The sequence below is a fragment of the Falco cherrug genome, chromosome 5, assembly GCF_023634085.1.
Source record: "Falco cherrug isolate bFalChe1 chromosome 5, bFalChe1.pri, whole genome shotgun sequence".
In the NCBI taxonomy this organism is placed as follows: Eukaryota; Metazoa; Chordata; class Aves; order Falconiformes; family Falconidae; genus Falco; species Falco cherrug.
In genome coordinates this window covers 10,171,069-10,243,157 of record NC_073701.1, presented here as the reverse complement: position 1 = coordinate 10,243,157, position 72,089 = coordinate 10,171,069, and the positions used below count along the sequence as shown (strand labels likewise).

Genomic DNA, 72,089 nt, shown 5'->3' with positions numbered 1-72,089 from the left:
TTTTGATTCAGAAGGGACTGTTAGAATCACCTGCATAGCAAAAGCCTCAAAAACTCCCCTGGAAATGCCAGCATCATGCCTTGCATCAGTGATAGTTTATGTAACCATTGATGAGTCCCAAACAGAAAAAAAATCAAAGAGCTTTCAATTGCTCCACAGGGATTGCACCTGAGAACACCAGCAGATGAAAAGACTAGTGTCTATTTATCATCAAGGCTCACTGCATACAGAGCCTTTGAGGCTTTGTTTAGCACTGCTTGGGGGAGTACCTGTTAAATAAATGTGTGCCTTCATAAATTCATATTACTGTTTTCCCTTCCCACTTCTTGTGATTTATTAGGCTAAATCCTCACCCACTGTGAACTGAATTGACTCACTCATCTGACCGCAGCATTGTTCAGTATTTTAAAGCCAATAGAAGCTTGTTCTATTGTGTCTCATTTGTTCTTCTTTGCAACAAATAAAACAGTACGTTTTATGATAGGTCCTTTGAGATGTTAGTTTTCTTTGGAATCTAAATTTAAACTAAATCAGTCTCTGGTCCCACCAAGGACAAATATTTTAAAACTGCTGCCAGCCATGCCTTTTAGCCTGCTGTCTCCCCTTTATAATTATTTGTGTTGGCATTACACCAAGAACCATTTTCTTTGTGTATCAATAGAGTTATGTTTCTTTTGACATTTGACTTTCTGAATAAAAAACTGGTCTAAGTCATAGCATCAATTTCAGTGGGTATTTTAAAGCAATAAAATCAATTATTTGTGTGTTTTAACAGCATTTGATTTCCTTGATCTCATTGAGAAAATTATTCAATATTCTCCACTAAAAAAATCATCACCACTAAGTGATGTTCAGAAAGCAGAGATTACTTGCAACAGTCCACATCATGCTCAAAGGCTGAGTAGGCCTGAGAATGGCCATCGAGCCCCAAAGCTTTTCAAAGTGTGGTCCAACCAGACACCTGGCTCCTCCTGCCTGATGCACATTCTAAAAAGAAACTCTGTGATGTTCGCTTAGTTCCTAGTAGAAGCATTTGTTGTCATGTTCCAGGAGCAGAAGGGAAAGACCCTTTTCTTTCCACAGGCCTATTCTGATCAAGTTCCCGTATCACGATTAGTGTACTCTGCTGTGTTAACCTGCAAGCATTTGGGGCAACAGCTGCTTAAACAATGTATTAACATGAATATTACCTTGAATTAAATGTGCAATTCCTGCATCCACATTGTGTCTGCTCTCACCTGTTACCTAGGATGGGATAATGTCACATGCATGAAGTAAATCTCCTGGCACACCCTTATCAGTGGGCTCATGAGAAGCTCACTGTATGGTGGAATGCTGTCTGTGTAGGAAACTATACCCCCCTCAACTTTAAACAGTGGCAGTTTTGCCTTATACCCTTGCTTGTCTTCTCTGGCCCAGTGATGTGGTCCACTCCCTTAAGTGGAAGGCTGCATCAAGATTCTGTGAATTACTGAACACTTAAAGAAACTAGTTTCCGAGTCTTGGTTTTATCTGAACAGACACTTTAAGGTGAGAATGGGATGAGGTAAATGTCTCTGTTTTTTTCTCATGCGTGCTTATGCAGTCATTGTAGCCACCTTCAGGACATGAATTATTCACCAGATATGATAAGAAGACTGGAGCTCAATAAAAACCTGTCAGTTTTCCAGGTCCCATTCAGATGCTGACATTAGCTTTCATCTTTCAGATAATACATATTTAAATTCATTTGCTAACCTATTACTTGACAAAGGGACTACAGGTCAGATTAAAGTTAATTTATGAAATCACTTAACTGAAACCCCACACCAGCCTTTGGTTTTCACCTCTCCAAAATGTTAGCAGGCCTATCACATATCATTGCAAATGCTTTTCATTAGAATCAGCAGCAAAGGTGACTACAGTGCAGCACAACAGCTGGTTTTAAGAAAAGCAAGTTCCAGTCAACTTAATTTCAAAGGCTCTTGAAACCTAGCTTTGCCATCGCAACACTAATTCAGAAGTTATGATGTGTACATCTGCGTGTTATAACTTTGCTTTGAAGGTCATGATGGCAATGTCTCATACAACATATTGAAGAAACATGATCAGCTTTGAATGCAGCAGCTCAACACCACTGTACTAACCAATTCCTCCCATCACTTGTCTATATTAAAATCAGTAGGACGGAAAGGTGGAAAGCATTTCTCTGTTTATGCTTTAAAATCATGACCATAACTTTCATGAAGTTCACATGGTCATGTTCAGACAAGATGTAAGGAAACAGAAACAAACTCCCATGATCATAGAAGCCTGCACACCCTCATTATTCCTGCACATGTAGTGAAAAATCAGAAATGGGGTCAGAAAAATAAAGAGTATACCAAAATGTAGCAGAAAGTTTGCTCTGGTTTTCCACAAAGTACGTTTCATATTTCTGTCCAATGGGTAGACAAGCAGGTAATGTCAGCTTTCAAGTATTTGTAACTTTCTAATTTTGCTGAGGGAATTTTGTCACTTTCCCCCTTTCCAGACTTCTATCACCATCTTTGTCAAGTTCCAACTATAGAAATGGCCTTTTCCAAAGTAGGAACAATTCATTCAAGGGACTTCCAGATGCATATGGGCTTTCTTCCTTCTGTTAATGGGTGCTGGACAGTTACTACTCATGGAAGAGGCTGTGACCAGCTCTCCACTGTTGAATAAGTCATATTTGTCAGCAAAATAACCTGCACACTCATCCTGCTAGATAGCTCACACTAAGTTATTTAACTGACAGATTACTTGCTATCCTATTTAAGTTTGCCTACACACATCAGTGTAAGAACTAAGTTAGCCTCGCTGCTACTGAGGTATTACAAGAACTACAGTGTGGACCTCCAACCCCAAAATAAATTTAAACCTGATGATGACACAGCAGGTAATGACCACACTCTCAACATGCAGGTCTTTCAGAAGCAGAAAGGTCATAACTAACCTGCCCCATATTTGAAATATCTCTGCGTAAGCTTTGGCCTCCAAGCTGTCACTTGATCTCCTGTGCACTACCATGGCACAATAACATGAAACTCTACCTGTACTACCTTATGCTGCCTTACCCTAAAGAATTCTGAGGACAAATACATGACTGAGAAAGGCCCAAGTGTCCTCTCAGATCCATTGCCATAGGTTCAGTGTCTTCTACCTACATTGATAAATAATTTTGAACAGAATAAAAAGGAAAATTGGGAGGTAGTATTCCTCCTTTGGTGTTTCCTTAGCAAGCATAGACTCCTTGCTGTTTAAAAGGCAAATACAGCCCTGAGGTTTCCTAACATCTGGCCTGTTTTCTATTTCTTAATGCAAACTTGAGTACACTTTGAGTGGGTGTCAGAGGGGATTTTAAGGATAGCTCTTTAAAGAAGCCACATGTCAATGTGCCAAACCAAACCAACAATCAACCAAAAACCACCACCACAAATCCAAAACATTAAACCCATACAACAACTCAGGAAACAGATGAAAACATCACTCAGAAAAGTCACCCCGTAGGGCCACTGGAAGTGTGATACTCTCTACTTGTATATGATTAGAACAAACATTATATGATAAAAATGCATTAGCCCAGAATTGCCTGATTTTTTCAGATACACAATTTCTCAATTTAATTCCACAGGTTTTTCATCTCAAGTGCACAAAAGAAGTGGAATAAAAATAAATCCCAGATGAGAATATACCTTCTCCACCATAAAGTGAAGAACATTTGGCACTGAACCACGGTAGAACTTGCACATAACCTGGTGGCAGAGAAAACATGGCTTTGTCATAATATAGCTCATATGAAATTTGGAACAGCACAAGAGGAGAAGGATGCAAAAAGGTTGCATAAGAAAGAGATGTTAAAATAAGCTGTTAATTTTCTGGAAAAGTAGTAGGCAATCTGCCTGAAAGCTACTGATCCATAAAAGGAGAAATAATTTTTAATGAAACTATTTGAACTGATTTTTGTGCCCAGGAGAAGAGCTCACCACTGCAACTCCACTCTCTAAACCTTCATTTTCTGGAATATACAGGAAGATTAGTGCATAAAGGAGAGACCATCTGTTTCTTTTCATCACTAAGTTAAAGATGGTTTCCTCTGTACAGGAGATTGCAGCCCTTAAGACCTTGAGGCTGTAAGTATTTGTTATTTAAATGCAAGCAAGCGAGAATCTAACAGGGCGTTTTTACCTTTTAAAATTAATGAATGACGTTGCATCATCAATCAATTATCTTCCTTTATTCCTCTAACACATGGGACAGCATGCAGGGGTAGGGGAACAGTTCAGGTAATCCTCGCATGATTTTAACCTTCTCTCCTTTCTGACTTTAACAGGCAACCTCTCCCACATGGTCAGCAGCATTCTGATACGGTTTCAACCAGAATTTTGTCTTCTTTTTCTCCTGGAACACCAGGGTGACCCCTAAGTATTGAGGCACTTTTTTTAATACACACAAACAGGCATCACTGGAAAAATCCTATTGGAAACAAGTCTGTCTCTGGTGTGTACCATTAACACTGCGTTACAATTATATGGTTGTAGATGACAAGCTCTTTCTTCTTCCAATCGGCATTGTTAGGGTAATTAATTAACACAATACAAACTCAATAGCAAGCCTGCTTCTTGAGTATTGATGTTCCCAGCTCTCACACTGCTGTTAACCCCAGCGAGAGGAAATGATGGGATTTGGATTCTGCCTCCTTAGATTGTTCCATTCATATGGTCTACCCGTTCTCTAAAGACAAGAAGGTCTTTTAAACATAAGCAAGGAAAAGCTGGAGCTGTCCCTCTCATAGCTTAATTCCTGCAGCTGAGGATTTAAAGGTGCCCAGTGCCTGAAAATTTATGGTTCAACCCACATATCCAAGATCCAATGAGATGGATGGTGTCACTATCACGCATTCACTACTTCAGCCCAGAAACTATTCTTGCCATTCTTCTCTAGCTAAGACAAATAGATAAGCCAAAGAGAGACCCAAAGCTGTAAGGGTTTCGATAAATACATCTTTATTACTTTTCTCAGGAAATCAGAGACAACAGGGATGAAACGGATTCTAAGATATCAGCTAGACCATTTTTTCTGTACTGAATTAGGAACTATTCTCTCTAGACTATTCTTGATAGATGTTAGTCTACGCTGTTCTTGGAAACCTCTGGCAGTTGAGACATGTCACTTGTTCCCACACAGTCTATTTCAGGCTCTTCCTATTCTTACCATTAAAAAAGGACACCACATTTCACAAAATTACAGAGATGTTTAGGTGGGACGGGAAGTCTGTAGTATAACCTTCTGCTCAAAACAGGGATAACTTGAAAGCTAGATCAAGTTGCTCAGGGCTTTCTCCAGTTGAACTTGCAAAATTTCCACAGTTTCTTTGAACAGACTCTTCCAGTATTTGATGGGGTTTGTTATGGGTCTTTTTTTTCTCATATTTAGTTGGAATTTTCTCTGCTGCAAACTGTGTCTGTCACCCCTTAGCCTATCACTGTGCATGTCCAAGAAAAAAGAACATGACCCTCTGTTCTCTGTAACCACTCAACAGGTAACAGGAGATAAGCAATAATATCCCTCTAAGCTTTTTCTTCTCCTATCTAAACAAACCTCGCTCTCTCATCCTCTCCCACATCATGAATCACCTTGGTGTTCTTTTGCCGGGCTTTCTTTCATTCACAAACATCTTCCAGCATCCATCGCGATTCCAAAATGTCCCAAAACAATATCATCCTCTTTGCCTGACATCAAAACTCTCCTCACACTTCTGCTCTCCAGTGTAAGCAAACCCAGCTCTTTCTTGCCCAGAAGGCATGTTTTCTGAGCCTCCCTCTTGTTGCTCACATGGGGACTTCCACCAATCTGTGCTCATTTTCCTTGACCTGGAGACAGTGTGCCAGCCAAGATCATGTTTATGCTCAGTACAAAGGAAGGATTATTTCAAGGATATTTCATTCAACATAGCTATTTATACATCCCAGGGTAACTTTAGATTTTTCCATTATATTATGATTTTGCAGATTCATGGTCAATTTGCACCGCAGTGTAACTCTTTGGCCCTTTTCTACAGAAACTTTCTTTCACCAATCATTTCCCAGATTGCATTTACATTAAAATTGGCAACTATAGGAGTTTAAGTCCACACACACGTTTCCTTGCTGAATTAAAACCCATTTTTTTGGTCTTTTTGTCCAGACCTGCAAAGTTTACCTTGAATTCCAGTGTGGCTCCCCAGATTGCTTGCACGCCTTCTGCTGTCTCTGTTTCTTTTGATTAAGCTGACTCATGACTTTCACCTTAGCTTACTCAGCTGCATATCTCAGGGATGGAGTAGTTTTCTCAAGAAAGAAGTGCTTGTACACAAATCTGCAGTTCCTCTCCTTTTACTCAAAGTTCACTATTCAGGACTGCAACAAAGAAATACTTTCTGTCACTACAGAGCTGGGAACAGGATTTGAAACAATTGCATTTCCACTGCACTTCTTACATCAACTTTATGCATAATTTTTCTTTGTTCTGCAGTATCATATAGACCAAAACATACACTAGAGGTGGCAATCTTTAACCACGTACCTACTGACATCATGTAACCAATGTATTTGGCACATACTCTACTGGATGGTGTGTTGGCATTTACTTGCACTATATAGGTACGTTTCCTACCGTGATGTTCAAAAACTCCCACTCAGCTCAGACATGAGTTGGACAGACCTACATATCAGAATGGACATCTGTATGAAATCTACCCACATCCCTAAAACCTACAGGTTCTTCTTTGAGTCTTCAGAAGAAGTGAAAGAATCCCTTTTCTTTATTTTCAGGGAAAAGCTATTGACAATATTTATTTAATAAACCATTTATTTAAAAATTTGCTATTAAAACCAAGTTTGCTAGTATTCTAGAATCACCAAAACTGCTCTACAATATTGAAACATCACATATCTGAAAATGAATACCTTTGACCTATACGTGACATATTCTTGGCACCTGCTTCAAAATCCATCAGTCAGTGGACCTGGAGGAAGAGGGAACAATGTGAGCCTACGTGGGCCAACAAGGTCCACTTAGTGTGATCTGATTCCAGGCTTAAGTCTCAGAGGAGAAATCGGAGGAAAATAAGAGACATTTTGCATTCCAACTATTACTACTGAGTGGAGTGCCCATTTTACGAGATATATTTGACAACTATTTAAAATAACAAAAAAGCCACCCCTGAAACAGCATATAAGAAAGTTATCAGCTCAGTTGCATACTCAGTCTGATACTCAGTTTAACAGTCTGAGAATAATGTGAAACCTCTACGATTAGAATCCTTCATGTATTTTACAGTTCTTTCACTGGGGAATGAAAATGCTTCAGAGCAGTCATTCCAGAAGGAAATGATGTTATCTGACTATGACTAAATCCTAATTATTTTTTATAGCCCGTACCCAGGCAGATTTCCTTTTGGTGGCATCCACTGGGCTTTCAGAGAGTAGAAGACAATGTCCCCCATACTCTTCTTTTTGTCTGCCTTTTTCATTGTACCCCACAGCTTGCACTCCTACCTGTCTGCCTCGTGTACCCATTAAGTTCTATATTCCCTCTTATCACTTCAAGGTTAAGCTTATTAATGTTTTGACTGTTTGTCTTCCAGGACTATATAGTATCTTCCCTCTCCAGCCCATGGCTGTCATTGCAGTGGGAATTTCACCCTCGCAGAGGAAATAAAATAAACCAGCAGGCCTGTGGCCTTTGCCAAGAGCCATTTCTGCAGAGACCATTTGGGGGGCCCTGCTGTCCCACAGAATTTAAATTGGGACCTTTCAGCAGCTCGTGATTTTACTTGAAAGAGAAAAAAAGGCCAAAGCCGTTGAGAGAAGTTTCCCAAGTGAAACTTGCAACTCAGAAGGCAAGGAAATAAGGTTATTTTTTAAAACATAAACTGCTATAAACTATAGCACTATAAACTGCTGCTCTGGAATTAAGATAAATTTAGTATGGATTCATCACTGAGAAGTAACTTCTCCTGGTATGTGAGCTATCTGCAAGCTTTTGAAGCTGTCTTCGGTGGACTCTATAGAGGAGTAAACAGAATGGCATGTATCTCACTTTATACATGCTCTTGCATGGGAAAATCCAATTTAATCCATGGAATTTCAGCTCTCTGTGTTCTGTTCTTAGCCAGGCAGCTGCTTTTAGAAAAATCTTTTATCTTCAAGCAAGACAAGTTGCAAACAGAATTGACTGCAAGTGATCAGAAGCAAAGTTTCTATTGCAAACACCGAATGCTTTGAGCTGTTTCAACCATTTGACTTCTGGTTAATAGTGTTCTGTGAGCAGAGGACAGTGGACAACAGAGAAAGGAAAGGAATCAGAAATTAGAGGGCTGATTAGGGATCTAAACAGATCTCGTTTTGTCTCAGAGTTTTCATTTCATGGGTTTTGAGTTTAAAGAACAACATACATGAGAAAACATCTCCTTTGACAGATCAAATCAATGAGTCAAGAACTTCACATGTGTAATATTCATTTTCTATCTTTCAGTGCTCTGCTGGCTGTCAGAGTAATGCACATTTCATGGTGCATGAAGCAAATCACTGGAGAGAAAGGGGAAAGAGCCACTGAGGTCACCGATCCCGCAGCTAATGTAAGGGCAGATTTTGGTTTTGTCAGGTCAAGTTTTCTTCATGTTGTGATCAGTTCCATCTCTTTGGCCTAGAATCTTCTCCCACTCACCTGATGTGACCCGGATTAACTTCTCTGAAGACAAGCCCTTAAACTTCTCTAAGTGTGACAAATAAAGAGAAGGGAGAGGATTTTCCACTGGTCCTTCCTTTGTGCATTTATTGGCACTTACATGGACTGGTTGCAACTCTGTGGTCTTTCACACTCATTTTGTATTTGCATACTGTCAGGTAGGTGTTAGGGTGGAAAACAAATTAAATTTAATCCCATGTGAAAAAATAATTGTTGTTGGACTACCTTGATAACCAGATATTTGTAGGGAACCATAATCATTCAATCTGTTTCACAGCATTAGCTACAAAAATTATTCTCACATCTAAGCACGAAATACAATGAGTAAATAAAGAGCAATCCAGACAGACAGAGAAACAGATGTTTTTCCTTATGTTTTAAGAAGAAAGGATAACTACAAACAAAAGGGGAAAAAAAAACCAAAAACTTTTGAAGGACATTAAGAAAGGTTAGGGCAGAAGATCTTACCTAATTTACCAAAGCTCAAAGACCTGGTTTTTGCAAAGGCTGGAGCTTTTGCATGTAGGAGTGTCTGCATAAACGATGTTCACTATCAGAACATGTGCTGGTGCCAGACTGTTCTTACCTTAATCTGCATAAGGGAATGAGATGCAATCACTCAATTTTATCTTAATCTACATATACTAAAGGCATTTCTGTTCCTTATTTTGTGACCAAGATAATTCTTTTGACTTTTTAGAGCTCAAAATAACTTAAGGTCCAAATTGGATCAATGCTACTCAAAGGAAATTGTATTATTTCCCTGAGTTATGTTCTGCGGTATCTGAAATATCAAAATACAATTTCAAGTACTGATAGAAACCTTATCCCCCATTAAGCTTTCTGGCAATAGAGAAACAAACCCAAGGGCTGTAATACTAGGGTGAAGCACACCAGACCTGTTACCTCAGCAGGGCTAGTATTTTTTAAATCCTATTCATTATTCTTAACTGTACCACAAGCCTCAGCTGTTTCATATTTTTCTTCCTTACATTATTGCATTGACAAACATACATTGAGATATGGGATCTTTATTCCCTCTAATTTAGGGGTATCTGGGGAACTGTACCACTGGAAGGGAATGATGCTATTCCCAGAACAGAGATAAGAAATACGAGACTATTCTCTTCACAGATTCTTCTTAATACTTTCACATCACTGATCCAGCACAGAGTTAGATCAGCACGTTCAGGGTAGGCCCTGTTTTTCTATCATTTCCAATGAATTGCTGGAGGTGTTTGAGACTACAGGGACAGAGTAAATCCTACAAACAGGCTGATGGGGATCCTGGATGTAAGCCACAGAAAGCTGACCACACATCAGACCAGATCATCTTTCACAGTAGAATAAATGCAGACCTTATTTACCCTCAGTTTCTGTCATGATCATCACCATAGTTTTCTCAGTCTTTAATTTCCTGGCAAATGGGAGATGTCTCATGCAATTTTGAGTGGAAAAGGAGCTAGTGGAAAAAATTAGAACAACATTCTGCTGGATAATTTGGTTTGGGTGAATGAAGATGTTTCATCCAACTTAACAGCAAAGTTTTGTTTCACCTTCTTATCTGATGTGTATGACACAATACAAGTAAGATTATTTAAGTGTAACCATAATTTCATACATATTCTGTTCATGGCACTGTCTCATTTCAGTTATGAAAATAATTGCTAGTTTATAAAACATTTCAGTGTGAGCTTTCAAAATTTTCAAGTCCTTTCATTAAGTATTTTTACTTCTGTTCTAGGGGGAAAAATCAAAATATGAGAAGTGCAAATTTCTGAAGTGATACAAAAAGTGACCATCTATGCACTACTACTATGCATCAGTTCACATCAGGAAAAAGCCAAAAGTCTTTCTGAAACAGTTTGTGGTCTAAGTCACACACACTGTTGTGAGCCTCATGATCAGAAATTTATGTTGGAAGGGATCTGTCGTCTTTACACTATTTCTAGACTCTTCTACAAAGCGGTTACATTGGTAATATGGCCCTTGAGTGGAGCTGCTTTTTGAAATTTCTTTCAGGAAATGTCATGAAAAATGCTCTCAATAACATGGCTACTTGAGACAATAGATTTATGAAAATCTCCTGTACGTCTTATGGCTTTTCCACTTGAGATATCAGCAGAATCCAGTTTGGAGATACTAATATCACTTGTACTCAGGCATTTTACTGGAAGAAAAGCGCTGATGAAACCAATTGACCCTATGAAAGAAAGATAATAGTGTCAGCATCAGACTTTTAATTCACTGAGATCAGTTCATTAGCTATAACTTTTCTCCTAACACAGTCTGTTGCAATAAATCCCGGCACTGGGTATGCAACTCTGTTAGCTCTTGTTGGCTGCCCGATTTTAAAAGCCAGGAGGCTACTGTTGCAGATGTAGGATTCCAAGACAGTGTGCACCAGGTAGCTGACGTGCACTCGTGTAAATAGGTACCAACGCCTGCGCAAGGAGCCCTTTCAGTAGGCAGGCACCATGCATGCTGCAGCTCTACTGAGCACTTGTTCATTGACACAAGCTAGTGTGTTTGAAACAGGTTACAGATGGTTCACTCAAAACATGCAAGCCAATGAATGAACACTTCTGTGTCTGCCTTTGACATGGGAAGACCTTTGTAAGAAACGCTTTCCCTAATAACCACAAAGACCAAGGTGACTTGAACATCAGGCTTTTTTTTCCCAAAAGTTATGTTGAGGAGATTGGCTTTGGAATACTAGTTGGTGAAAATTTTCCCACTTTCCACTTCTTTAGCATGCATTGTTCTGCAACCAGCTGAGCCACATTTTAAGCACAAAGCAGAGAGACCATAATACTGTCTGAATCAGAGCATCTCATGACAAAAGTAACTACTATGGCAGTATGGTGTGAAATCAGTTTGAAATAGAGTGATGCTATGGAAATCTGTGAACTTTGCAGGGTTTGAAATAGCAACCTTAAACCAGAGGATCAAACAGAAATCCAGTGTGATTTTCACTGCACCTCATATCTACCTAGATATTGGGAGATTCAAACTCTTCATTAAGAATTGTTTCACCAAGAGCTAGTGCAGCCCTGGAGCAGGTGACCCAGAAAAGTGGTTGAAACTCCACCCTTGGAAGTTTTCAAGACTTGGGTGGAAGCAGCCGCAGCTTATCTAATCTGGCACTGCAAGGAGTCCTGCTCTGAAGCCAAACTCAGGACCTCCAGAGGAGCTATCCAGCCAACAGGTCCGTGATTCTATGATACTTTCCTCAGTAAGAACTGGTCTACACTGTTGGTATCAATACGGGAAAAGGTAAGGCTGATACCACAGTCTGCTTCTCGGCTTTCAAGGCACCCACACTATTTTTCCCTTAACAAGCTGAGAGAAGTAATCAATTTGGCTTTATAACATCATCTGTGAACTGCGGTATTAAACATCTATAAAATCCACAGGTTGAGTACTTGACTACTCTCTATGGGAGACAGCCATGATGCAGTGAAGTTCCTTTAACTGAATTTTTGAGGCTTCAATTACTTTTTTTTTAAAAAAAAAGTTATTCCCTATGACTTTCCTCCCCACTGTACAACCTTCTATAAGCCCTCTTTAACCAAGACTTTCATACCTTCTTTCTAAGGCTGTTAGCAGTCTCTAGAGTAACCTATCCCTTTAGAAATGTGGTACATTTATTGCTAAGATGGATCATGCTATCTTTGGTGCTTGTTTCTACATGGAGAAATGGAGGTGTTGTGTAGCCTGAAAATAGCTTCAGTTTAATCAAAGCACCCTCTTCAAAATAGATCTGCCATGTCTCTGTGTCCACTGGGAGAAAAAGAGAATATTCTTACCTCGTTTTCACTTGATTCACCTACTTATCAGCCACCCAAACTTCTTGGCCTTCAGTCTTGGCAAAAGAATCTATAATTATCCCATATCCCATCCACACTCTTCCATGTGTTTCTGCTTTTACGTAAAGTATAGCTCTCAAGAAGATGACTTTAGAAAGATTTTCCCTCGTGCCTACCCTGAACGCTATAAGAACCATAATAAAAATGATCATTCTCTAAACTAGACGACCACAAGTGTAAAGACCTTTTCAGGCCCGAGTTTCATTTTTTGGAGGGTGGGTTAGGAGATAGTTAGCTAGATTTTATCCTTGAAAACTCCTTATTTCATGACTATAGTGAGGAGGAATTTCTTCTTATTTGCACCAGTCCAAATCTAGATAATGGCAATGCCCACCATGGAGTTGTTCAGGACGTACACCACTATAAGGTAAGAGTTATCTCAGTGGAAGGCAAGATACTCAATTCATACAGACAGTCAGGGAAGTCAGAGTTTTAGCTGTCACATCTATTTAGCTGCACTAACCTGGATTGCTAATTTTAAGAACTAGCATTAACTGTTGTCTGCTGTCCCTTTCTTCTTCCCATCAGCTCTTGTTCACATTCCACACAGGAAACCTGGTAGATGTTCAACAGTAAGTGATAAAAGTTGCCTCTATATATGTGTTGTGAACTGCATCCTGATGCATTAAAATGCTTTAAACATACTTTAAAAAACAAAAACAAAAAAAAACCCCAACCCCCAAAAAAACCCCACAGGTAAAATTAGAGATTGTTCTTCTAAGATGCCAAATCTTGCCTAACAAACCCTCAATTTAAGTGAAGAAAACTTTGGTCAGCTATGAACTGTTAGACTCATTATCTTTATAGTTATTTGTACTTTGGAGATTTTCAGTATGGGCTTTATTTGTAGAGATTTCAAAAGGATGCTGACATAGGAGTGGCAGATTGGCAAAGCAGGCTGGAAAAAGCTAAGCAGAAAAATAAGTTCCTCAACATTTAAAGATCTTTATTCTTTCCTCTATGTGGGTGTAACAAATACATGCAGGGAGCAGACTGCTTTTTTGTCACACTGATGAAACATGAAGGGCATGGAAAAATCAAGCAAAGCCAAAACAACCCAGAAGCTCCCCTGGGTGGGGTGCTGGGCCTGGGGATTCTCCGCCTGCATGGCCAGGCAATGCCAGTGGGGCCCAAGTATGCACAGTAGGATAGAGAGCTCTGATGGGAGAGTTTTGTACTCTAGTATGCCTTTCTCGTAATGCACCGCTGAACAAAGGCAATTCTTTCTGTAATCAGATAGGAAAGGGTTTGCTCTTACATACTATTTGCCTTTCAGCCTGAGCTGTAAAGAGAAAATGAGATAAAAAGTTGAAAGAAACTCATGGGTTATCAGGGTAATGAATTCTATCAAACAGCATAATCAGGTGGTCGTGTAAGAATTCTCCACTGACAGATGGGATCATTTTTTTTTTTCTCCCCACCCTTCTTTGTGACTCTGATGGGTTGCTTATATGGATATCTCAGCTCCAGACTCTTGTAGATGATTGTAAAGCTTGAGCGAGCTTCCATTCGTAACTCAATAGCCATGAGATGCCCCTGCCAACCTAAGTCACATGGGTCTTTTTTTGTTACTCATATCTGGTCAACTTCAAAAACCTTAAAGCTCTCTCAAAATGGCTACAATAACTCTCCTGCTGCACAGTTACCCTACAATCCATGTTAATAAGCCACCTTAACCTCCAGCTCTACAAAAAGCTGAATTACAAAAATATGTGAAGAAAACCAGGTTTCTAAGTACTATGGTGAATTCACAGAAAAGTAAATAAGAGATAGCTGGCAGTTTGGTCAGCTTTCCATCTTTTTTACACTTTAGGAACATGCTCTTCTTAAAATGTTATTTTGCATTTCTTCTTTCAGTGAGTGACCTTGTTTAAGTTAATCCCAGTTACCGGTTATCCTTCCAGAGGTCTGTAACCTGTGTGCAGCTGAGGAATGATAGCTGTGATCCATTTATAAAACAGATCTTAGCTACATATAAATAGCACTGAAGCTGCTGCCAACCCTTCAATTCCCGAAGGCTGCTCAGCATATTCCTCACTCCTTGATGCTCCTTCTCTAGCATCCTTACTGGACCTTCAGAGTCACCATTCAGGCTGGAGAATGGCACAGAAGCAAGCACTGGGCTGTGCTTCCTAAGCAAGAAGGGAAGCAGCCACTCACACTTCATTAATTAGCGGAGCACACATCTGTTTCTAACTCTCCCACTAGCATGCATTTCACTGATGGGCAGGAATGGGGCAGACCCCAGTTACCAGAGGAAAATTGATTCCTGCCTTCTACCCCCTTTTCTTCCCAAAAGCTAATTTAAGCTTTACTCACTGTGGATAGACGCTAAGGGCCATTGACTAAGCCAGGACTCAGCATGGTTCAGTAAGATAGTCCCTCCTTCCCCTGGCTGACATAGAGGGGCATAAGGGGCTGTTCTCACTAAAGGACCCCTCTGCAGCAGCACTGATCCTTCCACCGCCGAAGCAGATCAGATTTTACCAGTCACATGCAAAAAGGTTCCCACATGGCCATCCTCCTCGCAACCCATTAACTTAGTTTAACTCAAAACTCCAGGTTCAACTACAGCCTGAGAGGCATTTTTAAACCCGGAAGCATATGAGCACAAGGATCCTCTGTCTTGACTTTATGGGTGTAACAGGTTCAGCCAGGGCCTGAGCAAGACTTTACTCCAACCTGAAAGTGAAGTAGGATGCTCACTGCAGAACCGGACCCGTTAATCTCCACAGCTGGGAAGATCATCCTGACTCCGTCTAGCACCAAAATAAATATTTTCCCCCTTTGCCTTCCACAAATTACATAAGCGGGGCACCCCTCTGGAGCCAGAAGAGAGGGCTGCTGCAGCTGCAGCTGCTGCTGCTGCTACCTGTGACGGAGGAAGGGAGAGGGAGCAGTGAGTGGAAAGAGGCTGGCACAGAGTGGCTTTTGCTGCAAGTAAAGGCTCTCCAGCTGGGGCTGTGTGGGAGGGAGCAGAGCCTCTGCCAGCAAGCAGAAAGGTGGAGGGTTTGTAATGATGTAGTTTTGGGTTTTTAAACACAAGTTAAATTTATTCTCCTGTGGACCCTTCCTCAGGCAGAGCTCTTGAAGATAAGAGTTCACAGCACTTCAGACCATACTAAGGACAGGTTACCAGACTGGTAACACAGACTGGCTTAACTGGTTACCAGAAAGGGGTTGTACCGACAACCACAAGCATTTTCAATCAACAACAAACAACCCACCAAAAAGTATCCCCTCCCTATCATCAACAAAACATGTTTGGCCATTATCGGACTTCTCATCCTAAGGTGACTCCTAGTGTCCTACAGAGCTAGAAAGCGTATGTGGGTACATGCACAAGAGACAGCCAAATGACAGCTGAGATTCTTTTAAAGTCATGGAAGTCCAACATGATTTCAAGGGGGTTGGGGTGGGGGGAAAGAAGAATTAAAACACCCCAAACAAATCTAACTCCTTATGCTTCTTTCCCACCCTCAGTCTGCCTGCACTCAGTGAACAGGGATGAGAGCAGCTTTCGCAAGAGCACCGCATTATTTTCCGCCCGCCTGTGCTGTACCCAGGCAAAAATGCCCCAAGGTCTGCCCCAGCTGTACATCCCCCACAGTGCAGTTCATGTGCTAAGAGACACTGTTTGTGCCTAGTAATCTTGTTTACACATGTTTCCGCTGTATTTTATTTTCTACGTGCCTGTGCTGTAGTCTTATTTACCAGCTTTTCAGCCCCAAAGGTAAAAAAATAAAATGAGATACCAAGAACAAAAAAGAAAAGGCAGGAGGCTCGCAGGAATGCCCTTGCTCATCTCATGTAGGCAGTAATATGCTCTTTCTCCACTGCCCTTGCTGCCACGTGACAAATTGCACCTCTGTACTGAGCGTTCCCCGAGTCTTGCCTGTTTTTCTGACTGGGCAGCACAAAGTACAGGGATCTCTGGAGTGATAGTTAATTCAGATAATTGTATTTTCCTTCTGCCTGTGTAATGGAAATGCCAGAGCTCCGGGGGCAGCGGATTCCACGTGCGCTTGCATGCCTTATGTAGTGCACCGTATGCCTGCAGCTGCCCTTCTCTAGTCCCATCTGTTGGAGATTGATGTTGATTTTGCTCATCGTGCCTCCTAAAAGCTCAGCAATAATAATGAATGAACTCCGTGTTCAGTAGAGTGTTGGCAGCCGATCCAGCTGGGCATATTGCGGACACGTGCTCCACAAGGTTTCTTTGCTGCAGAGACACAAGTCTATGGATCTGAATCCTGTGATTAAACATCCTATCATAGCCAGGTCTTTGCACCACATTCACCTCTATGGATTTCAGTCTATCATTTTTCTTATTATTACAGAGACTTTTCTGTTGTGTTTCCTGCCTGCCTTGGACTTTTTTCCTGTAATTATAGGCACAAAGCCCAAGCAGAGGGCTAGGAGCTGGCTAGGGACAGAATCAATTTCTAAGCAAACTCCCTCTTTCAGGTTGAAGATATTTTCATCCAAATTGAATTTTTATTGTAAATTAAAAGCTGATAAATAGAATCAAAGTGATTTGATTAGCCTAGTCTGAAATATAAGCTTTTTAAACCATGAACGCATTTGCTGTTTTAGCTTTTCATCCCAGCCCAAAGCAGAAATCATCCTCAGAACCTCCTAATCCTCAGAGTGAGCAAACCCAGTTCAGTTACCTATGTGCTTTGGTCCTGGCATGCAACATCACAAGCTTTCAAGTCTACCATGGAAATATTGATCTGTCTAGCTGTACAGCTCCTACTAGAGCAGCCCACATAGCTAAGATTATAAATCTTCATATTGTTACTATTTTGGCATTACCCTTTGCTTGAACACCCTTACCAATTTTTTCCTTGAACAAGAAATTCTGTACTAGAGGAGAACAAAATCATCTCTTCCTATGGCAGATATTTAAGGAGGAATGTTAGAATCAGAACATATCCTCCTCGCCTTAGTCAATCAATTTTAGGTGACTTCCTGAAATGAGGGCTGCACCCTAAGATAACTTTCTTTTTCAAGATTATCCAGGCTGTGCTCTGCTGGCTTCACCATAACAAGAAGCAGACACAAATCCTGGGGTCTTTTTACTGTGTGTATGTTGCAATTCCATACATTTATCAGAATTCTCAAAAGTTACAGCAGTAACTAAATTCCAAAGGGAAGCATTATCTTTGGATTGTAAGAACAGGGGACACTGTAAGCCATGACTGTCCTGGCAACATTTATCAGAAGGATGGAGCAAGGAAGGTAATAAAGAGAAATGCCATTTGCCATACCTAATAAAAGTTACTTGGGAAAGCAACCAAGTTCCTCCAGCAAGTCAAACTTCCTTTCTATCCTTTAATAATGACAAGGAGAAGTTAGAAAAAATTAATGAACATGCATTTGGCAAAACAGCATCAGTAGTTCACCTAAGTGAAAGAAGATGTCCTATAACTAGTAACCTTAATTATTAGCCAGCCCCAGCCATTTGTTTACATGAACATACCTTGTTACTGATTGGAGATGTTTAGATGTTTATACTATATCTCCAAGATATAACAGGAGTAAAATATGAATGCGTTCAACAGTGCAGTGAGGAAGATATGTCTTGATGTAGGTAAGTCTGGAGTCAGACTAGTCACCTGTCATCATGACCACTGTCATCCCTCACAGTCCTCAGACATCTCATTGGAGGTCCTATTGATCTTTCCCTGTGGTAAATACCCTACAGAGTAGCAGATGAAGTGGCTCAGGCTTCGTTCTATTTAAATAGGGCACTGTTCAGTTTATATGATTTAAAATCCTGAACACAGGTTTGGCATACAGCATTAAATGGACAAGGATGAGAAAGCCTTTCCCCCTTTGAATGCTTTATAAATAACCGTATTTGATGGAGTCTTACTTGCAGCAAGAATATGTTCCCAACACATTGAAATTGATAGAAAATTTCCCATTGACTTCACTAAACTCTGGAGACCCAAAGGAATATTACAGCAGTAAAAAGCTACTATTGTACAATGGCCTCAAGTTTCTCCTAGCAGTGAACATCTTCTAAGAAATATGCCAAGAAAAGCTGAATCTCCACAAAGCAGAAGAGACATTGGATGGTTTCATATCCTTGCTCTGGGGGAATTTAATGTCTATGAATGTTTATAGCCCACAGAAGTTTGGTAAGTTCACTCTAAGATCAAAGCCTATTTCCAGACACTCAAAAATCTACTCATTAAAGCCTCAGACCTCAATGTGTGTGTTCAGTCTGTTCATGTCAGCTACAGCTACACTTAAGCACAGAACTGAGCACCTCATTAGACGTACTCACTGCAAAACAAAATAAAAAATCTTTAATATCCTTGACAAGGGTGAAGGTCCACCAGTTAAAGGCCTAAAGCAGCTTGCATCAGCCCACAGATTCCCCAGGTCGAGTTACTCTGTTCCTCACTAGAAAGGATTAAAAAGAACCCAAAACAAATTCCTTTTAAAAGGTTGTGCTTCATATAAACAAGTTTAATTTAAATGCAGCTAAGCTCTCAGGGTTTCAGTGGGTATAAATCAGAAGAGTTCCACTAACGTCAAAGAAATTAGGCTAGTTCCTGCCAGCAGAGAATCTGCCTTCAAGACTCTGAAAAAAGGCACACCCAGGTCCTACAGCATTCAGTTCAAAAACTAGCACAGGGAAGTACTTTCCTCACACAAACTTCTCAGATCCTTCTCTTTTTCATTAACTTCAAATGGTGGAGCAAAACAACCTCCAACCCTTGGATCTGCTGCTTTGGTGCTCACTGGGCTCATTCCCTAAACAGCTATTCATCAGAAGACTTTGGTTTCGTCTGTGCTCTGCCTTAAATGTAGCGTCCATGAATAAGTCAGCAGGATGTGGGTCCTCACAGAAATTAGAGGCACTGTACTCAAATTAGTATCTGTTAACTTCCAATGAGAGCCATATGCTTGGAACTCATCTAACGTACCTGTTCTCACAAAGAACACCCATGCTAGGCCATTCAATGCAACCCAAGCCTTTGCTGTTCCAGGCCAGTGGCAGATTTCCTGGGCTATATCCCTTCTCGATCACACAGTGACTGGGGGCTCTGAAAGGTTAAGCTACCATTCCTTAAGAATCCACTTGCAGATTCTGTGACAAAGGACATATTGCAGCCATTTATCTATTCCTGAGCTGTAGTGACATAAAAGACACATGCACCCTGATGAAATGGGTAACACTGCATTGACTCACATGGCTAATGCCAGTTCTAAACTTAGCCATTATGAGAATTGAAATAAGGGACATACACCTTCGGGGAACAGGAAAATCTACCTTTCAAGTCCAAATAGCCTCATGAAGAAGTATTCCTGAGCTGAGCTTACCACTTACTGGGAATTTTTTCACCATCTCAAATCCTATTCACATTTCACATATTCACCATTCACAATCTCAAATCAGAAGAATTTCAGGCTGTGACAGATAGATATAGATTAGATATAGATATAAATATATACGTAGATTAACCCATTTACGATTATCAGTCATCATTATTCAAAAATTGTTATCACTGTTATGCACATGTGATATGGTTCTGCAGAATGGGGACATAATTTTATTGAGTTATAGATGGGAAAAAGGCATGAAGAATACAGGTAATGCACATTTTTGAAATACCAATATAAACATAAACAGGAAAATGTTCAAGTCAAAGTCACATGAAAAATTAGACTAATCTTCAGATGCATTCTAGACTTTTTGTACAGCTTTTTACGCTAAAAGTAGAAATACAAACTGCAGAGATGCAACACATCTCAAGAATACAAAATAAATAAACAAAGATGAATGCCAATAAAACAAAAAGAACAAACACTTGAATCTTCTTCCAGAATTATGAGAAACTGATATGTAAGAACCATGGGGAAAGATGCCCGAACTATGACATGAACTCATTTATTTCCAAACAAAATGTCAACTAGTAAAGTCTTCTTGTGCCGGGGAGTGAGTTCAAAGCATTTAAACTTTTATGGGACCCCTGCACACTGCTTCTGTGGTGCCGAACAATTCCTCTACTAGAGAAACCTCCAAGCAGAAGAGATTTTCAATAATTTGAATGAAGAAATCCAACTCACTGAGAACATGTTCTTGATGGGGACATCACAGTTATTTATCCAGGAGAATATTTTTCGGCAACTTCTAACCCAAGATGATGTGAGAAGAAGGAATAAATGGGTTTGGTTTCAGTCTCTGCAGCAGTGTCTTCCTAATGGTCAGTATCTGCAGGAGGAAAGCAAACAGACTTCTGTAATACGAAAAGCTACAGTAAATATCAACAGCAAATCGTTAGGCTCCACACTGGATACAGAATTATGGCTTAGAACCAAGTGAAAGATGCACCGTTATTTCACATTCTTTTCAAGGGCATTAATATTAATTGAGTGACACCAAGCACCCTCAGTGGTCTCCCTGCTGGAAATGTTGTCTTCATCAATTTGTTTGCATAACCAAATACCCTAGAGAAAAACAGTACTGTTTCTACTTTTACAGTTCTTGCAAATTAGATTTTTATGGTAGGTTGCTGGGGTTTTTTCTCTCCAGAAAAATAGGTCAGTTCCACTGCAGTAACACACACAATCCATGGCCCACGTTTCTGCTTGCAGTGACTACACTGGGTGCGACCACCCCTTCAAGCTGGGCATTTGCACGTGCAACTGACTGCTTCAACTGGACAAATGACTACTTGCAATGGACAGATATCCCCTGACTCCTGAGTTGAACCAAGGCCTAATACTTAAGCCTTTTTCTACTTCCAGTCTCCCTCTCTGAAAATAGGGACCATAAATATCCTCTCCCAGGAGATTAGTCCTGAAACTTTATTGGGCTTAAAGTTACGTTCAAACAATGTCCTAATAAAAACAGTGGCTATTGAATAGTAAATAAAATGTGTTCCAAGGACATCAAATCATGATTACAATGACTTCCATTTTTGCATAACTTCAAAAATAAGTGTGTTTTTTTCTTTACGTATTGGAAAATAAAGACTTGGTATACAAGAATAAGTTAAATAGATGGAAATACAAATGTAAAAAGTAACAGAAGATTGCTTAAGAACAGTATTTTAAAAACAGAAAAGATATTCCCAAGTAGCTTCCCAGGCAGCCTCTGTAAGACAAAACAGGGGAAAAAAAAAAAAAAAGAAGAAGAAAAAAAAGGGATATTTTAAAGTAGATTGAACTTAGTGGTATCAAAGTAATCGGTTTCAGCAGGGTCTGAAAGGGAGCAAGCAGTATTCTGACCATAACAGCACACCTACACCATACTGCTTTACAGACACATCTGCCTTAAATTGATCATCATTAAACGGCATCTTTTTTCAGTGTGTGTGCAAACGCTTCACTTCACCAGGTAGCCCTGAAAGGGCAAAGAGGAGGGAGAGCCCTACAAGACTGGTAATTCACATTCCCAGTGCTGTAGCACAGGGACCACACGGCCACCTCACTGTTTGTCAGGGAAGGTTGCCCTGTCATTTGTATGTTCCCTAGTTTTGGTAAAGTTTTCCAAAGCCCTGACAAAGCCCAAAGATGACTTACATGCAAAAACAGCAAAATGAAATCCATTTGAAAGACTTTGAACTGAATCTGTGTGAAATAAAATAAACATTTCTCCCCACTCCCAAATAAAAAAGACAGTTTCTATCAAAAAAGCTGTCTATGCGTTAATCTGCAGTTAATCTGCAGACTCAGTGCCAGAGCTGGCACCCTTTGAAGTTAAAGGAAAAACTCCTGCTGTCTTTATGATGCCCAGATTCCTGACCAAATTGAAAAATAACATGGTAATAGGCTTCCTAAGCTCTGAATAGCTCTCTGAAGATCACTGTCTTGCTCCACTGATTATAGGAGATGTCAAGGTGACTGGGTTAGATACTTCAAATTAGCTGAGCTGGAAACAATAGCTCCCTAGAAGGGCTCCTGATTTTGTTGTGAGTGATGTCAGAATTAAGCTCAGCCAGCACAGAATGGCAGATTTGAGGAGAAAAATAGGGATTCACATTTCAAAATAAAATACCTAGGCTTTCTTCTGATTTTACTGATTCTACTTTTTTTACCTTTTTTCTACTGATTCATGTTTAATTTTATGACAGTTTTTCACAGTATTTTTATACTTTTCTTTCTTTTGTCCTCCTGAAGAAAGAAGAAGAAGGTTGAAAAAAAAGAAGGACTTTTTAAAAGAGTTATAATTTTATTTTTTGCATAAATTTATTCAATTGATGTTAAATTAACTGAACTTGATGAACTTTTCATATAAAGCAGAATAACTATGTTGCAGAAGTGGCATTTTGACACTCTTTGATTATATATCTTCTATTGCAGCAACTTCTTGATTACAAATTTTTAGCCAACTTAAAGGCACAAGTATTAGAAGTCCCTGCAATCTGGCATCCTAAACCATAATCTTTCAGAGTAGCATAGAGAGATCTGGTTTTAGTAGTAGAGCATCTATGGTACAACATAGTAGTGTATGTAATACAAACTAGGATAACACAGGGTAAGAGATTAATATTCTGCATCATACTGTGCTCTGTTATTTTTATCCTGCTGCTTCTTTCACTCACCATCTCATGACTCACACCCTCCCCACACTGGAATTTCTGTCTCAGTCTCGTGGCTCACTGGTGTGTTATGGAAGACGATGCCGTGGAAAGCCATCTGGAGAACAGCGCTACCGCATGAGCTCCAGGTTGCTCTTAAAAACAAAGAGAGACAACATCACTTACTGATTTATCGCGTAACTGCTGTGATTATTACAGCCTCTTTAGCAAACTGTCTTCAGTATTTGTGAGGGTTGCAGTTCTTCCTTTTTTTACAGCTTTGGTGACATCGCTGGAAATAAGGTGCCAAAAGTGTTCCAAGTTACAAATAGTCACACGAAAGCTGCCACTGCACAAACCATTAGAAAAATTACAGGACTTACCCTGTGAGATGATAAAGGGCTCTTGTGAGACACGTTAATGAAATTCAACATCAGTAAAAAAGCTGTTCCTTACACATTTCCTCATTAACTTAATCACCTCAGGGATATGGTCTTCAATGCCACACCGGACAGACCAGCAAGGATCTATGCTTCATGAGTCCAAGCCAGTTACTTGGCATGGGATGGGAAGGCCAGGTCACAAGAGGAATTAGATGCTTAAATCCTTACTAATTGCATGAACAGCTACTGTGATCCACAATATAGAAAATCAAAATTCCAGTTCAGCCTGTTGCTGTATAATCCTGCACTCATACTTCTTAGTGGACTCAGTTTTCCAAGTGCCTAGGCTGTGGCCTCTCTTTAAATCCAGAAGTAACATGGTGTTCACTAATCAGGAACCTAAGTTCTACCATACCCCAGAAATTAGGGAGATCACAGGGAGCATAATTATTTTCCCTTACCTCCTAGTTAAGCGCCCTTGCTCATGAATCCCAATTCCTGCCTGTATCTGAACTTTCATCATAGTCTTCCCAAGGGCATTTTCTAAGCAGTCAAAATCCAAGATCAAAGAGGTTTCACTCTTTACACGAACAAGCACATATTCCCTAGGCTAAGGGAGTACTTCAACACCATTTGAATCAGCAATCAGAACCACATCATCCTTCAAAAAATATTCTTACCAGAAAATAGCTAGAAAATCTCAGGCTAGAAGGTGATGTGTTCTCCTTTTTTCCCCCTGACACTTTAGAAAAGGAACCTCATTGGATGGAGTGAAAGAAGCTTTGCCCACAGAATATCCACATCAGCCAAAAAAAGGCACTTATCTGGGGGAAAAGGCAGTAAAATCCTAACTCAGGGAAGAGAATTCCACTCAGTAGCAAGATTCCTCTCATATAGGTACTAGAGCAATGAGCTCTTAAGGATCTTATCATGTATCTAGCCAAAGTAATCTGCCTTTTTGCTGAGGTGGTAGGTAGGAGTCAGCTTGGTTCTAGAGCAAAGTTAGCAGAATGATCATTCATGCTCCACTGCGTTATTCCAGCTTTCACAGAAAAAGGTACCAAAGGATCTCAGCTAGCCCTTCATTCCATGCCTTTAGATTCCCTGGCCTCCTGCTTTTCCTCTCTGTCAAATCTGGTTATTCAGGTAACACTGGGAAACATAAAGCATGTTTTACTCCATATGTGCCTTGGGACAAATTTCCTATCCTGTAACCTCAAGTCCTCCACATGGATTTCTGATGGTGACTGAGAGAACAGTCAATGAGTCTTTTGTTGGTGAAGTAGCCTAATCCAGCAGAAACACTTTGCTGCTCAGCATCCAGACGCCACCTCAAGTCACCCATCACATCCTCTGCTCTCTTGTCCATTCTCAATGTAACTGGCTGCCTGGAGGGCAGCAGATGTGCATGGTAGAGAAGGAAGACTGAAGGCTTGCACATCCACGCCACATTCAAATGTCAGGTCTTCCCTGAATCCAAAGGGCAGAAGCTTCCCTCAGTCCACTCTCAATCTAGAAATGTGACCTCAAAACACCAGTCATGTCATTTCTCTCAGAAAATTCCTCCAGCTGGAAGACAATCAACGCAAGAGCCTGAGGAGAGCCTGAGGAGGATGTGATTAGTGACCTGAAATGAAGCCTGGACAAACTGCAGTAGAAGCTTCCACTAGAATCTCTTCCACCAGAGTTAGCACCTCAGGACAACAAATGCTGCTGCAGTTTGAAAGATGATTACCAAGAAAAACAAAAACAACAACAACAAACAAGCTAAAGGGAATCGGGGCAGCCAGAGAAAATCTTGTTAAAGCAGCAGGGTCCTGCTGTGAGCGGCTGTGAGCTTTCTGTTCAATAGACAGGCTCCTTGCTACTACTGACTTAAACAAGTTTTTGCTTGTCAAACTCTGATCAGCAGTTCTTTAAAGTGATGTTCATCCTGAGCTGCAACCTCTTGTCCTGAACCTGTATTTGCCTGCAGCTCTTCTAAGTTGACTGTACAAATTAACACGGACTCTTACAGTATCTTACTTTTCAGCTTTGTCTTATCATCTGAGGAGCAAAACAGGCCAGGAAAGCAATTGCTCAGAACACTCAGGAAACCACTTCTAAGAAGAGCTCTCCATTCACATATAGCTGGTGCCGGGTCTCTTCACCTCCCCCCACTCATCTCCTCCGAATACAAGGAAAGGAAGATGCAGGGACACAGTCCATTGTGCTCAGTTGTAGTCAACTGGTATACAGAATAGAGCAAAGCAAGGAACTTTCTCAATGAACTGTTTTCTTTAGAGGATGTTAGGTCCTCAGAAGAGACATTTTTCGTGTAAACATGCCTGTTTCAATTTAGAGTCCCCAGGCCTCCAGGAGGTTTCATTCATCTCTGATAGCCTGAGACATCAAGACCAACCCCCTTCCCCATGCTGATCATTCAATGAGAAGGTCAGCAAAGCTCTGATTCTGTGACTGTTGGTCTGTGTCAATACAGCCTTCTGGTTTGGATATTTACATCCCTACCTGAAAAAATGTCTTTTGTCGCTGTTAAGCCATAAACCCATGCATGTGCTTTTCTGAACTCATCCCAGTTTAATCCTATGCCTGGGAATTTTCATCTTTATCTGCTAGTGGATTTCCCATACTCATTTTAAACAAGATTTTTAGTGGGGATTCTAGAAAAAAAATATTTTTTTTTCCTTTAGTGAGTCAGAAGAAGGAGTTGAGACCTAGAAGGTAAATTAAATCCTAAAGTATATATAATCACTATAATTTCTGGATAGCACTGATCAATTTGCCTAACGTCTGCACCCTGCATCGCGTGTAACTGTATCTTCATGGCAAATGGAGGCCCACCATCAGAGTGCATCACTGGAAAGCACTTACAGTTATTGATGCAAGATTAAAGCCTTTAAAGATAAAACTGAATCTTTAAAGCGCAAGAATTTTGCCTTGAACATAAAGCGTAACCAGTTTCAAGACACGCATAGTACTATATTTGGAACAAGAATTAATAGGAAAGGAATCTGAAAAAACCAAACATCCCTACTCGATATTTTGGCACCAGAAGTGTGTGAGATATTTCTCTATCTTACAAAGAGTTTCTGTCCTAAGAGGAAAGGTTCATAGTTTTGTTTTTTTCCCCAAGAAACTACAAGAAAGTTTTGAATTTACCAGTATTAATGGATTTATGCAACTTTTATACTTATTCTGTCCATGAATTAATTAGTTGCCAATCTCACTGTATTTTAAGTAAGATCAGCACCAGATGGCGAGCAGACAGACTTGCTTATTAAGGGGTTTTATCAAAAGAGTAATTCAGTAAATATACCTCTGAGACCCAGTACTGATATTGCAAAGCCTAACAAACTTTCCTAAGAAATTGCCTGATGCTGTGGCAACTGGATTCAGTTTTAAGTTATTTACAGAGGTCAGTACCCTCTCCTTGAACTGTGATCTGTCTAAAATAGAACGTGAGCTCAGTTCTGACCCCCGTGAAGGCAGTGGCACAGCACCAAGTGTCTTCAGCTGTATCAGGACCGGGACTACAATTTTTAAGGTGATACTGGCATTTACCTAAACTGCATGTTTTGACTGCCACGGTAAGGGTTAGATTAGCTCTCTCATTTGCATGCATGCAGTTTAATTAGATCAGCCCTGATACGTTCAGCAGTATGAGAGCAATCATTTGGAGGCATCACTTTTCCTCTGCTCCCACTTCTGCACAGCCTCTGTGAGGGCAGACTTTATGAACTGGGAATGTAGACCAGGAGCACATCCACATCAGAAAAACACATCAGAAAAATACCAGCTCCCTTAATATAACATAGTATCGAGTCAGGTTCCTGGTTCCTGCAGCTACCACCTGACTATCTGCAAATTCAGGCTGGCAAGGCAATGTTGAGTCTGACAGTATGTAACTTCAATAGGTGTTGCTAGAGCCCGTAGGAGGTGTTGTCTCTCAGCCTCACAGAGGCTGTCAAAATTAGCAGGACAGCTTGATAAGGCAGTCTTGCTAACGGCTTTGGTAGTTGTACAAAGAACCAGGCCACTCACAAAGGAAAAAGAGCAAAAAATGAAAGCCTGTTTCAGGAGAGTCCCACACACCCACAACCAAGACACAGAGATACTTTCACGACAACACTTGAACATCTCAGGAATAAGATTATGGTGCTCAGAATGGCTAATGGACACAGAAGGTACCCAATGGAGTCCTTAATCATTCACTGTTGTTCCTCTTAACTTCAAGCACTCGGCAGCCTAGCTTGGCCTCCTAAAATCTACAGCAACAACTGGATAACACAGCTAGGTCCCAGCAGGTCCTGACCTTCTAGTTCATATTCAAAGGACAGACTTCCAGTGGATGCATTCGTCATTTGTTCCTGTGAAGTCTGCACTTGCTTCAAGGAAGGCTGAATGTCCACTGTCAGTGACAGATCTGGTGTGATCGTGGGAGAAGGCCACGCAAGGGTTCTCAATGACCTTGTTTTGCTGAATATTTACATTTTCTCTGGAAAGGCAGAAGTGAGGTAGTGTAGCCTGCAAATGCTCTATTTATCTACACCAGTTGGGACAAAAAGGAATTTTGAGGTCCTTCAGAGAAAGAGGAAAGATCTAGATGAATACACACCAAAACCACCAGTGAAACTTGCAGTGGCATAATTTGTAAAGAAAATACCCTCAAATGTATTAAAGAGATCTGTATATGTTTCAAAAAAAGGCTAGAGCACCTCTGGCTAAGTCTAAACAGGCTGTTTGACAAGAAGCTAGCCCAAACGTTCAACATTACCATTTAAATCTGAATCAGCCTGACACTGCCACAGTGAACATTCAAGTTCAACTCAACTTTGGGTCAGTGCTCTACTTCAGCGACTGAGAAAGCCCACCAGTGTAGACATGGCTTTCATTACCTGCAGGGTGAAGGCTTGTGATGACTACGCAAGCTGCAATCAAAACTACAAAGATGCTAGGGGACCTGTGGAAAAGAGAATGAAGCTGAAAATGTCACATCATCTTTACATGCATCAGTGGATCAGCCACTTTTGAGATCCTGTGTGCAGCTTTAGATGCTGGAGCTTAAAACAGATGAGAAGGCTTATAGGAAACATGCTAATGGTCCAGGGCTTCAATAAACTGGCATACTAGAAGTTGGAAAGGCTGGGTTATTTGCCTTATAAAGGGTACACACTCTGGGAAAAATGTATTCTACATAGTACCTGGTAAATCTGATAGACTGGGACTTTTTGTTCCCTGGAAAAAAAAAAAATCCACAGAAAGTGCCTAACATATAAAGCAGAAAATTTAAAAACACGAAAAGGAATTACCTTTTTATACAAAATGTAATTAAGCTAGGGAACTTAGTGACACAGGCAATCATACAGGCCAAGCACTTAAATGGATTCCAAAGGGACAGGACACTTATGAGAATATCCAGATTATAAACTACAGACAATAAAAACATGGAATAGATTGCTATTCCATCTCTCTTTTCAAATACCTGGTACCCGCATGGCATGCTGTGATGCGATGCAAGGCCTTTAAACATCAGTTTATTACCTGTAAGCCCTCAGAAAAGTTTTCTTAAGGGAAGTCCAAAAGTCCCATTTGCCTCACATTCCTTCCACCTTCTGCAGCTCCGTTTTTTCCAGGTTAAGTATTATCTACTGACAGTGACACCCAGCCTTACATAATGCCATTTGATGCCTTTCTAGAAAGCACAGAAACAGACTGAATTGTAATTTAGTCTCAGAGCTGACAGTGAATAACAATTATCTCATCCCCACTCTTTCTCAAAGTGTGCTTTCTGTGATTTTTTTCACCAGTTCAGAACAAGGCTGAGACTGACTGCTACTCTGTCCCACCAGCAGTGGGAAGTTTACTGAAAGCAGCAGCAGTAGTACTATTTGATCCTACATCTGCTGAAGCCAGTTGCAAAATTTCCATTCAGTTTTACAGTAGAGGAACAGTCCTTCAGAGTCCAAACACAATTTGCATCAAATAAGGGTGCAGCAAGCATCTCTCTGGCCCAAGTTCCCTTTACCAGCATGTTTTGCAGGTAAGAATAGTAAAAGTTTTTTCATACCTTATAGGATTATGTTACTTTTCATTCAATACTCATGAAATTTAGTAAGACCTATGATGTCTCTGCATATTGAGCAGCACAGGTCATTCTCAATGCCATCATGGGTGATACCAATTGCCTTCAATGACCACAGATGACAAAAGGAATTTAGCACCTAAAAAACATTGCTCAGCACCTTGTTGAATTGTGCTCTTTGTGTACAGCAGCTTATAGAGAAGGCACATCTGTCTGTTTCCAACAACTTTCAGTGTCTTTCCTGACTTCTCAGATGACTTGTAAAAATGGGGATTGCCTACCTATGGAAAAGTCATGTCTATTCCGATTAATCTCTGCACAGTCATTCTCCCTTAAAAAAACAAAGATTAAGTTTGTTTCAGTATTCTGGACTGTTACACGAGTTAGGCCTACCTTTATTCCAAATGTGATAATTCAGAGGAGTATGTTCCATTTCAAGCCATCGTACTTCAGATCTAGCGGGTTTTTTAATCAGCTTACACTTCCCAAGTGTTCCCATGTAGATGAAGCCTTAGTTTTAGAAAAACTCTATCTCCAATACCTGGTCTTTCTCTAGAGCAGGAAAATTGCTGTAAATTCCTGATTTCAAAGCCTGAAAAGTCATAGTAATGACCCTGTCACATACACTGTGTTTTCCCCAAACAAATGTAGCTGCACCAAAATAGACCAAAATTCTGCAATAGAAACTGCAAGATGATTCTCAGAACATATCTTGTGGCAATGCCCCGGATACACTTCTGTTCCCAAATACCTTATGATTTATCACCTATGGGGATAACAAAAGGTAAGGCTCAACTCTTTGGGGATTTGCCTTTTTTTTTTTTTTTTTTCTGGAAAATATGCTTTTGTAAGATCTTCCTTGCTTTCAGCCTGTGGGCTTATAGCATTATTTTGAAAAGCCACTAGGCAGATGGTCCCCAAATGTGAGTTAATAATTTGTAGGTAGCTTTTGGGGAAGCTTTTTGAAATCCCTTCATGCAAAATGATTTTGCATACTGCCTGCATGCCATTATTTGGCTATTCTAACATACTATTTCAAAATGGTCAAGAGAAAATGGCAGATGATGTTCTATATGTTTTACAGCAGACTGTTATATTTATTTTGCAGTGGTAGAAGAATATAAAGGGAAGACAAACCATGCACAAGGCTTTTACTGAAGATATTTCTAGAAGTCTGCAGTGGCTACAAGGCCAGGATGATTTGGCATCTGCCTCTCTCCTGTAGCCCTTCTACAGCAGCTTCTACCCTGCTGTCAATCAGCACCTCCAGACAGATCTTCTGCAGGGCTGCTCTCCAGCCACTCCTCTCTCAATGTATAATTGATCCCAGCATTACTCCCTCCCAGGTGCAGAATATGGCATTTTCATTGTTACATTCCATTCTATTAGTGATAGCCCAATGCTCCAGTCTACCTAGATCCCTCTGCAAGCCTTCTGGAACTTCAGAAGAGTCAACAGCACCTCCCAGTTTGGTATCATCATCAAACTTGCTAAAGGTGCATTCAACTTCTGCATTGATAAATATATTGAACAGAATTGGCACTAGAATCAAACCCTGAGGAAACAAGAACTTTGGCCCAAGGTATTAAAAAAATCAGCTAAGAGCTCTAAGCTGATAGTTACAGCGAGTTAATTTCTTCCTCAAGCACAGCAAAACCACCTACCGCAAGGGACCAGGAAATAACAGTTCCTTCAGGAAAGGGACACAGTTTGGAGGATAAAGAACAGACTTTCTTCTCAGAAAACACATATTGCTAATACAGATGCATCTATATTTCCTTTTTAAAAACCCCAGCTGCTTCACTGCTCACGGCTCTCCTGAGGAGAGCCTGAAAGAACCAATACATGAGGGCTACTAGCCACATTTCTTATGGCATCATTGGAAGGGTCTCATCAACTGCATCGGTGATGAACATAGTATAAGAACGTAAAAAACCTTATTGCTTTAGCTACACCAGAAGGGTAAAGTTTAGTGATCAGAGTGATAAACTTGTTTGCAGAAACACAGAGAAGTGCATCTCTCCTACTAGAGAGCAGTAAATTGACAGGGTTTTTGGCTAGGTGTACCTTACAGTTTATTTTAGTTTATGACTGTAAAACACGTGGGCAAAAATTGTGACCACGTGGTCCTTAAAATTAAGGTATTAGCCTCCCCACCAGGAAATGTGCCCTCTCCTGTGCACCCCAGTACTGTGTGATCTTGGAAGGTTGTTTAGAGCTCAGTTATGCTTTTCAGGTCCAGTCTTAAACATGGCATAGAAATATGCTTCCCGTCCATTCTCAAATCAGGCCAGAAAGTCCTGTAGCAAACGCCAACGGTGGGCATAATGTGCATGGATAGTTGGTTAGTAGCTAGGGAAGAATAAACCAACTCTTTGCAGAGTGCCTTATGCTTAGGAAAGCAAATAGGATGAGCTATTTGCTCATATAACAATGAACTATGAGCTCCAGCAAGTAAAGGAGCTACAGCTAGTACTGCCGCTGTGCAGGGCTGCTAAGGGGCATGCAAGCCAATGTACTCAACCACAATCTATTTAAAGTCCAATAGTAAAGATCCAGCCTTCCTTTCCTTCCTCCTACCCCTCCAAGCTCATCATTCCAATGCAGCTGAAAAGGACATGAGCTTTAATTTCAAGGTTTTGTTTCCTCAGCTTGTAAAACACCAGGATGGTATGAGATGGACCATGACAAACCTGACCACAAACTCACTGAAATCAAGAGGGCTTGTTCTCTCTGCCCCCTGCCCAATTACAACAGACTTTAGAACAAGTTAGAGGTCTGAAAAATGTTCTGAAAGTACTGCTAGAAGGAAGGAAGGAACTCTGTCTCAATATGCAAGCCACTACTTGCCTTATTGGTAAGCACAAATCTGCTTCTTGCTGTTATTCTGTAAATCCCATCTAATCAGTATTTGCTACGCTTCAGAGAAGTCTGCAAACATACCCGGGTTGATAGCATATTTCATTCATCATGTCTTTCATGTTTTGATAGAGCAACAATTTAGAAGAACTAATGCCACAGCTTTTCCCTAACAGAAGCAGTACTAATTCAGATCTTTCTTTCCCCCATGTAGTCAGCTACCTTTACAAAAGTTGTAAAAAAACATTACTTTCTTCAAGGCTGGTGTGCCTTTGCCAAATTTGGCTGAAAATAGCTAACAAGCTCAAAAGTTACCGATGATCAAAAGAGTAACTAAAAAAACTTTGTTTCCCTTAGAAACCACCAAACCCTTCTCCAAAATGAATCAGAATGAACCCAGTTGAGTTCAACATACTGTTTTCTGTAACTCTGATATAATCTGTTTCTGTGGTGCTCCGTGCAGCAGTTACAGAGCGATCCCACCAGCAAACAATGTGCGAAAACAGCCGTATCTAAACTTCCTGCGAAGGCCACTGCTAAGCCACGGTGTCCCTTTGTGGAGAGCCATCCACAGCACGAGGTGGCCCCGGGAGCTCTGCCAAGGCCAGAACATGCACACCATAGCACACGGGCTGGTGTGTGCAGCACCAGGCACCACCACATCCACTCAGCCTTGTCAACATGTGAGCATAAGGCAAACAGAAGAGAGATGATGATGGGAAAGAGACTGCCGACTCTGCAAAAGACAGATAGTGTTGGGAGAACAGTGGTGTGCAAGACCACGCTGCAAAAAGAATTCTGCCATACATCAATGCTGCATGCAATATGCTCTCCACAAGGAGAGCTGCTACTCCTGTTGAGCACTGACCCACGGAGCAACTCAGCAGATCCTGCTTCTCACAGAGGCAAGACACTGCCAGTCAGCAGACCGAGCTCAGCACTGAGCTCAGCTGGAGCTGCAAGGCCCTGCCACTCACTGAGCACTGTTTTGCCTCAGTGAAAAGCACCAGCTCCTGGCCCCAGGCTCCTGCTGCGATCCAAACTCAACAGAGCCAGCAACTCAGCGGGAGCCGGCTGTAGCTCTGGATATAGACAGCCAATGTATTCTCAGTGAGCACTGATATTGCACCCTCAGAGCACGCCCTGCAAGGGTTTAACCCCTGTACAACCCCCTGTTCACTTCGGGTGGTCTACTTTTCTTCAAGGAAAGCAGCGTTTGACCTGCCCTGTGTGAAAGCCTACTATCTGTTAACAAGACATTTGCTCTGATGAGGCAGTCAAAATGAGCGTACTGCAAAGCCCATAAAAATTATTGACATTCATAGCACCATTAATCAGCTGCACTCATCCTCCGAATTCTACCATCTCGCTGTGAAATGGAAAGCTGCGGGCTTGATTCACTGCAGATCAACTCAGCTTTACACTGTTCTGTCCCAGTCACGTCAGCACCATACTGGAAAGAACAGCCACACATCAGGCAGGAGATCTGTCTGAATCGCTCTGTTTGTTATCCTCCCCGTTAAACCTTGGAAAATCCATTTTTTGCCAGGATCATTTGCTGTTGTTCCTCCCTTTGGGGAAGATGCTAATTGGCTGTTTATCATCTGGTCAGAAAGGGGAATTGAATATTGCCTGAATGAGTCACACAGCCTGCTGGAATTCATGCCAGCCCTCTCCTTAAATTGAGAAGGTATGCACAGCACACACCTGAGCAGAGACACTTCACAAGTAAGGCTTCTTTTCAGTAAAGGTACCTGGCTCATGTCTCCTATTCAACAGAGACTAAAACTTTACAGAATCAGCCATTGGCAGCACTCCCAGGATATTTTTCCATTCGCACATATTTCTAAAAATGTCAACGCCAGTCTAACCATTCTCATCTGGGAAGCCTGACATCAGATGTACATTAGCCTGGAAAAAAAAAAAGTCCAAAATGCAAGCCCCTTCTAAAAAGGAAAACAAATTCAAAGTATGTTGCGTTGGCTCCTGCCTCTGAGCTCTACGCAAATAACAGGAGGAAATTTTACAGTGTGATTTTACACCAAAGACAATTCAATAAGAAAAAATCAGACAAGGCAATAGTATGGGTTCAGGAATGAGAAGTGGATGGTGCGTGAGTTTCTTGTTCAAGCTTGATTCCTGTATGTTTGCGTTTGTTACCCAACAGCACACAAAAAATGTCCCAGGCAGGGCCTTAAGAGCCAGGATGCTTTCTTCACAGTCCTGGAATTAAAACCAGGCAGCTAAACAACACTACATCTGACTGTGGGAGAGTTTCCCCAGGGAGGAAGCATTTTGGCTTGAGCATTTTGTTCCAGTCATCAGCCTCCAATTATTTTCTCTTCCAAATTCAGACCCTTCACACACCTTCCCAGCATCACCTGTTTTGCCTGAGAACCTAGTGCAGACGAATGAGACATGCTGTGCTGCCATTTTGCTAGCTGAGTTCAGGCAATAAGCAATATTGTTTCCACACTCTCTTCTCCCCACAGCACATGCTGTCAGCATGCTATCCCTGTAAGAGAGATCTCTATTTAATTTGGTCTGTCAAGACTCAAGGAAAACAAACGGTATGACTGCGGCCCTCGAGTCCATCTGAGTAGGATTCCTGCAATGGAGTAGATGTTGACTTGTAGATTAGTAGAACTAATCCACAAATACAGAGTGAATAGAGATCAGGATGTGCTTCTGAAATATTTTAAATATATATTTCACTGTCCATGGATGCTGCAAAATGACTTTACAACTTCTCTCTCTAGGGGAAATAAATAGAAAGCCCCCCCTTCCTTACTGGCTCCAATGGGGATTTTGTCCATTGCCTCCAAGATGAGTTTGGCTCTTGAATTATACTTTTACTTTCTTGGCAATCTACATGTTATTTACATGTCCATTTTAAGTAGGTATCCTGTGCCTAAATATTAAATAATACATAAACATGATAAACGGAGGTTTTAACCTTAATTGTTGTCGAAACAGACTTTAAAGACTGATATCCTGCATAAAAAGTTTCATCAGACACTTCCCAGATGTCAGACCTCAGCATTCCAGACCCCAGGTTTTGGTGGCCTTTGCTGTAGTCACCTAAGACATGACCCCCACACTAAGCTATCTGCCCACCCATCTGCTGGAGAAAACCACCTCCACAGCAGAAATCCCTCAGCTGGCAAGTTCTGTTGTCCAGAACATTTACCAGCATCAAACAGGCCCTCAGTACTCAGAAGTCTTGTCCTGCCAGTCCTACTGAAGGACGACAACCTCTCCCAGAGGAATGAGACAAAGGAGAAAAATGAGTCATCAGGAGAAGGACAGTGTTCAGTGGAAGCTCAATGGGATGCTTGGGTATACAAAAACTAAAAAATAAAACCCCATTGATAGGTTCACTTGCCCTTAGCGGCCCCTTCAGAGGGCCTTGCCAATTTGTTGGTGAGGCTGACAGCATTAACATCTTAAATTATTGCAGTTAGACCTGCAAAATCCACAAATTACAGTGTCCGAAAAGATGTCAAGTGGAATTTTGCTCCTAGACATGCATACTTCTTCCCAGTCTGACTGAACTTAACTAATATTCCAGTCCCTGGGGACCGCAGCAGAGCAACTGCTGGCATATAGATTCACCTTGAAGTTAAAGAAGAATTCTAGTGGTGGCTTACTTCCTGCCTGTGCTGGGTGGGCCGTGATTTCCACAGCACTAGAAGCAGTAATACAGTTACACATGCTTGTAACAGTTTTGTTTCCAGTATTACATCCGAAATCCCAATGCTTTGTAAAGGAAGCCTGGCGATGCTTTCAGACCAGTCCTTACTTGCACGCACGTTTTTCTGAGGCTATCTCCACGGATTTAGAGAAGTCAAAGCCATTTGGAAGCTGACAATGCTCAGAAAGTACTTATCTGTTTTGATCTTTAGCTACTCTCCTTTACATTTGCAATTAGTTTATTACCAAATTATCCTTTTAGCATATATGCAAAGGGAAGCAAACTTAACCCACAGTTTGTGTCAGGTACAGGCCTTGTCTGTGTCAGGTACAGGCCAAGCAAACATCTGCAGACCATTCATGTGAGGCTGAGCATCAATTTGGGAAGGAGGCTGGCCTCAGTAAATCTCTGCAGGTCTCATCCTGCTTGAATTTCTTTGAATGCAGTTAGAAGTGTATCCCCAACCTCTTATTTTGTTGTTTGTTTGTTTGATTTTTTTTAATTTCCAGTTATTTTCTAGTGCAGCCTGCCAGATGGCAAGAACAGGGGATGTGCTTGGCTACCTGGGCCTCAACTGCATCACAGTTCCTAAGCAGAATTACAAGATGCAGTGACTGGAACACAAGGTATAGCCTACACTAGGGCTGTGCAGACAGGAAAATCAGAAAAAAAAGAAAAAAAACCCAACACTATTCTGCTCTTACTGTCAGATTCACTTGTGCTCCTCCATTTGCACTTGGAAATGTTGGGGTTCTGTGGGGTGACTTGTAGTATAGTTGCATACACATGAGCTCAGGTGGAAGAAGAATTAGAGGAGAAGAGATTTCTGCAGAAATAATTTGCTCAATGAATAGAGATACTATTTTTTAAGGCAAGAAAGTGTAAATGTGCAAAGCTTTTAATATACGCCAAGAAATTTCCTGAGGGCAAGATTCCATGTAGCATCAAAACAGAGCACACTTCTCAGCCTTGTGTGAATTGCTCAGGCATTATCTACGCTTGTCAGTTAAACAGTCTGAGGGAATGTTCCCAGGCAATTAATTTATCAGAATCAACTATACTGTTAAATACTACTGGTCACACTTCTAAGCCTGTACCAGAGAGCTCTCTCCCAAATACCTTCAAGGCACCATCTGGGAATCAGCACAGGCCAGGAACTGAGCCCATCAGGCAGCCTGCCTCCAGCCACCTTGTTTTAGAGGGACAGTCTAATAGTATGAACACAGGCTGTTGCATGCCAATTGACCTCAGTGCCAGAGAAAGGTCCTGGGCACATTTAATTTTCTAATATAGATGCAGTCAGGATGTCTATGAGAATTCCTATCTCCTCCTTAGTCAAATATCTAACTTCCTTATTAAGAACAGAAGCTACCCCATTTTCCACTAGCATGAAGCAGTGCAAATTCCATTTTGAAATGCACAGTGTTTCCAAGCCTTCCAAAGAGGTTTCTTTCTCATGCTCCAAAATTCTATGCTCCTCAGCCTCTGCTCCACTACCAGCATGCATCACTGAGACCCTTCTTACATCACCTGGTATTCTTCCAGCATCTGTTTAAGATGTTTTCAATTCAAAACATCAAGAAGACAACTAAAATTTCAGGGGGGGGGGGGGGGGGGGGGGGGGGGAATCCCCCAAAACCCAACCAGGACAAGCTTGTGAACACTCTATTAGGCAGCCAAATAAATTCTGCTATCATAGAAAAACTCTCAGACCAAGTTAGAAAATTAATTAGCTTCTGATAATAAATAACACCTTTCCATTGTGTAATAACAACAGCAAAATTACTGCAATAGTTTACCTGTTGCAACTACTATATGTGAGCAAGCTATGCACACCTGTCAAGGCTCCTCTGTGCTTCACACGTCATAGATAAGGCCACTGAAGAATTGGTGCTGTTCTCAGCTCCAGAGAAATCCAGGTTGAAATGCCTTGGCTACAGAGTTTTTGCCCACAGGGAGGTTTGGGGCATCTCTAAGTATTCAATGCACTGGCAGCAGAGACACAAAAGTTAGCATCTTAACCCAAGGAACAGGTCATTTTGAGATACCCTGTGAGGCAAGCAGGTGATGGGAATCTGAACAAAATTTTGCTGTTTACAGGGACTTACTCCCCCAAGCCTGCAGGAAGATGCCAGTCTCTGCTCTGGATCCACACTTCAGCACACTCTCCTAAAGACAAGTACCTGTATCCTTTCTTTCAAAGAATGGAGCAGACTATTTAAACATGATCCTGAGAGATATTGTGTAGGTTTTTTGCCAGGCAGCTGAAATCCAGAAACAGCTGTGGGAGCCACCATCCCTTTCAGGCAAACACCCTGGTATCTCAGCTATAGATTCCTGCTCTTCCTTTTGCTTCTTGTTTGGCTCAAATAATGTTGTCTCCTTCAAAGCACAGTGGCTAAGCTTTAGCTTGAGGGCATTCCTTCCCAGAACAATCTTTGTCACTCTCCAGACTGACTGTTTCTTTGCATCATTATCTTGCATGGACAGAATTTCTCAGCACGTTAAAGATTTTATTTCCTAATTAAAACATTCAAAGATATAATTGCATAATGATAAAATAATAATAACAACACATATTTTCACATTAATCTTTCTTTAAATAAGACTCTTATGCCATACTGCCTTGACAATTATAGTGTCTTCTGAACTAAGGAACTCATAAAATTTCCTCTGCAAATTTGCATTAAAGCCTTCCCTCAATTACACCCCCTCAGATTTTCAAATGATTCTAAACAAGACAGAAAAAAATTATAAGGCTACACTGCTTAAATAATTCAAATTATTTTCAGCTGCTCTTCCCAATCACATGCATTTCTACTTAGAATTAAAGAGGGAGGAGGGAGAGGAAGAGGAGGTGGAAGGGGTTTTAAATTCATTGAAGTTGCTTGAGAGAATTAAGTATGGTAGAATCTAACTAATCCCTACTAACACTGGAGGGAGCAAAGAAAACCCTGGTATGGATTTGAGAGATTTTTCTGGAGGAATTACTAAGTGCTAGGACACCACCATTGACGTGTAACCATATAAAGGAAGGAATTTTAACATTACCAGCCTCTGCTCTCTGTATGTACCTGAGACCCCTAGATAGCTGTGCTATCAATCTAGTATATTTAACTTGCATCTTTTCCTCCAATATCTTCATACAAACTGCAGCTGTGAATGTGAGTAGTTATTATGCAACTGTATTCTCGTGAGAAGAGCTGCAAGGTTTCATTGCACTCCTCACCTACAGGAAACAGAGCACATGGAAATGCTGCTGCCTGGCCTGGGTTGGAGACATGATGTGACAGAAGAGAACATTACTTCAACAACAATATCTCCAAATTGGCTTTGTCAGAAAACTGGAGGAGGGTAGAATTACCACCATCTTGAGAGGGGAATTATTACAGGTTTCCATCCAAGGTGACTTCTCTAGCAACACACTTTCTTATGTCAATTTTAACACAATCGGCTATAACGACCCATCCATCTGCAGCTGAAGGGAGGCAGCTGTAGAACGCCCAGCACTAATCATACCTACCATGTCCAGCAGCAGCACAGCTCTGCCACTTACTGCTCTGCAGTAATGACTGCTACCACTATGAAATATACTGTGTGACAAAAGCAAAGGGAGGAAGTGAACACTGAGGTGCAAATCCAAAGGGTAAGAGCCAAGGTATTCCAAGAACAAAATAACTGGACTTGGAAGAGATGGCAAAAATGCATATCACCCATATTTTCAAAAGCAACTCTTCATCTTGAATATCTGCATCTTCTCAGATAATATCAGTGAAGACTGAGGAACTCTGGGTCTACGTCATTACTCATGTGAAAAGGAGTACAATGGGTGACATAAACTACAGAGGAGAAAACAAAACAGAATGTTTATAAAAAACGTGCAGTTATCCCTAGCTGCTTAAAAGCTGTTTCCCGCAAGATTGCAACTGACCGTCTCGTTCACACTGTAGGTAAAACATGGAAACGAGACATATCTTTATTTTTGTCTTCTGCATGTCAGACAAGGGTTACAACCTGCACTGATTTAATTGGAGACATCCTCCTGATGATGGTGAACATGACTCAATTACTAATACAGAACAGAATTTGCAGATTACTTTTGGTAAATTCTATCGGGAAAATTATTAATTCTGCAGTAATCATACAGACTATGTGCGCCGGGAAGCCCATGATCTAATGGAAACACTTTGTTGCCATCTAGGAATATCACTTACTTTACTATTAGATTAGGTCATTTCTGGAAACCAGGTCAATTTGCTGAAAATGCAAAGTAACATTGTTCCATTGGAAAGGATAACCTCATTTTAACTTCACACCAAGTCAATAAGGAGAAATTCACTGAAAACAAAGAATGTTGCACCTCTTTCAGAACAATGGAAACAAGATTGCAGTCAGAGTCACTGGATTTTAACAGCTCTGTTTTGGATTCACCAGGCATCAAACAGAACAACATTCAGGTATCTGTCCCTAGCACAAAGTTCTTAAAGAAAGCCCCAAAGCTGGGGATGCAAAGCTAGTCCTAAGTTGGACTACCTGTTCATTGTGCCCCGGAATGGGATTTTAGAATGCAGAATAGCAAACTCCTTGCTGAGTCAGATTCATCACATTCACAAAAACATGAGATTACCTTACAGAGGCAGCTGAGCTCTCATTTCAAAGAAAAGTGGCACACAAGCTGGTGCAAGCACAGAATCAACTGCCATACATTTACAACAGTGGGGGACAAACCAAACTTAGGCAGTGCTGATACTGTGGTGGGGATCTGGAACTGTAGATAATGCGTTTGATCCTCAGGCGATTCCAACCAAGCCATGCCAACTATACAAACATGCTTATTTGCAGTACTTAACGAAGAGAAAAATGAGCTTTTATTGTATCCCTTGGTATTACTGAGAAAACAAAAATGTTCCCAGGCAAACAAGCCATCTTCAGCGCACTGGTTCACAACAGCTCTGGGTCTGCCTCTGGTTTTGCCTTTTTCAGCCCTGGTAAAAATACAGTATAGATACCTGGGAACCAAAAAGTACCAAATAAGGACACTGCTAGATTGCAGAAGCAAGAAAGCACTGCAATACATATACTAATTATGTATGAAAGCTGTTCTTTTTCTTTAAACAAGTTGATACTTATTTTTGCAACTTCTAATTCCAGTTAATTCTTTGGTCATATTGTTATGAGCTTTACTTTTTTCCTATTCCAATTAACATAAAGCTTCTAATTTCCTATGATTTTAATGATACAATGCCCATATTTTTTTACAATGTTGTATCATACAAATATGAGGGGTGTTCTGGCCAATGGACCCACAGGTAGTTACTGGAGAATTTCTGTGTTTATTCCTACTGTAAGTTCACACACTGGTATCAGTATGACCCAGGTTCACTGAAGAGTATCAGCACCATTAGGTCCCAAATTAAGATAAGAGCAACAGAAATTTAACAAGCTGACAAGGAAAACTGGGGAGCAGTTAATGCATACAGCAAGAAAGTAACAAAAAAACCAAAACCATAAACAAACAAATACACAAAAACAAACAAAAAAACCCCAAAACAAACAAACAAACAAAAAAAAAGAAAAAAAAAAAAGCCCCAAAACAACGCAAAACCAAACCTTACAAAAGTTACAAACACACTGAATGGCATACTCTAAAAAATATTTTGTGGTGCTGAATACAACATAAGCCTTGGCAGAATGATTTTGGAACAAAGATTTTGATTTTTTATAGTCTATATTATTACAAAGACCGTTTCTATTTCATTTTATAAACATTCGTAGCTAAGTTAGCCTATGGAGGGAGGTTAGTGAAACTGGAAACACAATGCCAGGCTGAAGCTGAACCAAAGGCAGGCAGATGCTCTTAAAGCTTTATCTCGCAGTTTCCTTGCTGCCCCTCCGTCCTGAACAGCATCAACCTTGTTATTAGTAAGGTGTCTCCAACACACTGACTGCCATAAAATATACCAGTCCCATCACTGGCCAAGTAGCAAGGCCAAAGTCTTCATTATGTCTCTAAAGCCCTCCTGTCATTATACCCTAAGGGTGGCAGCAATCTGCCTGCAGCCCCTTGTCAATTTTCACTACTGGTCAGAATATCTTGCCAAATTACCTGAACAAATTTCAGCTGGGTAGCTAACATTCCTCCCTATGGCTCAATGGCACTGTTGCATGCCACGAAGCAGTCTCCCTGTTTTACCTCAGAACCAGCTTCACTGATAGGTTTCAGAAGAGGAAGGCTTTTTGCATACATACACGTTTTTGTGAAAGTGCACTGATACTTGTTTTGTTACCTAACGAGGTGAATGGCAGTGCGTGGAGAAGGGAAGCTCCTTCAGAGCAGTGCTCAGTGTGCTGTGAATCAAGAGCCCCCATCATCACCACCACCACCACCACAACAGTGTTTGCAGCACAAGGGTCCAGGGAAGAGCCAGCAGAAGTGCCATTTTCTTCTTACAGAGTCCAAATAAAAAGCGCACACAAAACAGGGATTTGTTCATGCTGCTCAAAGCAGCATTAACTCTCCCTCTGTGTTCAGTGACCCCACCAGATGGGTCACAGTGCACAGATGCTGGCATACAGCCCTTGCTTGCAGAGCCAAGAGCCATGCAGGAGACCAGAAAGGAGACCAGAGGGTGAATCTCTCTCCTCCCTCCCCTCCCTCCCTGACATCTCACATTTTAGATGTCCCAGTCCAGCCAAGCGCACTCACTTTTGTGCCACTCCTAGCCCTCTCCCCCTTTGAAAGCCTCATTCTTCCCTTCCACAGCCTTTTCTTTACGATGTCTCTATACAGATCATTGTACCATTGTTCATAAAGCACTAGGAGATGAATGGTGTTACGTAACTGTTAGTTACTGTTTTATCATTTTTTTAGAATGATGGAAAAGTGAAATGGGAATGTAGACTCCCCTTGGGGCCAGGCTAAGCAAACTAAACTTACATTACTGGTGACCCAAAAGTATATCCACTTCAGCATTCCTAAAATGGAAGAATGGAAGGGTAATGCATTTCAGTACATACTGTCCCACACAAAATGACAAACCATTAATAACTATGGCATATAGGCATGTCTGGGGTGAGAAATCTTTCGTGTTGTAGCTCCTAGTCAAAAGAGTTTACAAAAAAAAGTGTTGGGTTTTGGTTTTGAGGTTGTTTTTTTATACTTGCAATAATTTGCTATTCATTAAGCTCTGATATCTTGTGGCTTTTGATATTCCAAAGAGGTTTTATTCAGCTTGCTATTCATTCCAGGTCAGCTAACATAAAATCAATAATGGTTTGGACAGATTTCCTTCTTGTAATAAGCCTAGAATTGGCATACATAGCCTAAATTCTCTTCCTGTTTCACATTTACAGGAGCTTTCTCTGAGTGGTTTGGTTCTTTTTCTCATATTCTTTTGCAGCAGAAATTTGCAGTGGCATGTCACGAGGCTTTTGCACTGTTTGTACCCCAGACACATATATGAGCTGCCTACTGAACTCAATGAAGCTTCTTGACACTAAAACCAACTACAGCAAAAGCAGGTTCTCACTGCTGAAAAGTTCAATTACACTCTCATCCAGGCCAAAGTTGCAATTCTTCATGCAGGCAATTCTGGTACTCAGTTTGCAACATCAAAAGGACTGCTATGAGTAGTGGCTGCACAACCAGGCACTCTTCCTGTAGTAATAATCTGGTGTTCCGATTACAGTGTCCTACAGCACCACTTGGTTTTAGGCTGACAAACTGTCCCATGTACCTAAATATTTGCACTAAAGTTCAGTGGGAAGTGATGGCTCTAACGTTTCAGCAGAGCATGTAGCTCATATTTAAGTGACAATCTCAAAGACCAGTGCACCTAAAATACCTACTGAACAATGCTTTACTTAAGCATGTGTTTAAAGCTGAGACCATGCTAAGTGATTTGCTGAACTGTGATCTAACCGTGTTTCTGGTCGTATTACTCAGTGTCTGGCAGCAACCTCTCTCATTAGAAAGCAAATCCTTTACTGCCTTATAAGCCAACAGAAATTATGCATCCTTGTAAAGAAGGTGTCAAAGCTGAGTTTGCCTGAACTGTGCTTGACAACTGTTTAGAAAGCCAAGCCAAACCAAACCATTATTTTCAACCATATTTTGAAATAATTGGTTTGCTTTTTATTGGAAAGTTTTGTTGTTGTATTATGGGAAAATATAGCATGATCAAACTGAAAGTCAAGGAATGATTTGACAAACTTTTATAGAACCCTGTGCAGCAAACATGGTATCTTGCTGTCACATAGCTTGATCTTGACTGGGACAAATTCTGCTCTCAGTTATAGCAGGGCACATACGCTGGAATCCAGAGCTGAATTTTGCAGACTGGCTCCAGTGGGAATTTAAAGGCCCCCAGCACCTTGCAGGACAAAGTCCCGTGGCATCTCTGCAAACATGAAGTAGGACTCAACGAGTGGTTGTGATCATCTAAGAGTTCACTGCCACTGAAAAGTGAGGATTTCACTCCTTCCTGCTTACTCACTTCCCCACATCTCTGACCTTCTCATCCCTTCCTTGCACTGGCTCTGGCACTTGCTTACTAACTCACTAATTTGACAGAGAAAGACCTACTTTGCTGTAGTTGCTGCACTGGATTTTTTGTCCAGATTAGTGAGCTCAAGCCACTTCTGGAAGAGAAGGCAGCGCTTGCATCTGTACTTGCACAAGGACAGAACCATGTCAGGGTGAGTAACAAAAGGGCGCACAACAGGAGGAAGAAAACTAAAAGGAACAATGAAGACATGGCTTTCCCTTTCCATCAGCAATATGCTTTTAAAATCAGCAAAACCCATTCCCCATAGCCCTGATCTGCTTTCACCTGCATCAGTTTTACATCGGTGTTACCCCACTAATTGCAATAATTACTGTTATTTGTTAATTCAAATCATTAATATCCAGAAGCCCTGGCCATAAGCAGGGCTCCACTGTTAAACAAGGAACTGTATCTACACACTGCCCCTGCTCTTGAGGAGCTGACAGCCTAATTCATCACAAGGTACAACTGGATGAGCAAACTGTGGAAGAAAAAGTGGTCAGGAAGGTGGGGGTAGTAGTTAAGAGGAAGACATGACCAAAATCTTATCCTGAAACACTCATCGAATTGTTTGGTACTTATTCAGGTGGGTCAGATGAATTTAATCACTTAAAGTAAATCTACTTGCTTGAGCAAAAAGCTTCACTGTAAGCCCATCAACAATCTAGCATATGCAACAGGCAATTATACCATTTCTTTATTTCATTTTAGATTCAGCTTCACCAAAGGCCTAATTCTGCATTTCACCTTGATACAAAAACTCCCACTAAAGCAAACGGGAGATCTGCCCGAGTCTGGAGTGCAGCTGGACTAGGCAATTCGTCTGTCAGTCTTGTTGCAGACAGTTTCTCAGCATATTATAGCGTTATTCCCCATCTAAATAAGCAAGCAAACCAACCAAGAAAACAACATCTAAAATTATCGTGAATGATCCTGTTCTCTATTACCAGATCCAACCTCCTTCCCCCTCATGCCTGAGTTTTAGGCTGAGCTCTGTGTGACAGTTCTTTCTACCAAACATGAAAAATACTACTTGCTTGGCACTTACCATGCCTGTTTTGCTGAATAGGAAGGAAAAACATTATGCATTTGGCCATTATTATTGAACAGCATGGTAAGGGGTGGGTAAGCAGAATTTGTGTCTAGATGAGAGAATGTCAAAACACTGTTTTGCAAAGCTGATTTAAATTTATCACAGTACATACATCTGAGGTACTTGCATAAATTATAATCCTGGTTTAGTATTTACTTAGTTGTATTAGAAAATCTGTTAGAAACAAACCTTGAGCGCTGACAATCAAGACTTCTCTTTCTGCTAGTCTTGTTCTGCCACTGTACGTGGTAAAGGCATGAAATATCCTTCAGCAATAAAACAGAAATTTGAGGGGAAAACAGAGATGTCCATTGCAAGAAAAATGATAACACAGCTCTTTGTGTTAAAAGTACAGAAGCAGCTTCATTTCAGTCTTCACTAGTAAGCTGTACAGTGCTGTGTTATCACGATGAAGATACTGTGTCATTCATCTTTCAGCAACATCTTAACTGTAAAATCCACAGCACTGGAAAAGTTTTTGTATGGAAATAAAGGAAAACAAGGATGTGTTTTGATGATAGGTGATGCTTTCCATCTGAGTCCAAGATATAAGCCACGCAATGGTTATTTAAGTAGCACGGCATGCCATGTTAGACTCTTAAAGTGCCGTCTGTTTCCAGTCTATGATAATTAAAAAGTGAATTGTGTACACAAATGGAATGGATACATAAAGGTGACTGATACTCATGCCAAAGTAATCTAGAGCGTACAATGAAAATAGTTTTGCAGATATTGCACTCATATTCTACTTTCTTGATATATCTATTCACTACCTCATGTTTTTGATCTGTTGTGCACTTGGATCGAAACCAGTAACAGCAGACATCAATTTTTTTCTTTTAGTCCCAAATATATAATGAAGGTATAAAACTGTAAAACTACAATAAAAATAATGATAATTAAAAAAAAGCTGCACATACATTTTATGAGTGGGGACAGTAAGCACAGGACTGAATTATTTAGAAATTCTGAAACAGGAAGGTAATTAATAAAATTATTTATAAAGAAGTATATCTACAATATTTAATAATTTAAGGCTCACAAGAAACTAACATATCAATGACAATAGACATTTTCTGCTATAGGGTTAAAAGCACCAAAATCACTTCACATACTACATAACCAGATCTGTACTGATCACAAGTGGAAAACTCTGAAAGTGCTGATCCGCTAATGTTCCTAGTGCTTTAACGATGTTGTATTTCACAGGAATAAGAAATCCCCTTTCAACCATAAATACAGTTATACAGATATAAAATATATTGGAGTAATTTCAATTTGAAACTACAGTACAAAAAACCTCAACCTCCCTCACCCCCCAATCCATTCACTCTTCACACACACATCTCCCAACTCTTTAATACTAAACGTGAAGCAACTGAATTGCTTACAAATGACCCATTTAAAACTGACCACCATTTGCTAAAATAAGTTGCTACAAATTAGATTTTGCACTGTCATAATTTACCAGCTCCTGCATCATGGAGAGTAGCTTATTCTTAGTCTATTTTAAAAATAGGTGACCCTTTGTGTCATGGAAAAAGAACATAAAAACATGTATTCCTGGAGGACTACCCAGGACAGTGATCAATTTATAAAATATAGCCTGATTTAAAAAACTAATTGGTACCAAAAGAATAATTGTAGTAGGAAGTTTCTGACACCAGCAAATCCTTCTGCATCTCTGAACTCTAACCCTCTCCTCTCCTTACAGGTCTGTTTCCCTATTGGTGTCCAGACAGAGAGCATAGAGGGATTTTCTGAGATCTACGTTACTTTTTGCTTTGATATTTGTTTTCTCTAAAGAGTCGGTGCCATTGTTGAACCCCTCACTGTTTTCCAAGTGCACAACAGATTTGTTCAGAGAGTTTCTACTTGATCTTCTCTTCGCATCTCCCCCCCCTGCCGTGCTGCCCTGAGCACTACTGTGTTCATCTTTGAGGACAGCTTGCTCTTCGTGATCAGTCTCTCGGTGGTAGAAGTAATTGAAGTTGGATACAATGACAGGGACAGGCAGGGCGATGGTGAGCACACCCGCGATGGCACACAAGGAGCCCACAATCTTGCCCCCCACGGTGACAGGTCGCATATCCCCATAGCCCACAGTGGTCATGGTTACCACTGCCCACCAGAAAGCATCGGGGATGCTGGAGAAATGAGACTCGGGGTCATCTGCCTCAGCAAAGTAGACAGCACTGGAGAAGAGGATCACGCCAATAAAGAGGAAGAAGATGAGGAGGCCCAGCTCCCTCATGCTGGCTTTCAAAGTCTGTCCCAAGATCTGCAGCCCCTTGGAGTGCCTGGAGAGCTTGAAGATCCTGAAGACTCTGACCAGGCGGATGACTCTGAGGATGGCCAGGGACATGGCTTGCTGCTGGCCACTACCCCCATTGCTACTGCCAGCCCCAGGCTGCTGCTGCTCATGGGCCAGCTCAGTGCCCAGAGTGATGAAGTAGGGGATGATGGCCACAATGTCGATAATGTTCATGATGTTGCGAGAGAACTCAGGCTTGCTGGGGCAGGCGAAAAAGCGGACGAGGAGCTCAAAGGTGAACCAGATCACACAGGTAGTCTCGATGATGAAGAAGGGATCAGAGAGGCTACTGGGTGGCTGCACAGGTGGGGAGTCCCTGGTCGTGCCATTCAGACCTCCACTTTGTGGGGGCAGGGGCACGGGCAGCTCCCTCTCGTCCCTGAATTCTGGCAGGGTCTCCAGGCAGAAGGTGATGATGGAGATGAGGATGACCAGCACGGAGACGATGGCGATGGCCCGGGCCGAGCTAGAGCTCTCGGGGTACTCAAAGATGAGCCAGACCTGGCGCTGGAACTCATTGCGGGGCAGGGGCTTCTCCTCCTCCTTGATGAAGCCCTCATCCTCCCGGAAGCGCTCCATGGCCTCCTCGCCCAGCTGGTAGAAGCGGATCTCGTCGGCAAAGACGTCAATGGAGACATTGACCGGCCGGCGGAGCTTGCCCCCAGACTGGTAGAAGTAGAGGATCCCGTCGAAGCTGGGCCGGTTGCGGTCGAAGAAGTACTCGTTGCGGAGCGGGTCGAAGTAGCGCATGCGCTTATCGGGGTCCCCCAGCAGCGTGTCGGGGAACTGGTTGAGGGTGCCCAGCTGGGTCTCGAAGCGCAGCCCCGAGATGTTGATCAGCACCCGCTGGTGGTGCATGGCGCCTTGGGTCGCCGCCGCCTCCTCCTCCTCGTCGCCCGCCGCCGCCATGGCCATGCCCCGGCGGTGCCCCCCCTCCTCCGGGGGGCCCATCTCCGCCGCCGCCGTACCGGGGCGCGGGGCGCGGGGCGGCGGCTGGGGCGGCGGTTGGGGCGCGGAGGGGGCCCCGCGCGCCGCCGCCCGGCCGTTGGTGCTGCCCGCGCTGCCGCTGCGGCGCCTCCCGTCGTCTTCCCGGGGGGCCGGCGGGGGCTGCTCCCGCTCCTCGTCCGCAGCCGGCGGCGGGGCGCCCTCCTTGCCGTCGCTCAGGCGCGGCGCGGCGGAGCCGGCGATGTGCAGCAAGTTGCCCCGCCGCCGGACCCGAGCGCTGCCGCCGCCGCCTCCACCGCCGCCGGCCGCCGCATCCTCGCCGCCGGCGATGGCCGTGGCGCCGCCGTTCTCCAGAGTCACCAGCGCGATCTCCATGGGCAGCGGCGGCAGGAGGCAGGCGCGTCTGAGGCGGCGGGCATGCTGCGCTCGCCGCCCCGCCGCCGCCGCCGGCCACCTCCGGGCGGCCGCCCTGCCCTGCCCTGCCTGCCCTGCCCGCCTCCGCCTCACTGCGCGGCGGCGCGGGGCCGAGCGCGGCCCGGGGGAGCCGCCCGGGGACCCGGATATGAACGAGCGATCATTATATTATGGTCGCTTGACGTCAAAGAGGATCCCTTCTCCTCCGCGCCCCCGCGCAGGCGGCGGCAGCCTCCCCCGGGCACCGGGATGCCGACCCCCGCCCCGCCCCGCCCCGGAGGGCGCTCCGCACCGGGCTGGGTCACGCCGCGGGCAGCGGATCTCACCCGCGGGGAGCGCGACGGCCCCGGCGGGGCGGGAGCCGCCGATGCCCGCAGGTGCCGCCGGGCCGCCGCGCCGGGGGAGCCTTGGCGGCGGGGCCGCCCCGGGGCAGGGGGATGACGGGCGCAGGGGCCGGGGCGGCGGCTGTGCCCGGGTAGGGGGCGTGGGGCGCCCCCCGCCGCGCTGCACCCGCCGCCGGGGATTACGGTGCGGCCCCCGCACGTGGATTACTCGCTAAGGGGATTGCGCGCAGCGGGGGGTCTGGCTGTAAACCCCCACTCACCCAGAATGACAATCATAATCGAAAGACCCGGGGGATTCCTGGCGCCTCTTGGCGTGCGCCCCCCACCCCCAGCCCTACTCACCCCCAGCGTAATGAGAACAAAGGGAGAGACTGGGTATTTTGCTTTGCTTTGCTCTGCCCTCCCCCCCCCCCTCTCCCCCCCCCAGTTTATCATGGAATTGGTGCAGCTGCAAAAGGTGCTTCCAAAGCCAGCAGGCAACAACATTTGTACCAGGGTAACTTCATGCTGGCGTTTGCAAAGGGGGACTGTACTTTCCCTTTGATACATTCTTAAACCCGGTCAAGGCTGATACGTTTCAGTAGATGCACGTTTTATTAGAGAAAAGGAACTGAAGCAGCCTTACACAACGACTTCAATTGCAGTTCAGTAATATAATCAGCGCTAAGATCTTATTTTCTATATTCAAACCATGAACTCATCTACTCTATTCAAGGTCTACAGGGGAATATACTAAATATGTATACAAATACTGTTGGATTAAAACCTATATATATATATAACACTTCACTCTTGTGGAGCTTCTGGGTTTCTAATAAAATCAAGTATAGAAAATATTAAGTGAAAAAACATTTTGCCAGAAGTTGGCATCCCTGCAGTGGCAATTTTACTGAATCCATAGTTTACCTAGATACACCAGGATTGGTGAGTTTTCACTTAATTTAAAACATTACCTCTGTGTATGAAATATGCCTAAAGATATTAACAACAGTGCCAAAACAGAAAACCGTAATTATATAAAATGGTAATTCTAAGTGATGATTTGCCCGAGACATGGTCATGTTCTATAATGTGCCTCTGAGAACTGAGCGCAGAATCGCTGACCTGTTCTGCCACTGTGCCTGTGAAGTAAAAGATCACTTTATTCACACAAGTAATTCCTCGAAGCAAAAGTTTTCTAGAGCACCCCTTTGGAAATAATGGCTCTTTTATTTACAGTTATTTAATAGAATAATGTATCCAACCTGAAAAATGTAGTATAATATCCTTTAGGACTAACAAACTGATAAATAGAGACACACCTGTGTACCCTGACAACTAATGCCTGATCTGTTATCGATGCATGTAAGGGATTATAGCCAGCGGAAGGGCTTGCACACTGGAAAATTATTCTGTTTTCCCAGCTCTGTCAGCTCCTCTAATGCAAGATATTCTCCCTCCAAACCTTGCCGCAGGAATAATCATTTACTTCAAGAGGAAACATGCCTGGACAAGTCATACAGATCTCTCAAAGGCAATGCCAGTCAAAATTAATAATATGCACCTCAGGAACTGTGACACCTTTCTATTGCAACAAACACCTTTGGAGTTTGCTCAATGACTATGTCCCTTTCACAGGTCTGGTAGCAGGCAGGCATCCACAGACACTCAGCTGTGCTTTTACCTGCATACAAATATAATTGGTAACACAACATAAAACAGATGACTTGCCAGCACCTGTGCCTGCTCCCTCACCTCTGTACTTTTTGTCATTTAGCCTGCTGTTCCTGCATGTATTTGAACATACAAACCCTTGTACCCATCTGCAAAACTGCCTTCCAGGGACCTCCTACCGCAAGGGTTACATTTTGCTTTTGCTTGCAATCACGCTGTATTTATGTGACCTGTCACTTCATTAGGTGAGTCCCCACGGGCTGGAGAACAAACCCCAGCCCCCTAGAAGGACATACACATGCTAAGCATCACAGATCTCCCCGCTCTTTCGAGCACCCCTCACAAAATCCCCACATCCATCCATTCTCAACCCTCTTCCTACACTTCCCCTCTCAATCACAGAGACATTTTCGAAAATTCCCCTATGCCTTAAGTACCCTCAGGACTGTGACAGAGAAAGTGCAGACAGAGCTGGGAAACTTGCTGCTGCTCAAACGGTTGCATCCATTCTGCCGTTCCTTCACCAACAGGGAGCTGCACTTAGCTGACGCCTGGGAGAAACGATGCTGAATTTAAATTCTCGTCTGATTAAACCCCAAGTTTCTAGCCCTTCTAAATGTTGCGTTGCAGTGTTCACATCCTGAATTTGCAGGCAGATGGGATTATCCCCTAAAGTGCGGATAAAAAGACAGACCTGCCCACATTCATCTTGCTGAAAGCCTCACTGAAAACATTATGAAGAAAATGTACATTATTAATTGGTACATCAGGAATATATGGCAGCTCTGTATAGCATTTGAGTAGAATATAACTACTTTCTTTGCAGTTTTAACAACTCTGAGACTCTGGTATGGTGTCTGTATATGTGGGTACATAGGAGGAGGGGAGAAAGGGGTGAAGAGGAGTCGGAGGATGCTGTTAAAATGGAAGAAAATCCACTCCAAGCAGGGAATTTTAAAGAGCAATTCTTATTTAGCATCCTTAATATTTTGAGTGTGATGAAAAGACTAACACTTTCTTGAAGAGCAGTCCTACCAGCAGAAAGCCAAGGTACTGGAGAGAAAGGATGACATGCAGAATAGTGAGACATACCAAATGCTGAGATGTGCTACTGATGCTTTAACCAGGCACTCCCTGACAAAGAAATTATTTGTCCCCATACCTGTGATTTAGCAAAAAGTATTTACTACCCTGATCACATGCACACATGCCAATCAGTCCCTTACACCCCAGCACATCCACGCCAAAACTTCTCTCCGGCTCCCACTGCCACTCAGTTCTTCTAATCCAGTTGTCATTGCCCTCTGACTGGGATGTTTCTTTTCCCCCCATCTGGTCCATACAGCACCATTAGTGCCTTATCCTGCAACCTCATTCGCAAGTTTTCTCCTGAGGCTGGACAAGTGGCTAGTAAATGGGACTCCCCTGGTTAGGCAGCATCAAGGGGCTGCCAAAATGTAATTCTTTTTAGATTCCCTACTTTACCAGCTAGCACCTATGAGACACTAATACAAGCTTTGGAGAAGAAGAAACACTGTTCAGGCTGCAGATTCTCTTTCACCTGAAGGCAGGCTGTGTCCCCAGTGCTACCTTACCAACACTTCCACGGGGAGAAAAGAAGGACATACCCTAATGCCTGGTGCAGCCATCATGCTGGGGACGTGAATAACGCATGCCTGTGGTCAGACCTGCGTAATCCTGTGCACCACATATGAGATTTCTGTGACTGCCTCCCGTCTTCTGCTGCATTTTCAGCTTTGCACTGCCCCCCCCCTGCTCTCAGGTACTGGGACAGATGCAACTGGCTGATCCAGGCCATCATACCATTACATAGCAGGAGCGGCAGCTGTGTGGCTGCTGGGAGCTGTTGTTCAGTAGGATGTTCCCACAGAGCGAAATGTGTGACTCATCCCATGTGAGGATGTCACACATTGAGAAGTGAGCAATGGGGATAGTCTGCAAAGGCTGCATTCATCTACCCATACACAAACACGCATACACACACACCACATACACACTCTCTGGCACACCTAAAGACACCTTGAGGACATCCAGTCTTTTCACAAACACACCCTCTTGGGCCATCCCTATCACTGGCTGTGGAGCTGCAGCACTACAAAAATAAAAATAGAACTGAGATGTGGAGAGATGTACACCAGTCTCTCGAAGTTTAATCTGCCCACAGCCCTCCTCCTCAGTGGTGGTGGGACTCAATGTGTGTGCTTCGACACATTTTGTGGGGACAGGCACCCCACAAATGTGCCTTGTGGGGTGATGTGGGTGACTACTTTGTTTCTTCTCCATGTATTGACTAAATAACATTCCCATCATGGCAGATGGTGAGGAAGTCATCTGAAGCTGAGAAGCAACCGAAGGGGTTAAAGGCAAATCCGTGCCTCCCCCACTTAGTTAATTCCCCAGCAGCCTGATCCTGTGTTGAGATGATTCAGGCCAGAGAGACTGCCACAGTCCCCAAGGGAGACCCCAGAGAAAAGACGCATATTTCCTGTTCAGGAGGATTAAGTACAAGGCCATTGACAAATCACAGTAAACATCTGGATGTGAGCACTCCACCTATCAAGCCCTAATCCATGAGTTATTCATTAATGAATTCAGCAAATTCACACTGTTCTATTTATAGGGTCAGCTGATCTTTTTTAATGTTTGGCTTGGAGGTGTTTTACATCTGTATCAACAGATTTTTATTTATTGTACAAAGCAGTCTACTGTATTCTGCTTTTGCTTAATTAATTGTTTAGAGTAATTCTTTTGCCTTTTTTAAAAAAAAACACACACTGACATATTTTTTGATCATATAAAAAAATTCAATATTTAAAACCCAGTGATGCTCCTGCATTTTATATTGTTTTGCAATTTTAAGCCCAAGCTCCTCTGGAAACTTTCCATCACACAGTGATGGAAAAAAACATTAAAGAGTAATTGATTTTCTTTTCTGTATTTTGTTTTGATTAAAATGAAAATCCCTCTCATTTATCTTCAGAGGGAAAGTAAGCATTGAGTAAACGGTCTGGTTAATTCAAAAGTAATTTGATCAGAACATCCATAATTTACATTGACTTGAACAGCAGGAAAGATGCTGAGCACTACCAGATATCAAGCTTATTCATTTAAACAGACTACTTACATTATGCTTTACAGCTTGTGAATGTAAACTACTCTAAGAACGTATAATGACCAACATTTTATAAGGGGAAAACTTGCACACAATTGTGCCCTTAAAAGTCATCTGTTAAGCTTCAATAACACTCCAGTCGGCTCACACGCAAACCAGGCTGTGTCACTGAGTGCATTGCTGTTCACACAGCTGTGCCATCTTGTTCCCAGTGAAATCTGCAGGCTTTGTCATTGATACTGGTGGAATCAGCATTTGGCCCAGAGGTTTCTATAAAACCAGCTGCGACAGGATATTTTCAATTCACCCTCAAAGGTTTGAACTCTGCCAGACAGCATGAATCATTCAAACTTGTGATTTATAATTTCCAGTCTTTTTGACTTACAATGTATTACTGTGATGCAATCTTTAACTTTAGGGACTTGATCTTAAAGGGGGAAATCTCATTCTGTGCTTTTATTCTCTTTTAAATTCCAGGAGCACTACCTCTACTCTCAGGTTTTTGCTCTGGTCACAACAGGATTCCCCAAGTGGACAGTACCAACTGTGATAACCCAATTTACAACAGAAGAATGAAGACAAGTGAGTGCTATCTGATGGAGCAAATAATCAAGACCTGCAGAGCCACTCAGCTATACTTATGCAATTTTATCTTCACTGCTAGTGCAAGTACTCTCACAAGTGAATTTTGTTTGCATCGATGCTTTTGTAAGGGCCACGCTCCATACTAGTATCTATTTCTGTATGTAAAGCATGGTGTTTCTGGGCAAACTTAATTCCTTCTTATCATCCAACTGAAAATACTTCATTTTCATCCTATGGCTTTTGAAGTCACACTGACAAAAAGCTCTTACCAATTCAAAAGGACAAGATCAGGCCACTCACTCAGGCTATGAGAAAGAGGGACAGGAATAGATCGATCCAAGGTTGCATGTCTAGGACAAATAGTTACGGTGGCATGTGATCTAGGTGATCAGTCACTTCAAGCTGTCAGGTAGAATATTCATATTTTTTATTTTGTTACAAACTACGTGGCCAGTCACAGTTCCAGAATCCATTGCGGGAAGCTCTGTCATACACAGACACAAACTAAGCTGCATAGGATGCTTTAAAAAAAGCTAAATGACATGTTTACAAATGTATATATTTTAAGAAGCAGTAGATTTGGAAAAACATTGAGTAAGCCAAATTTCATGTTCATTTCTAATTTTTTATCAGTCATGAATTATGAGTGAATCAAGGAAAATCAAAATACGGGATGCTTACTCTGGTATAAAATAAGTAGTGAAGTCCTTGAAATTAGTAACTACAATCTGAAAAAGCTTATGTGAGCAGAAACTGAGGTTGAGATCTACTCGTGATCCCCTCACATATAGGCAAAAGAGCTTAATTAATTAGATTTCTTTGTAAGTATAGATAATTCAGACAGCTGCAGGGAACTATGCTCTACCATGAAACTAGGGAGCTAAACGTACTGATGGTTTAAGCAGCATAGGGCCATAAGTGAATTATTAAGTGGACAGGAGTAATGAAACAGCTGTACTTGTATTAAGTCTTCAGTGCCGGAGGAGCCTCTGGGGAAACCTCAACATGAACACAGTATGTTAGATACACAGCAGATTTTCTTTTTCCTGTCTTACCAAACAAAGGGAAGAATGGAGGACCCACCCAGAGGTTTATTATTTAAAGCTCTAACAAAACTAGCATTCTAGTATGCAAAGGCAGTACAACTTATATAGTAAGTAGTGTGGAAAACTATTTGACAGGAAGAAAACAAGCTAGCACATAGACGTAAAATAAGCCCTGCTTACTTTTCATAGTCACCAGTGAAAATCAGAAGAAAGACTACCCAAATTAAAGGAATGACATTTATGATGTGTCATAGTGGTAATGTAAGCAAATCCTTTGTGTATGTGTGTGAAGGTAAGGAGAGCAAGGAATGGAAGACAACTTTTTTATCTTATACATGTGCATGTAGTAGCTAAAGGAGAGGTTTGGCATATGAACACAGACCAGTAATGAACAAGTTGTGTTTATTTTGCATAACCAGATTGGTATAGAGCATATTTTTTTTTATTTTTTTTCTTTGTGTACATCCGTTTGCTAGGTTCAGGCTCGCATCTAATCCTCTGGACATTCCCAGAGGAGTTGGACTTCTTTACATTTGAGGTGAATTTGGCTTGGCAATGGCAATGCAGCATGTTACTAATTCTAATTCCCTCCTTCAAGAGCCTTGTATTTCAACTGTGAAAAAATCACTACTTCACAATACTTGTTTTAATCAACAGAGGTGAATGCAATAAATAAATACCACTTTGTAGTTTAAAACCTGAATTTAGGATTTTCAAAGCACTAGCAGATCAAAACTTTAACAGTATTTAACTGTCTGCAGGTGAATATAAATACCAAATTCTAGTTGTAATCGATTTAGGAGCAAAAAAGAAGCCAACAAGTAAGTGCTACAGTCAATGGAGCTATGCTCCTTTGCGCTAGCCAGTGGGTTGACTTTATACATTTTGTATTAATACTTGTACAACTAGTTAGTGGAGCTGGTTGCTTGTAGTGGCATAAATTTTTTTATCTGTAGTAAGAGGCAAAATTTTGAAATAACAATAATAATATTATTAACAATAATAACAAAGTAGAGTAAAAAAGTTATGAATAGGGAACCACAAATCTGTTCTTTCTATTAAAAAATATGGCATCTATAAGGAGAGATTCCAAGTAGTCTTCATGCATTAAAAGCTCTCTATTGTTATGAGAGCAACCAAAGGCAAACAAGCATTCCAGAAAACGGTACATGATGTTTCTTACTGTATTAGTTTGTTACTTAAGGATGAAGGTGCTAATAATAATGCTTTCTTTAGCTTCAAAAGAGTGAAGGAACAGAGGCACCTGTCCAGATGGACAATGTAAAGACAAATTTCCTTCATGCTTATACTAATATAAAGTTAAACCATCAGGGCCATATAGCTGTAATTCACCCCAGTCCCAGGGAGAGCATCCTTAAGAGGAAAGGCTGGGATGCAGCATATAGGTCAGGGCATCCTGCTGTCTCAGTGAGTTCCTGGCTGATGCTGTTACCTGGACACTACTTTCAAGGCTGGAGACACCTGATCCTGCCTGATCTAGAACAGTAAAGCTGAAACAGTCTTATGAATGCGAAGAAACTCTCTACAACCTAAGACATGGCCAGGGAGTCATGGTTGGATGCTAGATCTTGCAAACTGAGCTAACAGATGGAAGGTAAGGAGGAGATCTTTTGGTGCTAATTTCACAAAGGCTGCTATGCTGATGACTACTTGGCTTGGCTTTGCATCAGCTTAATTAAGTGTGCTCCTCAGTACCTTAAACCCTGAGTTTATGTCATTCTTTTTTTCTCCCTAACTTGAGATATTGGAAGGCAACTGTAAGTCTGCACACATGAGCCTCACATGCACTCCCCAAATAAGTTTTCTTCATCCAATCATTTTAGAAGCAGCAGAAAATGTGCAAGTTCATCAGACGGTGCTCACTTTCCTCTTTGATTTTCTTTAAGTCAGCTTCTCCTGCTTTCCCCTAATGTAGGTCCGGTAGTAGAAGTGTAGGAAGAGAGCAATGAGGCTGAGAATGTAGAGGAAGACTGCAGCGTTGAAGCCATCAGGGAAGGGACATTCTGTGAAGAGGTTGTAAGAAGAATGAGCAGCAATGGCCACAAACTGGCACTGGAAGAGGGGGAAAAAAGAAGCAGCCAGATTAAGGAACCTACATAAGACATATATCAACTGACCATTAGGGACATCTTAAAGAGTATCACAATATACTAGTAGTGTCCCCAACCCAGAGCATCACCTGCTTGCTTCTCCTGACACCTCTGAAAAACTTGTGCTTCGAGCCCAGCAGTGTTTTCCCAACATGAAGGGGTGTCACACATCCACCAAACACTGAGGCTTGCCCACTGCTGTAGGGAGCAGGTCTGGAATCCAGCCTCTCCTGCCTAGGAGCAGACAGACCACTGCCCTTGTGCCATTTCTCTGCCATGGGCCGGTAACAGAGATCTTGGAACATGGAAACTAAAGGTGGAAGACTCTTCCTCATTGGTAATCAGATTACTATACCCATAATTATTTTGATTTGTATTTTATCTTACAGAGAGGAACTAAAAATGCTACTGTTATCCATTCAAACATTAATCCTTTAAAAATAAAAATATTTTACTGTCACGTTGAAGCAATGAGTTCTACCTGCCAGAAGTATGTTAAACAAAAACTTATTTCCTGTGCTATATTTTGCACTACAAATACTTTTTCATCTCATGCAACACTTACTTTTTCTGCTTTCACCATTCAGGATAAATAAGAATTCCGGACCAGCCTTCAGTGCACCACTATTTTACATACACCTTATCTTTTCTTCCTTTTCTCTGGTAACTGCATACTTTTTGTTTGCATAATGTCTCTTTGTGTGTAATTAACTCTCACAAATGCCTAACTATAATCATTGTTCTTGTCTGGAACATTGTTTTTATGCTGTGTCTTTGCAAAGCCACAGGATTGTCAGGATTTGCCACCTCTTCAGAGATGAGGGAAAGAAAATCCCAAGGGATTTTCTTTTTTTTAACTCGCCTCCATTTGCCTGCAGTATAGACATAATTTTCCTTTCTGAAGAAACAAAATGAACTGCCCAAACTCCTGCCCTACCAAGAAGCCAAAGTTTCCCCAAGTTACTGCCCCACACCTCTCGAAACCAAGCTCTGTTTTCAGGGCTCCAGAGGGGAAAAGGCTACCGTATACAACAAAGAGAGAAATCTAGTTGCCAATTTTTCTCTCTCCTTCACATTACAAAGGTGGGGTCTTATTAGTTGATATGGTCAGTGAAAGCCTCTTGCTGGTTTTCTGAGTTATTCAAAGCAGGACACCAGTCAGTTCACCTCTCACAGTGGTACATGAGGACACCTGAGGACACTGTGATTTCCATAGCCAGCAAACAGAAGACTTGAGCCAGTAAGAGAACAGAGACAGACAGCAGGGGCCATCGCACCATCACACAAAGTACAGAGAGGAACACATGGAACTAATTACCAGCTGCATGATGGTTAGGTAACGCTTCCACCATAGGTAGCGATGCATCTGTGGTCCCAGGCTGGCCAGGGCGTAATAGCCATACATGAAGATGTGTACAAAGGAGTTTAACATTCCGATAAAGAAGGCTGAGGAGTAAAGAAGTCAGGATGAACAAGTCACACAAGCATTTCAAGACTAACACTGTGATGAGCTCACAGCCATTGTGACGATGCTTTCAAAATACATCATATCATCCCTACACGTGTACCTTCAGACTCTGCCTAGGAAGCAGGTAATATTCTCCCTTCTCCTTTCAGCATATATCCATCCTATATCTAGTGTTCAGAGACAGAGAAGAGCTTCAAAGGCAGATGAGAATACTATTTCTGACCTAAGTGTTTCATACCATTCTGGTGTTAAGGCCATGTAGCCAAAATGGCTTCCCAAAAAAGAATACCCCAGCGTCTTGTGTAGGGCCTACTACCTATAGTGGCCTAGTACTCAGGTGCTTCTCTTTTGGTGGAGCAAAAAGGAGAAGCAGCCCAGACACAGACCAGAAAGGGGAGTGAGGACTAAGCTGGACACAGTCAGAGCAGGAAATGGAGACCCAGGACCTGGGCTGCTGCACCAGGCCCAGCCGAATGTGGTCTGGGTGGACATATACATAGACTTTGTATAGGATGTTACTGTTTCTGTTTGGCCACATTCTGTGGGCACATTCTCATTCTGGATGAAGCCTGGATGAAGTGAACATAGCAGTCTAAATAGCCCAAAGAGCTGAGCAGATAGTATCAGCTGAAATGTACATTTCCCACACCTTTGGAGGCAGGTGAGCTTCCTACCTGCCAGTCAGCCCATCTGCATTGCTCATGCTATCTCCACAGCAAGAAGAAAACTGAATCACAAGGTGTCTCCAGAAGCATACCTTGTCCTCCAGGCACGTATTTGACACCTGACCACCAGTTGAACAGCATAGTGCCATGATGGTACACGTGCAGAAAAGTCACCTGGTCTTGTTTCTTGCGCAGAATAAAGAAAACCTGAAAGAAGCCAGACAAAGGAAAATCTTGAGCTGATGTGTTTAAAAAGAAGATTTTACAGTAGAAAACTGATAAAAAATAGTTAATGGTGATTCTGAATTTCCCAAACCCATTTCCTCTGCTCTTGACAAAAACTGGTGAAATTCAACACATGCCATAGATCTTGTATTATCTGGAATAGGGAGGAATTAGCAGGCAGATTTTTTTCCACAAAGCCCCAACTATTTTTCCTTTTGGATTCAGACCCAAGGCCCAAAGAGGACACATCTGAGACTCTGACTGAGCTTCCATACAATTTACAGCTGTGTGGGTCTGGTCCTTTTCAGGACATAGGTTAGATGTTTAACAATGCCAGACAATGATCTACAGAAAAAGTGCTGTGTTGAATGCCCAAACCCTTCTGAAATATGCATTAGTAAAGAGAATGTTTTTGGCAGATGTATACATGTCAGGTCACTGTATTTCAGCGTGCACATGCAGACACACATAACAAAAAGTGAATCTGCTTTTCAGGGACTCAGGACGGGCAAAAAGCTGCTTTTCTTGCTGATGAAAACAGAGAGGATTGGTCAACCCAACGGCAACAGGCCTAGGAGGCCTCCACGTGACAATCCACTTTCAGTCAGTGTGTTGTCAACTCACACCCTAAAGAGCACTAGAATGTGAAGTCTTAGGCCAGGATACTGCTTCTCCTGCTGACCAAGCAGAGAGGTGGGATTCCCTTAGTTCAGTCATTTAGTTCTTTTTTAAAATAGGAGAAGACCTGAAGACAAGCTATAAAATGATACTGTCTTCAGGTGAATGTTCAGTCTAACGCAGGACACAAACCTTTAACCCACAACTTTGGGATAATCTGTGGTAGCAAAAAATGCCAGGACGAATACTTGTACATTTGCAGTTTCTTTACTGCCCAACTAACCACTGTTACTCAGCCAGACAGGCAAGGGCAGATACTGCCTGGCAGCCTTAATCAACTGGTAGCTGAGATATGGGGGGACCATCGGGCAATAGCCAAGGTTAAAGCTTCTCCCCTAGCACTGTGGTCAGGAGGGAATGCCTGCCCGCAGGAAGGGTGCTAGGGAGCGAACTTGCAGCCACTGGGACAGAGGTGGTCAAACTGGACAGCAGTGATTCTTTTCTTCTGGAAAAGAGCTTTTGAGGAAGCCTAGTGGCATGATATCCAGTGGTGGTGCTGGACTCTTGCAGGCCAAACGCTGTCAAAAACCAGCACGCTGAAGCTAATCCCTCTTCTTTAACAGTATCAGCCTTATTCCCACAAACAGGCAGAGCAGAACACATGAAAACAGCATTTACTGAAAAGCGTCAACCAAATCAATACAGGATCAACTGAGGACGTTAGCTTCTGGCACCCTGCCCTTTTCTGACAAGGAAGTGATTTATTTACAGCATCAGTCCCACTGTGCAAGCGAGCTGAGCCCTCCTTACCGTATCAAGCAGCTCGATGACTTTGGAGAAGAAGAACCACCAACACACTCTTGCCATCTGCTGGGCAGCACAAGGAAACGCTGTTAGACCTCAAAGCAAAACCATCGCTCAGTCTCACTGCCTGAGATTTCCAACTGTGCGCTGTGTGAGCGCTGCCCACCAGGGATCGACCGCAAAGGGCAAAAACTAAGGGACTCTTTTACAGCTACTGCTTTTTCTTTTTTGTTGTTTGGTTGGTTGGTCTTGTTTTATTTTTTGCTGATCTGGGGCGTGGAAAGGCATTCAGGGTTGCTTTGGCTGGTCAGATGATTGGTTTGCTAAGTTGCTTGCTCTTTGATGAGGCAAGGTTGAGCTGCTCAGAAAATGTTCTAGCCTAAGGACAAGTATCTGAAAACCTGAAAAGAAATATCCGTGCTTGCATCTGTTCAAAGCCTGGTTATATCCGGAGCCAAAGCAGAATAGCTCTGAATTCAAACAGAAAAAACTTATGCAGCATTTTGAAAAGCTGAAGCTGGTGAGACACCCCCACCCCCACCCGCAGTTATGACCAGACAAGGAACGGTTTTAGCTAAATCCCTCTGCTAAAAGAAATGTTGACTAAGATTTGTCACGTGAAGCTGAGTATATAAAAATTTGTTTTCTTGTTGACAGTGATCACCCAGAATCCTTATATAGTCAATTGAATGAGTCACATACGTTTCAGAGGTAATTTGCAATATCTATACTAGAAATCTGTCTTCAGATGATTGGATCACCCTGTCTCCCTCGAAGAGGAAACTTAGATGGCTATGTTGACTGAGATGATTAATTTATAGACAACTAAAGCGAAATGCAACTGTTGAAGCAATCAATTTGCTGAAACAGGTTTACAAGCAACAAACTGGAGTACAAGCCTTCTTAGGCATGCAAATTGCTATTTATAAGTAAAACAATCTGCATACCCACAGGTGAAGCTGGGCCTAAGGCAAGTTTTGCATAGAACTGTACCCTCATTCCTAGTTCACTTTGGCTGTAATCCACTGGCTGACACAGGTAGCTGTAGTCATCCAAGATTGAAGTTGCCAGGAACTGAAACAAAAGAAAAGCAATAGAGATCCATTTTCTTTTCAACACCATCGGTTCTAAAAGATGTGCATATTAATGCTAAGGTAATAGGGTCTTAATCTGCTAGTCACTGACAGAAAATCTATGCAATTTATACAGCTGAGCAAATATTAAAAACCTAAAACAAAGCACATCCTTACTGGAATCTGAAAAAAGAAAATTCAGTCTGGGCATATTTGTAACTCTTTGTGTAACCACTGGAGTGCTCAAAAATGCTTCAGCAGGAATAGTGAATTCTAGGCTTCAGAATCTCTCTGAAAATACACTGTTTTCCTTTGCAAAGATCCCATACTGTTTTGTTTTGGCTGGTTGCATTTGACTATTAATTGGAATGCCAAAACCTGGACCAAGTAACCCACATAACTCAGCAACAAAGCACAGACAAGCAATTTTCACACCTGTCCTCAGATCAAGTAGTAATTGTTCAAAAAAAAAAAAAAATATGCAATTTGCTTTAACTAAATGCAACAATTGTATTATAAACTAAAAGGGCAAAACTGTCGACAACATGCTTTTCAAACCTATTCAGCCATGTTCCCTTGAAGAGTTTTCAGCAGCCTATCTGAACTAGGGAACGGCTTGTAGAAAGACTTATGCACTGAGAACAAGCAGAAAACAGTGTCGGCAGTACTCTCGGCAGCAGGAAGCTGCAGTGTGCTTGGCACTCTTGGAGAGGACTGCGTAAGTCTAGAAAAGCAGTTCTTATTCTCGGAGACGTGGCCCTCACCAGCCAGACCCAAGACAAAATGAGGAGGTTCCATGTCCTCTGTACGCTCTTTGTCTATGGGGGAGATCTCAGCTTTCAACTTGTCCATCCAGGAACCTTCCAATGTAAATTTTATTAATGAGAGGAAGATCGAGAAATGGGAGGAAATGAGGTATGCTTCAGAAACAACACTTTCAACAGAGCAATACTGCTCCTCTTGTGGTATAATAGACATGTCGAAGTTGGCTCTCACTCCCTTCATTACAGTCCATCAACAAAAGCCATTGAAAAGGTTCTGGCATTCAACCACTTCCCAGATGCTTACCTAGGATCCAATCCTGTCTCCTCACCTCGTAAAACATGTAGCTTGATAATGTCATCATGGTTAGATTGTAGGCAATCAGCAGGCCTCGCAGCTTCAGCGGTTTCCGTCGACGCATGTAGAAGGGCCCCAGTGCCACGACAAAGAGGTAGGAGGCAAAGAGAAGTGTGACTGGAAGTGGAGAGTGGACCAGGGGCCACGGGTCTGTCCTTGGATCTGAAAAGCAAAACACACAGCCAAAGATGGCAGATCCCGCACACTGGATGGCAAATATATTTAGTTACTTCCCTTCTGCATGCTTTCCAGCAAAAAGAAAATTGGTATCTTGTGTCTGTACAAAACAGTACCACAGTCCTTCTTGTACCCTGGAGCTGTGTGTACCAGACTCTGCTGAAAGGCTTTAGAATAGCATTTGGGTTGGGACTGTAGTACTAGAAGACTGCTCTGCTGAGCACCAGCCTTCTACAGCACAGCAGAGAACAGACCTTTCCTGTCATGAGCTGGAGCCCCCACCACAGGCTGCAAGACTGTCCCACACACGGGCTAACGAAGTTCAAGACATACGCAGCAGGGATTCGCAGAACAAACCCATCCGTTTCTGGCTCTTCAGGAATGTAAATCTTGACAGCTAAATAATAAAACTGTTTCAGTCACTGGTGCTATTTCCTCCCTGCCCCACAATGCTCAGGATATCTGAAATTCTCCACATTCATTTTTATGTCTACTCATAGGGTGGACTCTCTTAAAGCATGCCATTTCACTAGAAAAAGACAAAACACTTCTCCCTGCCAAAAATGCTCTTTAATCCTACAGCAAAGGGAAGCTCAAAAGATTTTCTGTCATGTCACCTCCTAATCCTGCGTCATCCCTGATCATATCATATTGCAGGATACATTACATCTGCAAAAATGCCCCAGTTCCCATTCATGCTTTCTTCCTATTCCCATTGTGGTCACTGCTCTGCTAAACTCCCTCAGCATCTCCCTTTGCTTCCTGACCTGCCAGTTCCAAGCCCCAGATCCCTCTCACGGTTCTAGCCCTGGGTTCCTTGCAAAAGTCCTCTATTGAATTTTAGTCCTTGGCTCACTGGTGAGTCTGTGGGCCTCAAGGTTTGCTTTTTGTTTGTTTTTTTTTTTAAATGCCATCCCTGTCTACATTACACTGTTAAGCCCCATCCCTTCTAAACCTCCCAGTTCTTTAGTATTCCTGTTATGGGCTTTGCCAAGAGCTCTGATATTCCACTTCTGGATTTAACAGTCCATCAGAGGTCCTGAATCCCAATTTAGACTCTTCTGAAATTCAAGTCCTGAAACATTGACAGCCTGAGCACTATGCCCCAAGTCCTTCTCCTGTCAAAGCCACCATGCAGGCCTTCCATTCTACCTTCATTCCACTTTGTTGGCATTTCCTTACATCTGGGGATCCAACAGAGCCCCGTGGGACCAAATGGACCTGCAGAACCTCTAGCTATTGAAGATCTGCAGTCTCCTATAACTGCAAAATGTCAGATCTCAAACACTGAGGAGTAGTTTCTGTCAATATTTCATTTGATAATAGGTTTTGCTGGCTTCACAATGAGTTTAAACCTCAAAGTATTACCTCTTTGGTCTACTAAGCTTTCCCATGACACACGAATATGGATTTTTAAAATTCCGCTTTCTTTAATATTCCAGACTTAAGGCAATCCTGAGCACATATTGCTCATCATCCTGTCAAAGCCTGTTGTACATTGAACAGAAAGCTGCTGAGAGTTCCCAACCATGGAAATCGGAAATCCCCCATCCCTTCATTCCTTACCGTGATCCAGATGGAGTGTCCCTGAGATATATTTCAAGACTTGAGGGAAGTTCATGATCATGGAGAAGGAAAAGTGAAAATCTGCTTAGCCAAAAAAAATGTAGGCTCACAGGATCCTGTTCCTTCTAGGTTTGTTCTTCATGATAAGGCTATTTATGTGGAAAATTCTATTTAAGACAGTATCTCTACCTACCTCCACTTTCAAGGACCCAATTGTAGAATTCCTGAGTCTTTTGCCAAGTTGAAGCCATCACAAGTTCTGGAAAGAAATTAAAAATTAGCATCCCCTGGATGAGATTAAGCCCATTGATCCTAGCCTTGACTGAGTTTTAAATAAGGAGGCTCCTTAGACAAAGACTCGGGACTACAGCTAATGAAAATAGTTTGCTTTCTGTAGAAATTTAAATTTTGGACCAGGATTAGAGTCATGTTTAAAAAAGGAAGGAAGAGAACCCTCCTTTAATGATTAGCTATTTAACTTCTATTTCCAGATTTTGATATTTTGTTGAAGTTCACCTCTAAAAATACTCTGATTAGCTGCATGTGAAATACCAGAGCCAGGAGCTCTGTGTACCGTGTTGGGAAATCAATCACGTGATACTTTTTCTAAAGCAGTGTAGGCACAACACTTCTGCAAGGACACACACCAGCAGGCATAACGGCATCCTCTGCAGGCATTCTTGGAGATTCACCGTGTTAGCAGGCAGTTTGGGATTACTTCAGTACTGCTGCAACTCTACAGATGTTAACTGAGCTATGTTGGTTATTTGCCTTTCTGAGGCCCAGTTTATACATTAAGTTTGTTTATCTTGTATATATTCTATAATTCAGTATATTAAAGTAGAATACTCATATATAATATGATGTTCCTCCTCTTCCCTTCTTTCCTTTAGCAGGAGACCTTTCCAATGGCATTCAGAAGTTCACCTAGAAAACACTTTACTGCAGTTACTTTGAACAGCTTGTGTTATCTGCCTTACTTCTCCCCACCAGCAAACGCACAGGACCAGCTTTCTCCCAGTTTCATCTCCTCCTGGTACTGAGAAAAGCACATTTTCTCCTTTGGCTCCTCATAGGCTGCTGGGTATAAAAGTACCCACACCTGCTCTGGACCTGTCCCCTACTCTCCTGTGCCCACCGGGTCCCTGCAGCACAGTAGTTTGTGCATCACATGGCAGGGAAAGCTGTAGCCTAATGTAAGGCTTCTTACACTCATATAAATTTGTTTTAAGGAGCCTTATGAATATGAAGGGCTTAATACCCAGACCATATAGTTCTGCTGGAACTACAAACGCATAAAGCGTGCCTTGCACTGTTTACCAACTGTATTTTAAATTTGCACATCTGGATAAAATGTATTAAAATTAACAAGGCTTTGCTGTGTCCCAGCTGTATACAGATGTACTCTGGAGAAAAATACCAAGCAACATGACGTGCTGTAGCTACACCTCCCTGTCTGCAGACCTCACAGCCTGGTGACAGAAGCACACTTGCACAAATTTCTCTCCTGCTGTCAATCATTGCAGTCAAACTCCTTTTTGGTGTGTTTCTCTGACACATACCCGAGACCCTCAGCACAAGCACCGCTCACACACAACCTGACACAGACACCCCCACGCCCTCATAATCTGGGCAGAATCTGCCAGCAGAGAGATTAGTCGGTGATTATCAGCTGGCTCAGAGTCAATCCAGCAGGGATTTCACGCGGTTACATGCCCTCAGACAATCCATACCCATTCCAGCTCACTCCACTGCCTTTGCTTCCCCTGAACCGACAGCCTGTGGTGGACGGGCAAACCCAGGAGGCATGATCAGACTTACCCCAGCAGTGCAGCTGGCTTTGTGCCTCCCTTTCTTCAGGGGTGTCCTCAGCACGCAGCCGCCGCTCCTCTCACTGTGGGCACACGTGGCAGGCAGCAAAACAAGAAGCTGCGAGAGTGTGTGCCATTAAGCAGGTGTTGTTCTCGGCTTTCTTCTCCGCAAGAGAGGTGAGTACATCACCTGCTGGGTCTCATGCAGATGTGGTGGATCTTCACGCCTCTTAAGCACGATTCATAGCCTCCCAGTGGTACCCATCACAAAACCACCGTGAGCTGCAGGCACCCTGGCGTGGTGTTGTTCCGTAACTTTGCCAGAGCGGAGGTTACATCACATACTCCTCCCCCTCCTCCTCTTGCCTCTCCCCACATGATTTATCAGATTAGGGGACTACAAAGAGGAGGAAAATGAATGCGGAAGAGGACTGGGATTCCACAGGAGAGAACCACTGACCTGTAGTGTCATTCTTGGGAGCCTGGCCAAGTAGGAACCAGCCCAGCATTTCTTCTGCAGGTTTCTTTCAGGACACGTTACAACAGCTTTGCAAACAGTCAAAGGTGAGGAATCATGCCAGGGAAAGACCCTGGAAAACAATCTGTTTGGAACACTCCTTCAGCCCATCACAATGGGCTGTCAATGAGATTTTTGTGTGCTCAAAATATGTCCAAACCATAAAATGAGGGAGCAAAGAACAGTGGGAACACCCACCCACCCACTCACTCAGGGAAGGCAGAGCAAACTCAGATGGAGTCACCCCCTCATATCCAGTCTCTGTCCCTGTGGGAGTGGCTTTTACTGTTTTTAAAGATATATGAAAAGAAAATTGAGGAGTTTCACAGTGATACAAAGGTTCCCCCTCTGTGACCTCCATCAACCATATCAAGGAAACACACGCAGAGCCTTAGCCAGCAGTGGCTCCAGTCAGAAATTGCAGTGCATGTGATTCAGTCCCATGTGGGGGTACCAATGCAGAACCAGCACCCTGGCCGCGTCCCACCAAGAAACAACGCAAAGCCAAGCGATGGCGTTCTGCTTGGTCATCTGAGGTGTACCTGCACCTGGGGGGTAGCTACGCCCTCTTTTTTTCCCAGTGGGCACAGTTATTAGCAGAACTCTGGAAAAAGAGGGTAGCATCATAGCTTGTACCACTGCATTGTGTCTGTCACCGTATATATCACAAGCACTTCTGAAGGGGAAAACAGCAAAGATTAGCTTTCGAAAGCAGGATAATTAGACATACTATGTGGTGGCAGTTTTTCATTGAAACACGTCACTGTTGATGCTGCTGGTGTTTCCATCATGTGGGGAAACGATGAAAGAAATTAAACAGATACTTTTGGAGAAGGTGATTTAGGGTGCAGGCTTTGCGTTTTGGGGGTGGGAGGGTCAGAAGGTCAACCCAGTTTAGGAGAAGGTTTGACTGACCTTTGGTATCATATTGGGGGATATTTTGTTGATCCAGGATGCTGGATGAATCCAGCAGATTCAAGTTCAGGGAGACAACGATAGTGAACTTTACATACCATTTTTTGCAGATTTCCTAAAAAAGCCCTTTCTCAAAGTTTTTAGTTACTCATTATCCAACAGGTTTCATTTCAAAAGTTTTGGTGCCCAAGTCCTTAAAAAGGTTTGGTGATTTATCTGTGTGAATCACTGGAGATAATAAATCAGACCAGCCTTTTCTATCTGTCTATTATGTGTAGATGGGAATGTATTTTATTACTTCCATCTGGTAACTTCTAAGTAGTATTTGTTGAGATATTTATATTGATGTTTAATATTCAGAATTATAGGCACAAAATCTTCCATCAAACTTTTTTACCCTGATGAAAAATAATCAGCTGAAGTTAATTTTTCACAAACACATTTCATTTGGGACAGAGTATTTTGTTGTTCATGTAAATTGAAATTAAAAAAAAACAACCATGAGGCATATTTCATTTTTTTAAACCTGCCCTGTTCCTGAAGTGTTCCCAGTGGTACTGTTGCAGGTGTTCACTAGCACGGCTGGCAGATGGAGAGATGACATCAGTAACATGGTACTTTTACACTCTGGGAATGGGTGTGCTTTGATGGATGTCAGTACAACTGTGAGGGCAGTTCTGTGGGGACCACACACAAAAGCTGTTGGGGCTTTCAGTTTCAGCAAACACTCAGTGGAAAAAAAATATGGCTCCTTCACTGAAATAGTATTAGGGAAGCTCTGAATGCCAAAGTGAATTGGCATTTTTCGTTCAATGACTTGTCAAGAAAAAAGGGTATTGCAGGAACATGGATTACAGCCGTAGTAATACGCAACTCAGTTATATACAATATGTGACAGCTTGACAAGTCAATTAGAGATCTAAACGATTGCATATTTCTAATTTTAAAACTGGACATCTCCTGCATACAACATGGGTGTTTGCCACAAAATCATTATCAATAACAAATACCAACAGTAAACCAGTTCTGAGAGCTTCTGAATGATGCAGGTCTTGTTATTTGGTCCTCTGCTGTTGCTTCCAAACAAAACTATACTAAAAGCACAAACTAACAAAACAGACCTGTTTCAATACTTGAGAAAGAAGAGGAGCAGTGGGCCAGCTTCATCTGGATATCCAGGCTATGTCATAGTGATGCTCTCAACACCACAACAGAGGCTTATCAGATCTGGCAGGTCTCTGTGCTTTGCTTTTCCTACCTACATTCCATACGAAAGAGATGTACTGCGGCACATATCTGAAGTCCGAAATCTAATGAGTTCTAACCTCATCTCTTGTAGCAATGTTCTTTGTAGCTGTGATCAATTTAAATAACTCTCTTAGATCAAAATTGCTTACCCACCTAAAAAGTTTCTTTTACTATAGATAAAATTGCTTGAAAAATGAGAACACCTTCTTGCTCTTAATCAAGCTGTTACATAAAATTTAATACTTAACTTTTTCTTTTCTGATCTTTAAACCATTAGTAGGTTGTTATTTCAGTTATCCACTGAATCCAGGGCAAGTCCTACAGGGCAGGAAAGTCTCAGATATGGTACCGCATTTATGCTGATTTCCAGTGTGACAAAGGTGTAAGACATGCTCATACAACACCAATAAGCAACAACAAATCTGCCTGAAAAAAAATTACTAAGCTTACCAATCAAGCAAAACTACTTTCTTTATCAGCTTTTAAACTGCAGGGATACATGGGGTGACAGTGAAAGCACTGAAAGACAAGATCTCTTCTGCAGCAGAACACACCTTCAAGTGGTATCACCAAATCAACAAAACACCAAATAATAGCAGCAGGAATTTCAAGCTGGGTCAAAGAATATCTAACCAGTAAGGCCCCACAACCTTAACTACCAGCAAGCACTTAAAGATCCGAGGTGGCCAGATGCCTTTTAGAAGTTGCATATACCTGGCCCTTGGAAAACCTGAATCACATCAAATGAACTTCATATGCAATTTAACTGAACCAAACCTCTCGTGTTTTATGCATACAGATATTCATATGCAGTGTTTTATATGCAGATATTTTAAATAACTTGTAATTTATGTATGAAACTTATGCCACCTGACCAGAGATGAAGTCCAAAGGAAGATGTGCACCACTAGTTTGCAGCATACATCTCAGGTGGCCCTTTCCTGATCAGCTTCATCTGGCATGGAGGGTCCTGGAGCTGGAGAAAGGCTTCAATAAGACGCAAATGTCAGAGCTGTGGATGCCACAGCACAAGAAGAAAGGTGAAAAACCCAAAATTTCTTATTCAGCTCATATTCATCTTATTCATCTGCATTTCTGCTAAACAAGGTTTAAACAAGTATACCTAAATCATGAGAAGTTCAAGGACAGGATCATATTCTCAATCCTACCAGCAGATGAAGCACTACCTTGCTCCTTGGAAAGACAGTCCTCCAAAGAAAGCTCTGAACTTCTGAAATGGCATCTTCATGAACGTGTTTGTTGAAAGAGGTTCATGTAATCTCCCTTACTTCATGCTCTTTAACAATAACATCAGCTTTGAATTGCTAACAACAGAAATAAATAACAGCTGGTTTTATGAGTACTCTCTCAACAATGGGTAACATAATAATAGATGTTTTTACAGCAATAGAATTTCCTACAGAATAATAATTGAATGACTCTGTTTTGCTAATATGCAATTACCAGCTCACATATGTTTCTGCAGAAATACAGTGATTTCAGGTGACAATCAACCATCATTAAACACTTTGAAAATC

At 42.1% G+C, this 72,089-nt stretch overlaps 2 protein-coding genes across 10 annotated transcripts; both read right to left on the bottom strand.

Annotated features, from left to right (window-relative positions):
• Nucleotides 1-20,135: 20,135 nt before the first annotated feature.
• LOC102045719 (potassium voltage-gated channel subfamily A member 5) lies at nt 20,136-49,542 on the bottom strand. 3 transcript variants are annotated; one of them, XM_027815023.2, is made up of 4 exons: nt 45,990-49,542; nt 41,012-41,146; nt 23,168-23,298; nt 20,136-20,832 (listed from the first exon to the last, which is right to left on the bottom strand). In XM_027815023.2, exon 1 carries the CDS (start codon nt 49,432-49,434, stop codon nt 47,509-47,511), a length of 1,926 nt encoding a protein of 641 aa, XP_027670824.2. In that variant the 5' UTR covers nt 49,435-49,542; the 3' UTR covers nt 20,136-20,832; nt 23,168-23,298; nt 41,012-41,146; nt 45,990-47,508. The 3 variants fall into 3 exon arrangements, with proteins under 3 accessions (XP_027670824.2, XP_027670823.2, XP_014141110.3); XM_027815022.2 differs by lacking the exon at nt 41,012-41,146 and having other exon boundaries at nt 20,137-20,832; XM_014285635.3 differs by lacking the exons at nt 23,168-23,298; nt 41,012-41,146 and having other exon boundaries at nt 20,137-20,832.
• An 846-nt stretch (nt 49,543-50,388) lies between these two features.
• Nucleotides 50,389-71,848, bottom strand: LOC102052860 (elongation of very long chain fatty acids protein 4-like). 7 transcript variants are annotated; one of them, XM_055712174.1, is made up of 9 exons: nt 67,882-71,848; nt 66,708-66,987; nt 66,254-66,319; nt 64,292-64,479; nt 63,119-63,199; nt 62,132-62,191; nt 60,571-60,685; nt 59,664-59,791; nt 50,389-50,938 (listed from the first exon to the last, which is right to left on the bottom strand). In XM_055712174.1, the coding sequence occupies exons 2-9, from the start codon at nt 66,736-66,738 to the stop codon at nt 50,882-50,884; spliced, it is 726 nt and encodes a 241-aa protein (XP_055568149.1). In that variant the 5' UTR covers nt 66,739-66,987; nt 67,882-71,848; the 3' UTR covers nt 50,389-50,881. The 7 variants fall into 7 exon arrangements, with proteins under 7 accessions (XP_055568149.1, XP_055568148.1, XP_055568145.1 ...); XM_055712173.1 differs by having other exon boundaries at nt 50,389-58,258; nt 67,882-71,847; XM_055712170.1 differs by having other exon boundaries at nt 50,389-58,307; nt 67,882-71,844.
• Nucleotides 71,849-72,089: the final 241 nt, after the last annotated feature.

What these genes read in the sequence shown, in the direction of transcription:
- LOC102052860 (XM_055712170.1), bottom strand. Translation starts at nt 66,738, where the DNA reads ATGCCTGCAGAGGATGCCGTTATGCCTGCTG. An exon ending in GGATGCCGTTATGCCTGCTG is followed by an intron (nt 66,320 to 66,707) that starts GTGTGTGTCCTT and finishes ATTTCTTTCCAG; the next exon opens with AACTTGTGATGGCTTCAACT. An exon ending in ACCTAACCATCATGCAGCTG is followed by an intron (nt 58,308 to 59,663) that starts GTAATTAGTTCC and finishes CCCCTCTTCCAG; the next exon opens with TGCCAGTTTGTGGCCATTGC.
- LOC102045719 (XM_027815023.2), bottom strand. Translation starts at nt 49,434, where the DNA reads ATGGAGATCGCGCTGGTGACTCTGGAGAACGGCGGCGCCACGGCCATC.